The 72,089-nt window shown below is 32.3% G+C and overlaps 1 protein-coding gene across 5 annotated transcripts; it reads right to left on the reverse strand.

Annotated features, from left to right (window-relative positions):
• Positions 1–3,068: 3,068 nt before the first annotated feature.
• Positions 3,069–16,501, reverse strand: LOC140863988 (zinc finger CCCH domain-containing protein 36-like). Of its 5 annotated transcripts, none has more exons than XM_073267839.1 (8): positions 16,338–16,501; positions 16,200–16,238; positions 13,317–13,501; positions 9,690–10,134; positions 8,073–8,096; positions 7,752–7,877; positions 5,016–5,410; positions 3,069–3,238 (listed from the first exon to the last, which is right to left on the reverse strand). In XM_073267839.1, exons 3-6 carry the CDS (start codon positions 13,433–13,435, stop codon positions 7,842–7,844), a joined length of 624 nt encoding a protein of 207 aa, XP_073123940.1. In that variant the 5' UTR covers positions 13,436–13,501; positions 16,200–16,238; positions 16,338–16,501; the 3' UTR covers positions 3,069–3,238; positions 5,016–5,410; positions 7,752–7,841. The 5 variants fall into 5 exon arrangements, with proteins under 5 accessions (XP_073123940.1, XP_073123939.1, XP_073123937.1 ...); XM_073267838.1 differs by having other exon boundaries at positions 7,748–7,877; XM_073267836.1 differs by lacking the exon at positions 7,752–7,877.
• Between the last annotated feature and the right edge of the window lie 55,588 nt (positions 16,502–72,089).

The following is a 72,089-nucleotide window of genomic DNA, read 5'->3' on the forward strand; positions in this document are numbered from 1 at the left end:
AATTATTAGATGTTTTCACTCCAGCACAATAACAAAATAAGACTCAAAAAATGTTACCACGCTAGTTGGCTATTTTGGGATTAGAAAAAGATCAGACCACTATCCGGCCCATTTTGCGGCACAGTCCATTTGAGTTATGAAGCCGTATGGAGATTGTTGGTCTGGGCTTTACAAGATTTTTATTTTGAACTCAAAATCAATTTTAATTACCCCAGTATATTTTTAGTTATATAACTCAAAAAAAAAAAAAAAAACTCCCTTCATCTCAATTATATAGTTCATGTTTTATTTTTTATTTGTCCTAAATATATAGTCATATATCATATTTAGTAATATTTTTTTACACTTCTTTACTAATATACCCATATTAACTACACATTGAAAATTGTGCAATCATTTTTTAATACATTTGGATAAAATAGAAAGTTTGTATAAAATTTACTTTTTCAATAATTTTTTCTTAATCTGTGTGAAAAAAAAGTAGGACTATATATTTGAGACGGAGGAATATATAATTAATTTATTTTTCATCCACTAATATAAAATACAATGAGTTTATTTTTAGTTATTTTATTTTAGTTAAATTTCTAATTTTTTTATTAGACTTTACATAGAATTTATAATATATTCGTAATGTTTTTATATTTAATATTGTATTTAATTTTTTTTATTTTAATTTTTTAAAGATTAATTAATGTGTTTTATTATGATAAAAATATCATATTTCAATCTTTAATTTTATAAAAATTTGTATTTTTTAATTTATTTTGTGAAAAAATCTGTTAATTCGGTGACGGACCGAATTAACCGATTTTAATTTGGTTCGTTAAATCGATTTTAAAATAAATTCGGTTCGATTCAATTAGTCTAAAAATAATTTGGTTCGTTTTTGACCGAATTAACCGAATGCTCACCCTAGCCATGGACATCGGTCTCTCAAGCGGTAAAATTACAATGATGTGAAATCTAAAATAAAGAATAAAAACCCCTATGTTAAATTAAAGGTCTATCGAGAACATGTGTTTTTAAAAATAAGGCATATTTACCCCACTTGTACTCTGTAGGGTTTTAAGTCTATATTTTAAAACACAAGATTTTAGAATGCCAATAATTTTATGTAAAAGTTACGTGCTTTTTAAGATTTTCATAGGGGTTATAAATTTAGTTGTCCGTTTATCAAGAAGTTAGTCACATAACGTCTTCACATCGACTACAAAAAAAGTTATATAAAACTTTACAAGATTGAGTCTCCACTTGGCTACTACTAAGATTTGGATTCCTTTTTGGGCCCATTGCATAATGTATATTGTACAAATAAAACGGAATCATCCTAAAGATCTTGGTGTCTATTATACAAGAAGTGAGAAACAAACTGATCTGAGCCAACATTTTCCGAATATTCACAAGGTGTTTACATAATCCAGAAGAAATCGAAGAAATGATGTACACCCAAGGGTAGCTGTAGTCATTTTGTGGGAAATCGTGGAAAATATGTCATAATTGGGAAGAAATCGAAGAATTTCTTGGAAATCCTACAAAATCCATTCATTCTTTTTTCTTTTATTATATAGATCCACTAGAGATCAAAACTTGTTGAATGAAACAAGTTCCTTCTTTTGTCCCTTCCAGGATCGGAAAAGAAAGAACTCATTAATATATTCAAATAATTACATATTTACAAGATATTGTTTCAATTCATCTTGTTTCATAATATTTGGGGTGTACTATTGATCCTTATATATCGTATTAAGGATCGAAATATGATTTCCTGTGGTCATGTCTGGTTCCAATTCCTAGATTCCAATTCAAGGTCACCCATTCACTGTTGATTTATTTCTCTTTTTATCCAATATTTCCTTAAAATGTTAGTAAATCGAATCCAATCACAAGCGAAGCAAATATTGGGCAGTTTAAGGATGTGAAACAAGTTTGATTGTACATCCAAAAAATAATTACGCATGTAATTCGTTCTGATAACGAGGGAGTTTAAAATCCATAACTAGGGGGAATCCGCACCCCTACGTGGACATCTAAAGACTAGAAATATAGCAGGCTACTTAAGGAAAAATATTGACAAGAAGAAACCATTCAAAAAAAAGATACGCTAGAAAATTAAAAAGGAAAATTTAAGATCAAGTTCAAGAGGCAGGACCAGTTTTTCATCAGCAATAAAGAGCAGTCAGGTTAGCAACTCACCAACTATAACTAAGAATGAAGATTAAAAATATATGTATCTACAGGGCTAATTATTTCCAGATATACAGGCAAACAGAGTTAGGCTCACCAAAGAAAATATGTAACAAATTTAAAAAATGGCTGCAACAAATTAACTACAATATAGTTGTGAAGTAATGTCTGATATATTGGGCTTAAGAACTCAATGGCTAGATCTTTTGGACTTGGTCTATTTCATGTTAGTTTGGGCTTTGGACTGAAACAAGTTACATGGCCAATAATTTTGTCAAGCCCAAGTCCAAACAGCAGTTGATGAGAGTCGGTGACTTCTAGCCGTTGGGGGTTAACAGTCTGTGCAACAAACTTAAAAGGGAATCGTTGTTACAGTTATATGGAACCCAGTATTCAGAGTAATACAATCAATCTCTTCAGAAAAAAGAACACGAGGCATCAGAAACAGAGAGAAGAAAGGATCGACTTAGAGAAAGGAAGAACAAGGTTTTCACAAAGGGATTTCAAAGACTTTGTAAAGTGTTCTTATTTCTTAATTCTCATTCATGTATTCAAGCTTTCTTATTTGTATTCTGGTGGTATTGTGTATTTACTTGTATCTAGATTGTTGGGGTTAAACCGAAAGAAAGGTCTCCCGTGGATGTAGGCTGGTTGATAGCCGAACAACGTAATTTCGATGTCGTTTGAATTCTTGCACTTGAGATTTTGTGTTGCTGGTTAATTCGAGTTATCTGTTGGATTAAATCAAAGAAATCTTCTAGATATTATCTTGTGGTGTTATTGGTGCGAATTGTTCTTGAGAGGAGTCGTGTTCTTGGAGTCGAGAATTACATTGAATCATAACAATAGTCATGAAACAATAATTCTGATTACGACACCAACATAAATGCATAGAAGAAAATCACCTGCGGGTTCTAGCTAAACTAATCCTAATTAATGAACATTGTAAAATACTTCATGATTTTCACATATATAATGACAGAGAAACCAGAGTTTAAGTAGGAGAGGATTTTGAAATGCTAGCCGCCTTCCGGTACTTCTTCACATAAGCCTGCAAAGAATTAAAATCTTTGCATGAATTTATTTATTGATAAACTGAATAGAAAAAGTTCAACAAATATTGATAAAAGTTATATAAATCTATATTATAGAATTTTGTGGTTTAGGAATTAATGTTATTAATGCCGCAGAAGATAGCTTTTGGATTAAAAGGTTTTACCACGTAAAACGATTACCCATAAAATCTCCTTCAAAGCATTTATGCAATGCGTTTAAGGAAAAAAAAATTGGTCGTCTTCAAGCATAAGCACATTCACGCCTGGTCTAAATGGATACGGTCCAACACCAATACTTAAAATATCCAAATGATAAAATCCCAGTATAGAAGCAATTATGCTTTTTGTCACGAAGGCATCCATGTCAAAAGCAGAATGACTGCATCTAATTTCAGCATGCCATCTAGCTTTGAAACAAAATGCGCTGAAGGGAATTCTCTTGATAGATATTTTGTAGCAAAAAGACAGTAGGAATTATTTTAGACATTTATTATAATAAGTTGATTCTCCTAAATATAAACCCCATTTGAGATGAATTTCAAATCGGTTCACCATCTAAAATTTTCCGCGCGGCATCACGAGCCTAGATTCCTGTTTGAAGTCTATCTCAACCCGGATGACCATCTTCCGCCTGGAATATTTTGGTTGTGGGTCATTTTTTCATATCAATAGTCCTAACCTGGGGAAATTCGATCCAAGGGTTGTCGAATGTACTCTTGAGGGATTCTCTTGCAGAGAAAAAGGACTCAAATGCTATCATCCACCACCGTGAAAGATTTTTGTATTTGACTCTTTGTTAAAGTCAAATTCGATGAAAAATGAAGCTGATATTTTGCCAAACTATTATATGAGGGAGAGTACCTTTTTGGAAGATAAAGGTTATAGATTTCTTCATACTTGACCTACCTTTTACTAAGTCTCCTCTAACACGCATTAGGTTCCAACTATGAACCAAAATTTTTAAAATTTTTTTACAAATAAAATAACAAACTTGCCAACGAGCCTATTTTCCTTCTAGTTGGTAACAATTGGTACGCTCAGGTCTACTCTAAATATAAAATCATCCACATGTCACTGATGATGCGGTAACTACACCCAATTTTACTTCTAGTTTACTTTTGACAGATAGCTCTATTCCTGACATTGATTTACTTGTTGCATTCAGCAAGCTGTTCACAGAATACCCAAAACCTAAAGGGGACTCTAGGGAGCAATGTTTTGTTGAGGGAAAATGATACATTCCAACTGGAAGCAAGCTCAGTAGTTGATAAAAGGTCCACAATAGGATAAAACTTGTTCTTTACGCTAGCTTGAGAAGTGTTGAAGAGAATTATCTTGAAAGATATATTTTTGTGCATGGGATTCAGGAAAGATTTGTTTAGCTAGGTTATAGGTTGTCGGACTAATCAAACATTAATTAGTTAATTCTTTTGTATAAAATCGCCATTGAGATAAATAAAATCAGCTAAATCCTCCTGAAATATCTAAGACCTTATTAAATGTCCAAAATTAAATAAGATAAAAATCCTCTGAGTAGAAAAAAGTTCTCTCATTGGGCTTCTATCAAAGCCAAAAAAAAAAAGTAAACTTTAAAACGAATGCAGGAGTTTCAGCAAATGAACACCGAATTGTTCTGACATAAACAAAGCAAAACCTACAAAACTGATCCATTGGTAAAAAAAGAAAGAAAAAAAAGAAGGGGGAAATGGGAAATATCATTGCAAACAAATATCATTAATGAGTATGGTATCATAAAACATAATCAACACAAACCTGTACTAGCTCAAAAATCTTCGATCTTGAGGCTGAAAGGTGAAATGTATCTCTGGTGGTCATTTTTGGACCTGGGAAATTTGGATGCCTGGATACTCGCAATGATCTTGTCGATGGATTTCTTCATGACAATTTTGTAGGCATCTTTACTCAGATTTCCCTGCTCCCAATATGGTTTCAAAATTTGCCTAATATGTTCAATTAGGACAAATTTGAAGGAGTGGACCTCCCGAATGTTATTACTCTTTGAGCGATCAACCTCGGCAAACCCAACGTTTCCTTTCTGATTTTCTTGTAGCAGTGGCTCCACCCTTTCCCCTCCAACAAATGAAGAATTCGTCCCTCCAAACGTTGTCTCCGGTACGATCTGTGGCTCCTGAGCAGCAGCAGCACTCCTATTCAAAGAAAGTTGAAAATGGACTTGTGAGTTTGAAATTGACAAGGGTTGCCTAGGATGTTTAAAAAAATGATTTGAACAAATTTATTTATATTTTATTGAAATATAAATAAAGATATACAAAATAAAACTCGTTGAGGTTATCAATACTGGCCATTGCCGTCGCTAAGGAGAAAGTTTAACACACTGAGCAAACAATATGGAAAACGGTAGCAATCAAGGCTATTGAGTTGGGTGAATTAAGGCGTAGACATGACTAAATTTTGCAAGGCGAACATGTTTTATTTGAATATGTTATATGTATAAGTTTGGAAACAAGAACGTAACAAGTAATTAACGACTTTATATAGAATGACGCTTTTCTCTAATCATTGAGACAAATTATTTGTAGGTTTTGTCTAGTGTTCTAAATGGCGGTAAGGTTTTAAGTCTATATTTTAAAACACAGGGTTTTAGAAGACCATTAATTTTATGTAAAGGGTTACATGCTTTTTAAGATTTTCATAGGGGTTACAAATTTTATTTGCCCGTTCATCAAGAAGTTACTCACATAACAACTTCACATCGGCTCTATAAAAAAAAAAATAGAAAACTTTACAAGATTGAGTGGGTCTCTCACTCCACTTGGCTACTACTAAGATTTGGATTCCTTTTTGGGCCCATTGCATAATGTATATTGTACACATAAAACGGGATCATCCTAAAGATCTTGGTGTCTCTTATACAAGAAGGGAGAGGAACAAACTGATATGAACCAACTTTTTACGAATATTCACAAGGTGGTTATTTGATATTCTCACAAATCTACCGTGACATGTTCTAGGTATTGAAGAAAACTTACCATGAAATCAATCAACCCCTCATTTCTCGCTTTTTTAGGTGATGAAAAACATGATTATATTTTCCAACAGTTTCGTATCTGCAACATTGTAAAGAAGTTTCTACCTCATAATAGTATGGTTATCAAAGAGCGGTAACTTATGGATAAATGTTATGCATTTTATACGTGGAAAATATTATAATATCTCATCAGCGTAGCACCTAGAACTATCACTAGTCGAATTACTCTATACATATGCTTCACTAATATCTTCCGTCCTATACTGAGGACTGAGGAACGAGTACAAAGGAGAAGGTAAAAAATAAAAAAACCACGGCTGCTGATCTCACAAACCTCGAAAAATGAATGGTCTAAGTTGGTGAAAGCAGGCCTTTAAGAAATGGAATGAGCAAAAGAAATCTTCAACAAAATCTGATAAAAGCTAATGCTACCATGTTGATTACCACCCTTCTCAATACACTATCCTCTTGCCTCCCGGCTCAATCAAAACAAAAAAAATAACTATCAATCAAACGCACGGACGAATTTATAAAGGATGGGACCATCAATACATCTTTCAGCACATAGTGTATAATTCAATTCTAAGTTCTGATAGAAATGATGTACACCCAAGGGTAGCTGTGTTCATTTTGCGGAAAATCATGGGTCATGGAAAATATGTCATGATGACATAATCCGGAAGAAATCTAAGAATTTCTTGGAAATCCTACAAAATCCGAAGTTCTTTTTTCTCTTATAGATGATAAGAACTTCACCTGAGTTCGAATCTTGCTGAGAGATCCACTAGAGATCGGAAATTGTTGAAGAAACAACTAGTTCCTTCTTTTGTCCCTTCCAGGATTGGAAAAGAAAGAACTGATTAATATATTCAATTACGTATTTACAAGATATTGTTTCAATTCATCTTGTTTCATCATACTCCGTTGTGTTCTAGTGGTCCTTATATATCGTATAGGATCGAAATATGGTCGAACGAAAGGATCTCTATTTGAAGGGGTAATAAAAGACTCAAAGATCGTAGATCAATGTTCTCTAGAAGTAATTTATGATTTCCTGTGGTCGTGTCCGGTTCCAATTCGCAGATTCCAATTGGAAGTTATCCATACACTGTTGATTTATTTCTCTTTTTATCCAATATTTCCCTAAAATGTTAGCAAATCGAACCCAATCACAAGAAAAGCAGATATTAGGCAGTTTAAGGATGTGAAACAAGTTTGATTGTACATCCAAAAAACAATTACACATGTAATTCGTTTTGATAACGAGGGAAATGGTTTAAAATCCATAACTAGGGGGAATCCGCACCCCTACGTGGACATCAGAAATATAAGCAGGATACATAAGGAAAAATATTGACATCAAGAAACGATTCAAGAAAAATATCTGCTACAAAGGTAAAAAGGAAAATTTGTAAAAAGGAAAATTTAAGATCAAGTTCAAGAGGCAGGATCAGTCTTTCAACAGCAATATAGAGCAGTCATGTTAGCAGCTCACCTACCATAACCAAGAATGAAAATTAAAAGATATTTGTATCTTCAGGGCTAATTATTTCCAACGTCATCCATATATACAGGCAAACCGAGTATGCTCACCAAAGAAAATATGTAACAAATTTTAACTTTGCCTGCAACAAATTAACAACAATCTAGTCATGAAACAATAATTCAGATTATGACACCAAATGCATAGAAGAAGTTCACCTGCGGGTTCTAGTTAAACTAATCCTGGTTAATGAACATTGTAAAATACTTCATGATTTTCACATATATAATGACAGAGAAACCAGAGTTTAAGTAGGAGAAGATTTTGAAATGCTAGCCTTCTGGTACTTCTTCACATAAGCCTGCAAAGAATTAAAATATTTACATGAATTTATTTAACGCTAAACTGAAAAGAAAAAATCAACACAAAAATTTATATAAATCTATAGCATAGAATTTTGTGATTTAGGAATTAATGTTATTAATGCCGCAGAAGATAGCTTTTGGATTATAAGGTTTTGCCACGTAGAACGCTTGCCCATAAAATCTCCTTCAAAGCATTTTATGCAATTCATTTAAGAAAAAAAATCGGTTGTCTTCAAGCATAAGCACATTCACGCCTGGTCTAATTGGATACGATCCAACACCAGCACTTAAAATATCCAAATGATAAAATTCCAGTACAGAAGAAATTATGCCTTTTGTCATTAAGGCATCCATGTGAAAAGCAGAATGACTGCATCTAATTTCATCATGCCATCTAGCTTTCAAACTAAATGCGGTGAAGGGAATTCTCTTGAAAGATATTTTGTAGCAAATAAAGATTTGTTTAGCTAGAAATAATTTGTTTAGCACAGTAACAATAGGAATTATTGTAGACATTTATATTAATTAGTTGATTCTCCTAAATATAAACCCCATTTGAGATGAATAGTATCAAATTGGTTCCCCATGTAAAATTTTCCACACGGAATGACAAGCCTAGATTCCTGTTTAAATTCTATCTCAAATACCAGATGACCATCTTCCGCCTGGAATATTTGGTTGTGGGTCGTTTGTCCATATCAATAGTCCTGACCTAGGGAAAATAGATCCAAGGGTTGTCGAATGTACTCTTGTGGGATTCTCTAGCAGAGAAACAGGACTCAAATGCTATCATCCACCACCGTACAAAATTTTGTCTTTGAATCTTGGTTCAAGTCACATTTGGTGAAAAATGATGCTGATATTTTCCAAACTATCATCTGAGGGAGAGTACCTTTTTGGAAGATAAAGGTTATAGATTTCTTCCTACTTGACCTACCTTTTCCTAAGTCTCCACTAACTCGCATCAGGTTCCAACTATGAACCAATTTTTTTAAAATTTATATTACCAATACAATACCAACCTTTCCAACGAGCCTATTTCCTGCTAGTTGGTAGCAATAAGCAATCGTTACGCTCAGGTCAACTCTAAATAAAAAATCATCCACATGTCTACAGAAAATCTCAACCATTAGAATCCATCACTGGTATGAGGTAACTACATCCAATTTTTCTTCCAGTTTTCTTTTGACAGATAGCTATATTCCTGACATTAATTTACTTGTTGCATTCAGCAAGCTGTTCACAGAATACTCACAACCTAAAGGGAACTCTAGGGAGCAATATTTTGTTGAGGAAAAATGATATATTCCAACTGGAAGCAAGCACAGTAGTTGATAAAACTTATATTCCACTCTCGTTGGGCTTCTATCAAAGCAACAAAAAAAAAGTATACTTTAAAACGAATGCAGGAGTTTCAGCAAATGAACACCGAATCGTTCTAACATAAGCAAAGAAAAACCTACAAAACTGATCCATTTGTAAAAAAAGAAAGGAAAAAAGAAGAAGAAGAAGGGGGAAATGGGAAAGAACATCATTGCAAACAAATATCATTAACGAGTATGGTATCATAAAACATAATCAACACGAACCTGTACTAGCTCAAAAATCTTCGATCTTGAGGCTGAAATGTATCTCTGGTGGTCATTTCTGGACCTGGGAAATTTGGATGCCTGGATACTCGCAATGATTTTGTCGATGGATTTCTTCATGACAATTTTGTAGGCATCTTTACTAAGATTTCCCTGCTCCCAAAATGGTTTCAAAATTTGCCTAATATGTTCGATTAGTACAAATTTGAAGGAGTGGACCTCCTGAACTTTATTACTCTTTGAGCGATCAACCTCGGCAACCCCAACGTTTCCTTTCTGTAGGAGTGGCTGCACCCTTTCCCCTCCAACAAATGAAGAATTTGTCCCTCCAAATGTTGTCTCCGGTACGATCTGTGTTGTCTCCGGTACTATCTGTGGCTCCTGAGTAGGAGCAGCAACACCAGCAGCAGCAGCAGCAGCAGCAGCAACAGCAACAGCAGCACTCCTATTCAAAGAAAGTTGAAAATGGACTTGTGAGTTTGCAATTGACAGTTTTCTAAAAGACACCTCCACCACCGTTTAGTGTTTAGGGCCGTGGGCCGATATCCATAGCCCCGATTTGTTTTTTAATTTGGGATATTAGGGCTCGTTTGAAAAATATGTATATTCGACTAATGATGATAGATATTATAAAATAATTTTTATATTTTTAGGATAAATTGTTTTTTATTTTATAAATTTCTATCTTGCGATTTCGATCATCTATTTTTTCAAATTTAAATTTTAGTTCATTGTTTTTTGTTTTTTTTTGCCAGTTTACTCCCTTTTTCTGTCGTGGCCTTGAGTTGCTGACATGACACTAATGCAGCGTCGATGTGGAGCTAACATGTGTAGTGTTAGATTAACATTTTTCGATAAAAATAATAATGAATAAAATTTCCAAAAATCAAAATTTATAGGACTAAAACTGAAATCTAAAAACATAAAGGACCAAAATCACAAAGTGACAAATTTAATGGACCAAAATTTCAATTTTTCTTTGAGGCGAAAGCATTGTTGGTTTTTCTTCTTGTAAAGAACTTGTTCAATCGATCTATTTTATGGATCTATCGAAACGGCTCAATTTCGCGTGAAAAAAGAAGAAGAAAGAAAACAGAAGAATCGTCAAATCTAGCCCATGTGCTAGCATCGAAAGAATTTTATTTTCTCCTGTATCATACAGCGCTTGATTCCCATGTGTTTCAGTCAAGTCAAGAAATTCTCGATACTCCGATAGACACTATAAAAAGGAATTCAGTCGATTTGCACACAATATTTCGTGATTACATGGGTAGAATTCAACCTACCTTACGTGCATTACACCAATTATAGATCTAATGTTCTATGATTTACCACGTCAATAATGTATCATTAATTGCGTCTATGTGTAGAGATACGAAATATTGGATACATGATTTGGGTATTATCCTTCGTGTAAAATATCATTAACCGATTACATGAAGGGCAAAAAGGAAAGGAAATAATTTGGAGACTATTTCACGCCCCTTGGGTAGAGTTCAACCTACCTTATGGGCATTATCTCAATTTTAGATCTAATGTCCTATGATTTTCCACGTCAACAATGTATCATTAATTATGCCTATGTATAGAGATACGAACCATTGGATGCATGATTTGGGTATTACCCTTAGTGTACCACGCCTTGCCAAAGGAAAATTCGAAATTGGAGAAAGGTTGGGAATAATTGAATTTCAAAAATTGGTGAGAAATAAAAAAAGAGATATATCTATCTTTAATTAGACCAAAACTTCTTCGTTTTTATTTTACTCAAAACTCTTGTGAGAAGATCTCACGGGTCAATTTCGAGAGATGAATCTTTTTTTTTTGGTCGTTCATAAAAAATATTATTTTTAAGAAAAATTGCATATATCACCCATTTGAAATCTCGGGTTTGCTGATAACCCCTATGAAAGTTTTTTGAGCTAATAAATTCCTGTATTTCTATATGTGTAGCATACATACCCCTTCCAGCTAAAAAATAACAAAAATACCCCTATTTAAATAAATAATTAAATTAATTTTGTTGTATAACTTTATATTTCATTGAATAAAATAATCAAGTTTTAGTTAAATAATTATGAAAATTATATATAATTATTTTATCTTAATATTTATTATATTTGAAATACATTTTAATAGTAAATTGTATTTTTACATTAAATTAAGTAAAAAGTTTAATTTTTTAAATAAAATTTAATATTTAAATTAATTAAAGTGTTTGTATAAAACTTAATTGAAAATATAAGTTAATGTATTGATTTAATTTAAATTTTTAGTAAAGAGTGATAGAAGAGTTTATAAAAGTCATTTAAAGACAGTTTAGTCATTTTTCAGCTGGAAGAGGTGTGTATGCTACAGATCTAGAATTACAGGGGTCTACTAGCTCAAAAAACTTTCATAGGGAGTTATCAGCAAACTCAAGATTTTACAGGGTGATAAACGTCATTTCACCTATTTTTTCAAAAAATATTACTTTTTATTGTAAATATGGGTCGGGTTGATCCGTCTCACAGATAAAGACCTACTCTTTATTTTATGGCTTTGGTGTGGCCAAACTTGTAATTCTTGGTCAAGGAATACAAAACTTTGGGATTTTATTGATTTGTTAAAATATAATTGAGGTTTGTGCATAATTTTTTCTTTTTTTATATAAGAGTGTCAATTGTTTTCTTGTATTGTCGAGATTATTGATATTTGTTTGTTTGTTAGACTGACCAACTAGTTTAGATTCGTTTAATCAACTGTTAAATTAAATATCAATTTCACAATTATTTGATCCTTCTACCATGTGAAGCAACTAAATTTTTTTCTTTTGAATTTTTAATTCTTATGGAGAAAAACTAACTAGATAATCTAAACAAGGCTAGATAGATAACGCAACCACTTGGATTTGTCTTGTTTAGCTTCAACAATCTTGCTAGTTGTAATGCTATCAATAAATTAAATCATTATCGCTTGCATGACATTGTTTATTGACAAGGCTTAATTAGAGCACACATTTCTAGTTAACTAATAATAAGGAAAGACATGAATTAAATTTTAGTTATGAATTTTTAATATAAATTGATATTATTGCATTGATGATCAAATTATAAAATACCAATGGTAGAGCCTATCGAAACCAAGGCTAGTTTTCTCTAAGTTTATTTAATCGATTTAGTTTCATTCCATGTTATTTAGTTTATTTGTCAGAATTTAAACTTTTATTTTCTCAGGATTCATTTAAATCCCTTATGTTTCTTTTTATTGTTTTAAAGTTGTTAGCACGATAATTCACAGTTTCTTGTTAGAACGATCTCTACTCATGCTATTACATATTTAATAATTTTATTGCAGTTAGGTTGATTTTGGTGAGGTACGACTAAGCATTGCCAGTATTTATCTAGAAAGCAAATGTTGAATTGATCAAGAATATTCCCTCGATATCCGTAGTAACTCACTAAACTCGTGGCTAAAAAAAAAACTCACTAAACTGGTGACAATAGACAACCAAATCTCAAGAGGAATAAAGAATATTGAACTTGATTTAATATCATTCATTTCTTGAAACCTTTACACATGCTCATACAAAATATTCACTAAAAATAAATGTCAACGCAATTTACCATACCAGAAATTTAAACTGACCTGTGCGGCAGCTGCGTTGATTTACTATGGGTAGAACTACATTGTGATTCTAGTCGCCAATTGTCGAAACCAGGAGACATTTTGGTTAAGAGCAAACTTTTGCCACGATTCACATTCATATTCCTCCAAAACTTATTATATAAGGTTAATGAACCGTAAAAATATTGTCGTGAAACTACAAGTACCTGTTTGAAGAAGAAAGGATATATACTTAGCCTATGTGAAACAAGTCAGTTTCAACGAGCTATAAAATTTTGACTAGAGAAGCAAGCAAGAATTTACCCCACCTGAACATTATTAGTTCAAACAGAAGTAAAATAATGAGAACATTGCAATAAATAAAAGGCTAATTGCATACATTATCCCTGTAAAATTAGAGATTGCTGAAAACTCTCTATAACTGTAACTCCCCTTGTGTTTTCAAATTTTGAGCAGTACAAAAACCCCTGAAAACACGTACGGACAAGGGGATAAATGAATGCTCAAAATTTGAAAACATGAGGATTTATGTGCTCAATATTTGAAAACACAAGGAGTTAATATATCATTCTTTTTTCATATGAGGATTTTTGCAATTTCAGGATTTCACAAGAGTGATATATGCAATAAACTCATAAATAAATCATGTGCATATTTAAATCACAACTGAGAATATTTCTCAAATTAACAAACTTAAAAGCAAAATGTTTTCCAAGTGTAGTTATACAATAACGATCTCAATAATACATGAAGTGGGATGTTTGTTATTTCATGATATGTAATTTTCACATATTATATTAAATCAAAAGTAAAGCCAATGTCTCTTCAAAAAAAAAAAAAATGGTAAAGCCAATGTAAAGCCATGACCGAAAAATAAATGCACATCGTTAGAAATCGGAAAAAGTATTTTACAGTTGGTTGCCTAACGCTGAGCATATCAAAACAATAATGCATTTTTTGGTTCGTGAAATATAACCTATCACAAGCCCGTAGTTATAATTTATTTGATATCTAAGTTGCTTAATTTAATTATGGATAATGATAGGATGATCTGCAATTCCAATAAGACCTTATATTTGTCTCTCTAACAAAACACTCATGTGGTTAGATCTTTCATATTTGATAGGGAAAATTGCATATATCACCCCTGTGATATCCCGGGTTCGCTGATAACCCCTTGTGTAATATTTTTGAGCTAAAAACCCCCTGTGTTTCCGGATATGTAGCACACGCATACCATTCAGAATTTTACCATAAAAATGACGAAATTGCCCATATCTTATATTCCCAAAGGAAGTACGAATCGGGAAAATTGATGTGTGTGTTTTGTTCGTATGGAAAAGAGGGTCACAGATCGGGGTTTCTTTGGAAGATTGGTGGTCGGAGTTGGTCGGAAATTAAGGAAAACTAGTCGGCTTCGTGGTGAGTACCAACGTAAGATTGGAGCTGTAGCTCGACATATTGAGGGGAAAAAATGAAGAGAAAAATTTCGAGGCTTGTAGGGGAGGTGAAGAGGAGTCTAAAGCAAGCAAGGAATGTCGGAAATACGTCCTGCCGGAGTCGTGATCGGAGAAGATGAAGGTGACGAGTTCAATAGCCGAACTGAATGGGTATGATTTAAGGGTATTTTGGACCAAATTTATAAAAAAAACCCTTGCATTTTCGCATCTATCGGCGCGTGAGCCACAAAACACAGCAGGAGGGGTGTGCGTGCTACAGATCCGGAAACACATGGGGTTTTTAGCTCAAAATTTTTTTACAAGGGGTTATCAGCAAATACGGGATTTCACAAGGGTGATATATGCAATTTTTCCTATTTGATATGTACTAATAGATTTTGTAAGGTGTTGAAATTTATATTATATAACATGTAAGCAATGCAAACAAGAGCAAAATAAGTAAGTAAAACGATATGTTTAACCTAAAGGAGTCTGATTTTTTTATTTTTTTTATTATTTTTTTTTGTAGAAGATACCACAAATTACTGCTATATGTACAAGTTACCTTCTACAGAGAGGCAAAGGCCTATCCGGATTGGTCGTGTTTCCAGTTATGAAATTCTTTATCATGATATAAAAGGAATAAGCATTTATAATAAGATTAGTGATAAAGTAATTGACATTTCAAAAGTAACGGGCAGTGATAAATAAAGTGAGAAGTCAGAAGGCAAACCACCCATGAAGTATGACAATTTTCAGAGTAGCAATTCGTCATCCTTGGATCATATAGTTTTCAACAATGTGAAAATGTATGAATGCAACAATATGTTTAGGAAATCAAAAGAAATATTACTTCAGTGATTGAATTTTTCCCGAGTAAATTGATGTTCCTATAGTAGAATAGCCCTTCAAACTTGTTATACTTAGCAAATTTGGAATCAAAAACAAATTTTCAAGAATTAAATCGAATTTTGTGTGATGCATTAACCAATTATTGATAACAAAATCTCAATAAGATTGATCATAAAATCTTTGAGTTTATAGTTCCCTACGGCTAAACACAAAACAGATACCCCAACATATATGTAGTATCGATCTATTTTGAGTAAGCCTCCGATCTATTCCCAGAGTGGGGTTGGATCGAGTAAGATATCTGTTTTTCAAAATAACCATTGACACAATCTCATATGAGTGTTTGTGTTTTTAATTTTATTTTTTGGATCAAAAACTTTACCAAAATTCAGTCTTTAATTTTCTCAATTTGGTCACATACTCATGATATTAATCGTTCCTATATATATCACAAATTCAAATTCCACGTAATTGTGCGAAGACAAAACAGATCATTTCATGCGACTTAAAAATTGATAACAACAAATCACCGGGAAGCACTCATACAAAAACAGTTGATAACATAAATAAAGTTGACGGCATCAGGATTAAAAAAAATGAAAAGTTTTTTTACACTAAATGGTTAATTCCTTGATGAATCTTCACAAAATCTCTGCAAATAAGATACAAAGATGAAACTCGGTTAGAACAACGCAACAACAAAACAAATAATAGAAAGATAAAAAATAAATCGCAATCACAAAAATAAAACCTGAAAATCTTGATAAAACAAATCTCATTTGCTGGTTCGAAAACTCTCGCTATGTATACGCAGATTAACTCAAAGAATTGAGAAGTAAAATGGGTCCGAGGAGGATTATTAAGCCGCCATGCAAATAACTCAAAGGGAATAAAACTGATTTCAGTCTCACTGTAAATTTTCAATATGTGTATGAGAGAGATGACAGGTGAGAATTCTCTGTCTAAATTTATTGTCAGGAAAACAACAAACAAAAGATGGCAAAAAAGTTGAAATGGATTTGTTGGAATAATCTCATTTATTGCTCATTTATAATTTTATTATTTGGATTGCAAAAGATTTTGTTAATGAGTGATGCTACATGTATATCAATTTTATATCACAAAAATTGAATATTAAAAATCAAATTTATCTAAATTAATCTCATAATACATTGAATACAAAATCTTATGCTATAACAACAAAATCTCACGATATAATCTATCTACACGATATTTGAGGTATCTTTAACATCATTTTTTTTGTTAATGAAAATTTGTTATTTTTTTGTAGTAAAATAATTATTTCACGCCTCTAAGTAATCTTTATAACATATAATTATTTCGCTCACAGAACCTTAATCATTTTTTTCAAAAAAAAAACTTTTTTCTTATCGAATTTAAACATGGACAACGATTTATAATCAATGCATTTTACTTTATTAATATAAATTGGTTGTTCTAGAATGTGTTGAAAATTTAAAATCATTAATTTCTTATTTTGAACAAAATCTATATATGATTAACAGTTTTATTAATTGAGTATTGATAATCACTCATAATCTATAATCCACCTACAATATGTAATCCATCCGATATTTATTCCTATCGATTGCTTAAATCAATTATTTTCTATTTTAAAAACATATCAAAATTTTTTGCCAATTTTTATATTAATAATTTCCCATTTATTTACAATTTGTAATGTTCAACAATGGAGTTAGGTTTGGATAAATATACTAATTTTGGTTTAATTTTTGTATTGGAACTAATTAGTTTTAACAAATTTAATTTATACATCGAATTTGTTTGTATTTCCCTTTACAAAATTGTTTTACCTCAATGTTATCAAATAATAAAGGAAAATGTTACATGCACAACGATGATTACATGATAAAGGATAAAAAAATAATTGTTGTTGTCGATCTTGTCAGACTTTTGAGAATCACGAGTGGCGTGGGTTCACGTGATAACCACGAGTGACGTGGATTTACAAGGTGCCAAGCTGGTCGGGCTTTTTATACAACCACGAGTGGTAGGTAGGTTTATGTAGTGCCGAACTGGTCGGATTTTGAGACAACCACGAGTGGTGGATTTACGTAGTGCCGAACTGATCAGGATTTTGAGACAACCACGAGTGATGGATTTACTTAGTGCCGAACTGGTCGGGCTTTTGAGGGAGGCCACGAGTTGCGTGGGTTTACACGTTGCCGAACTGGTCGGGCTTTTGTAATTCGCGAAGCGTCGTTGTTAATTGGGCTTATAAAGTGTCAAGTCGTAGAGTGGGCCTTAGTGATAGATTGCATGCTCGATATCATAAAATAGGGCCTTACTGCGAGATTGCACGTCCAATATAGTAAAATATGGCCTTAGTGCAAGATTGCATGCCCAATATGGAAAAATAGAGCCTTACTGCGAGATTGCATGCCCGATATAGTAGAATTGAGCCTTAATACAAGATTGCATGCCCGATATATGTAAAAAAAAAACCCGAACAAAAAATACAAAGCAATAGAAGTCCAACAAATCTTATCACAAGAAAACAAACATATCATTTTGATAGTAGGAGATGCCTCAGAATATTATTTAAAAAATGATAATAAATTTAAAAAATAAAACTTTGATGATTTAATTCCAACATAAATATAATTGAAATACTTATTTCTCGTTCATGTGTTGTCGATGATATGATTTTGGATGTATAATAAGATAACATCTTCTATTCTTTGATCAAAGAACTAACTTGATGTAGCAAGCACAAAATGATCTTCACCGTCTAGAATGAGTGTAAAGATGTTATGAGCACGTGGTATAAATTTCTAAAAAATCCAGCGTTTAGATTTTGTGTAATCGCTTTTTCAAAAATCCTACACAATAATCATACGAGAAGAACAACAAATTCTATTCGGCCGTGTATATCCATGACTAAAAGTTTCCAAAATAGATCTTCACCGTTCATAATTTGCATCATGATAATACAAATTCGTTGTATAAATTTCAAAGCAATCCAATGGCTATATTTTTTGCAACTGCTTTTTAAAAAAATGCCGCATGCGATAATAACAACAGATTGTGTTTGGCCGTAAATATCTGCATCTAAAGCAACCAATAAAGATCTCCATCGTTTAGAATCTGCACATGATGTTCTAAACACACGGTGTAAATTTTGCATAAATCCAACGGTTAGATTTTCCGCAATTGCATGTGCAATCAGGACGGGCAGAAATCATGCGAGCTGTGCAACTTGTGTTCGACAGATAGAATCTGCTCCTAAATGACCAATCACGATCTTCACCGTTCAGTTACGAGATAACATAATTATAAATATGCATACCAAATTTGAACCCGAACCGACGGTTCAATTCATCCCAACTTCTTTTGCAAGTGGCTGATGTGCAAAATCTGAAACTCATACAAAAAATTCTTCCTTCTATTTTCCGTTCTTGAGTCAAACGGGAAGAGTAATCGTGAGTTTAGTTTTCGTTCCTATAGACACGGTGTCAATTGATGCGTTCAAAAATTTCACATCAAATATATATTACCTCGAACCGGTAATCAACGAACTAATTTCTTCAATAAACCGAGCCGAATGATCCCAAATATTTCCGTGTATCAAAGAAAACATGTGAGATGGCTCGCCCGAATGCGAAGCCACTACGACGCTCAAGTCAGTATAGGATTCAATAAAAAATATATTGAAATTACAAAGGATAGAAAACATGTAAAAGGAAAAAGACATAAATAAAATGTGTAAGAAAAGTATGAGAGACATTATGGAAAATGTCCCGTTATAAGGGTTAGAGACCCCTTATTTATAGGAAGAGAGTCTTACTCCATATAGAATTTCTAATGTATCAGGCAACTAGATCCATGCATATCCATGCAATATTCTGATATATCTCTAAAATATAAAAAAATATATTATATGATTTTTATCATATCATCACAATGTAAAACGTTGCTCTGGCCCATTATACAAGTAACATAACCCAACAATAAATTTCTTTGAAATATACAAATGATTTTGCTTACATGAGTTGTAGCCTTTTCACAAGTATGCTGCATCCAAATGTTTTCTACCTTAACTTTCTTTAGATGTTCTTTTATGTGCCCAGTATTCTGTAAACGTGGAAAAATTTTAAATGTTAAAATGCAGGGAAAATAATTTTTTGTTCACTTATTAATTTGTCATGCTTTTGGATTTTGATTCATTAAGTATTTTTCTTTTATCCACTTAGTGCTCGGAAGTTGTATTTTGTTCAATAACTTTGATATTTTTCTTTTATTTTTATTTTTTTAGAGTCCTGACATGACACCTTGTAATGATGGCATGCTACCAGGAATTGTTTGACATGTCTAATGTCATGACTTCAACAATTAAACCAAAGTATTCGTACATTAAAAGTTTGTGCACCAAAACTAATATGTTAGGGAAAATTGCATATATCACCCATGTAAAATACCGGGTTTGCGTATAACTTTCTGTGAAATATTTTTGAGCTAATAACTCCCTATGATTCTACATATGTAGCACGCGCACCCTTCCCGCTGTGTTTTGTGGCTCACACGCTGTTAGATGCAAAAATGCAAGTGTATTTTATAAATTCGGTCTAAAATACCCTTAAATGATACCAAGTCAAATCGGCAATTGAACCCGTCACCTTCATCTTCTCCGATCGCGACTCCAGCCAGCCATATTTCCGGCATCTCCTTGCTTGCTTCAGACACCTCTTCATCTCCCCTACAAGCCTCGACCTTTTCCCCTTTATTTTCTTCCCTCAATCTGTCGGGCTCCAGCTCCAATCTCACGCAGATACTCACCGCCAAGCCGACTGGCTCTCCTTCATTTTCGACCACCAATCTTTCATAAAAACCCCGATCTGTGACCCTCTTGTCCAGACGAACAAAGGGGATACATGATCCGTACTTCTTTTGGGAAGATAATATAGGTGCAATTTTGTCATTTTGATTTTTTATTATAATAAAATTTTGAATGGGATACATGTTCTATAAATGTGAAATCATATATAGGGAGTTAGTAGCTCAAAAATATTTCACAAGGAGTTATACGCAAATTCGACATTTCACAGGGGTGATATATGCAATTTCCCAATATTTTAATACTCAATTAACCAAAACTCATTAATGAGGATGAGATAATTTAGCGAACCAAAAAAATCATTCTCTCTTTTGTTTCTATTAAACTACATGGAGAAACAACCTTTTATAATACCATGCATCGGAATCGTGCACATCCCAATTGTTTTTGGTAATGTGTATTCATTTTTTTTATTTTCTATTTTTGAAAATTAACATGATAAATGTTTAATAATATAGAGTATAGAATTTACATATATTATGAGGAAAAACACATATATCACTCCTGTGAAATCTCGTCATCGCTGATAACCCCTTGTGAATATTTTTGAGCTAAAAACCCCCTGTATTTCCGGATCGGTAGCACGCGCACCCCTCCCATTGTGTTTTGTGACTCACGCGTTGTTAGATGCGAAAATGCAAGTGTTTTTTTTATAACTTTGGTCTAAAATACCCTTAAATGATACCCAGTCAATTCGGCAATTGAACCCGTCACCTTCATCTTCTCCGATCACGACTCCGGCCAGCCATATTTCCAAAGTCACCTTGCTTGCTTTAGACTGCTCTTCACCTCCCTTAAAAGTCTCGACATTTTTCCCTTCATTTTCTTCCCTCAATCTGTCGGGCTTCAACTCCAATCTTACACAGGTACTCACCACAAAGCCGACTGGTTCTCCTTCATTTTCGACCAACTCCGACCACCAATCTTCCAAAGAAACCCCGATCCGTAACCCTCTTGTCCAGACGAACAAAACACACACATAAATTTCACCGATCCGTACTTCATTTGGGAAGATAAGATAGGGGCAATTTTGTCATTTTGATTTTTTATTATACTAAAATTTTGAATGGTATGCGAGCTGTAAATGTGAAATTATAGGGAGTTATTAACTCTAAAATATTTTCCATGGAGTTATACGCAAATCCGACATTTCACAGGGGTGATATATATAATTTTTTCCTATATTATGAAGACATAGAGAACATAAGGTGTTTACGTGTAATTATTATTTATTTTGGAGACAATCATTTTTTTTTCTATATTTCTCCGCCATTTTGGCGCGATATATTGTCAAAATTAGTCGCAATATTATATATATTTTTTTTGTTTTGGTAATTTGTTTGTTTTTTTTAATTGTTTTTTTTGGGTCATTTTCTCATATGAATGTGTACATATGACTGATATGTTGGCTTATCATAGCCATATGGATAAAAGTACCACAGTTCCATGTTTTCAAAATCGGACCGACCGGTTCGGGAACAGGTCATTGATCCGGTCCGCATTACTCCTAAAAACCATTTTTATGGTCAGAACTAGTCGAATCGGTTCAACCGGTTTTCAATTTTTTTTTATTTTTTTTAAAATTTTAAAACCTTAATTTAATATTTTATTATATATATATATATTTTTTGAAATGTGTACTTCATTAAAATATTATTTTAGTGATATTAGAATGTTTTTATTTAATTAATTAATTTATAAAAATATATAACTATAATTAATATTTTGAATACATTTATATGGTTATTTAGTTTTCAAACTATGATATATATATTTTTCTATTTATATACATTGTTTTAGGTTTTTAAAATTTTAAATATATTATTAATTATATTATATTATATGAAAGATTTTTCGGTCCGATCGTCCGGTTAAAACGGTCCGACTGGTTGGACCGTTTTTTTAAATAAATCGGTTCGATCATGGGTTCGGTTATTAAAACAATTTCACAATTAACAACAAAAAATTAAAAACAAAATACAACGATTTAATGTTAAAATTATTCGACAAAATATATATATATATATATATATATATATATATATATATATATATATATATATTTTCAGCTGCTCAACCAATGCTGCCCAACTCTTCCCCGACAACAAAAACCCGGTACCGTGTTTTAGTGATACGAAATTTTTTTTTAAAAAAAACTAAAACCCGGATCGAGGACGAGGTGGACAGGAATGATTGGGCAGCTGAAAATTACTCTATATAACTAGTTCTCCACTCTTCTCCCACCAACATATGAACCCGTTATCCTTCTAATTAAGTTAGGGAGTGTTTGAAAGATTATGTTTTTTTAGAAGTTATTAAGAGAGTGTTTGCAATCACTAAAAAAAAAGTGATTGTTAGATTTTGGCTTAAAAAAATCATTTTTGTGTGTTTTTTAAACCTAAATTATGTGTTAGTTTATGCTTAACTTAATTCTTCTATATTAAAGTATTATAATTATTAATAAAGACAAAAATATCTCAATAAATAAATTATATAATCAAATATAATATCTTTTAATCATTTTTATATATATAATAAAAAATATAATTTTTATTAATTGAAATTATAGTATTATAATTATATATTAATAAAATTTCAACTGAACAAATAAATTATATATATAGATAAAATATATTTTAATATACTGACAAATATAATAAAATGAATATTTGTTGTTTTATTTTTTTCTCAAGAACGATAGTTTAATATCATAAATAAAAAAGGAGAGCAATGTACGAGGTCGATTGATCAAGAGATCCAATCTTGCATTACAACAAAAACCAAAGGAGAAAAAAATGATATCAAAATAATATTCTCGAAAACATAAAAGACTCGGAATATTTTCATTAAAGCTTGATCGAAGGTAATGTTGTCGAACGATTAAATCAATCATAGTCACCGTTTTATTTTATTTTTTGAAATATGATACTGATTATTTAAGAATTCATATAGAAGAATTCAACATGAAAATTTCATGATAAAATAATCTCCTATAAAAAAAGGCCATGCGTGGCGACCCGAGCACTGACTTCATGGCACGTGAATATCACTCACTATCCTGATTTACGTGATTCTGACGGCCAAAAGTTTATTCAATTGGCTAATACGTTTTGGGTAAGCTTTGTGGTTCTTCGAATCATACTTAATCAAAATATAAGAAAAAATATTTATTTTAATATATGTTTATCAATATATTGAAATATATTTTAGTTGTGTATATATATATATATATAATTCATTTACACAACGGTTTCACGAGTCAATTTTGTGAGACAAATCTCCTATTTGAGTCACATATTAAAAAATAATACATTTTTTTAAATATGGGTTAAGAATAAAGATTCGTGAAACAGTCTCATTGTGAGACCCACTTTTATTTATTGTATGAGCTCAAAGATCTTCAAGTTTGAAGTAGAGAGATGCTTCTGGTGGTCATTTTTGGTCCTGGAAAATTTTGATGCCTCGATGCTTCCAATAATCTTGTCGATGGATTTCTTCATGACAATTTTGTAGGCATCTTTACTCAAATTTCCTTGCTACCAACGTGGTTTCAAAAGGTCCCGGCCATGATATGTTTTTCAAGACGGAAAAATTTGAAATAATGGACCTCCTTAATGTTATTACTCGTTAAGCTCTTATCAACCTCAGCGACCCCCATATTTCCCTCCGCACTTTCCTTTTGCAGTGCCTCCAGTCTTTTCCCTCCAACAATAAAGCTTTTGATGAAGGTAAGATCAGCCGCCCGGAAGTGTTGCTATTCAAATTAGGTTGAAAATGGACTCGTGAGTTTGCAGTTGATATATATAGGAGCCAAGAAGCTCTATATATCTCAAATTATTGGAAGAATCTAGAAAGGTTCGGAATAAATAAAGATGGATTCATACTCAAAAAGATCTATGGTGAATAAAGATCCACTCTCATTGAACTTCTATCAAAGTAAAAACAAGATGTATTTTTTTGAAAATTAGGACTGCAGGGGTTGGAACATGAATGTTTAACCAGAATCATTCGTCGTAAAAGAAGCAAAACCACCTGTGAAATTGATCCACTGCTAGAAAAAGGAAATAGAAAAGAATACCGTAGAGCTTCATAGATCTTGCTTTATAGCATAATCGCAAACAAATTTCATCATTCTCTCCAATTAAAAATAGCATTATTGGAACAAATGGTTATCATAAGGCAAAAGATAATCAACACGAACCTGTACGAGCTCAACTATCTTCCTTTCTGATGCTGAGAGGTACTTGGTGATGATTTTGTACGCATCTCTGCTCAGGTCCCCTTGTTTCCAATATGGTTGCAAAAGGGCTCTGATATGTTGTTCAATATGAACAAATCGGATCGCCTTTATATTCACATAAACCGCGATCAGCACTTTATATAAATATCCTTCAGCATTGCAGCTTTCACCACAATATGCATATTGGTGTGTGTCTCCAGCATGATAACTAGAAGTGTTTCGTCTCCCATCCATCTCAAATTTTTGGTACAGACATCGGTTTCTACTCGGAATAAATGGAGTCGTTAGCCATTGAAGAATAGGAAACGAAACCACAAACATAAACAAAATCAAGGTTATATAGTAGTATTTTTAAGATATTATTCAATTTCTTAATTAAATATGTTTAGAACTCCATTTGATAATCATATATCAGACAGTTAACTGAATTTTCTCAGAATAATTTGATGTTCATATATCAAAATAATCTTCAAACTTCTTGTATTCAGCAAATACGAACAACAGAAAAAAAATTTTAAGAATCAAAACTTTATAGAATGCATTCCTTGATAACAAATTCTCAATAAGCATGTTCATAAATTAACAGATCAAAACATTTCTATCATTCCTTACAACAAGAAGATCACATGCACAAGCCTTTATTAGTGGAGGGTCGGCTAGATCAAATCATTTCATGGAATTTAAACGTTTGACTTTTAATTTCTGGTTGTTTGATTCAATCGCTGACGTGATAGCCGACAAATCAATGAACTTTTACGTCAATGTTGTCGCGTCAGCATAAAAAATTGATGACAAGTATCATATTAGTTACCCACAAAAATAAAAAAAAATTAAAAGTTGATTCAATAAAAACCAATCTTTCAAAAATTAATAGACGAAAACTCAAAATCGAACAAGCTAGTCGACTAAAAAACCATTTTTCCTTTAGAAAATAATAGCCAAGAAATGACTAGATCACATCACCCCTTACAAAACCAAAAAACAAAATTAGTTGATGCCAAAAAAATAAAGTTCACAGCATCCGGATAAGAAAAATGAAAGCTTTTTGTGGTACGTAATAACCCGTAGAATCTTCAAAAAAATCTCTGTAAAAGAGATAGAATGATTAAAATTTGATGAAAAACAACCCATAACAACACAGTAAATAAAAAAAATAAATTAATGGATGACACAATATACGATTTCTAAAACACTCGCGAAGAAATGCACAGATTTAACTTACAGAAATGAAAAGTTTAATTTTCCAGGGGAGGAGAATTACTGAGCCGTCATTTACAAAACTCAGAGAAAGCTGAATATGTGAGAGAGATGAAAGATAGGAATTGATTCGCACTCACGTACGATTTATTTATATTTATAGACTTCAGAAAAAAGATAAGAAAATCGCATTCAGATTTTGTATACATCTTTGACCATTTATAATTATGATATGATTTTATTCAAAGAAAGTAATACTTATGATATGATTTTGTAAATCAGAAAGTTATAATAAAATTTATTTTTATGATATGTGAAAAGACAAATATTTATTATTTATCATAAAACAGTTTGATTGGTAATCAATGCATTTTACATTTTCATTTAAAAGCAAATTGGCTGTTTTAAAATTTGGATTGAAAATTTTTAAATGGTGGATTCCACATTTAGGACAAAATCCTTAGGTGTGATGCTTTTTGGATTGAGAGTATTTATGGCCAGTCATACTCTATAATATATAATATCTCTATAATCGTTTACCAACTGTAAACAATCTTTAGATGTGTTGACCATTTATAATTTTAGAGATCAGAAAGTGGTAATTAAATTTGGATTACAAAATTAAAGTTTATGTTGTCAATTAATTAATTCTTAGCAGGATTCAGAAAACAAATTCAAATTCTTTGTTGTTTTTTTCAAAAAAATTATTTCAATTTGCGCATTTAACTCATCCCAAAATGTATAATTTATCTATCTCGGATAAAGATTTGTAATCAACGCATTTTACTTATAAATAAATTGGGTTGATTGAATAAATTTAAAAAAAAAGTTTGATCTCTCTATCTTAGCTTGCTGTTCATTTATTCGGAACGAGAGTTCCATAAAAATCGAACATGCTAGCTGTTAGGAAACAAACAATTATAGCTGCTTATACCTTGGTTGAGACGATTCATCGTATTCGTCTTGGTATCTCTCATGTGATTCCTAATTATGTTGGAAACTTCAAATTTCGTGTTTGTAAACTAAACTAAGCGCATATATTCAAAGCTCAAAATCGCAATAGCAAAACTGATCAATTAAAAAAGAATCGCTAAACTGATCGCGTAGAGAAGAAGAGAAGAATCGCTAAACTGATAGCGTATTGGATAATCGCTAAATTGATCGCGCAAACAAGATATACGATACAAGTTCAGCTCATCGAACCAGTTATACTGTTTGATTACTTGGGAAGTAAACTGATCGCCCAAACAGTCTAATATGTCAGTTTTCCCACAACCATGAGCAGTTACGCAGAAACAAAAGAATCAGAGAATATTCAAACTGGCTTTCAGTTTATCTAAACGGATAAAGTTTTGCATACACTGAAATTCCTACAACATAACGTCGCGATTTCATATTGTACTTTTTACAAAAAAAATGTTGGCAAAACAAAAGCAAACAAAGCAACGAGAATAATTTAGACATTTTTTATGACATTAAAAAATTATTACCGTTAGAATCCTAGCGTATAAGTAGGCATATTTATCAGTTGAGGAAGCTCTCTCCGCATTCAAGAACACTATCGTATTATCAAGAAAATTCTCAAAGTCTTACGAAACTCGAAACATACTTCTACAGTTGTTATTCTGATCATTTAAGGATCACATTGTGCAATTGAAATCGAGTTGTAACACATTTTATCTTATTCAGTCGAGGACTATCATTGTGTTGTAAGTAGAAGTTCTAAGATAGACGATTGTGTATAAGTCATAGTTTTCGAGTGGGGTTTTGCAAGTTGCTTGTAAAATTCAAAGTCTTCTAGTGCTATCTTTCCGAGGAGGAAGAAGGGATGACGTAGGAGTTGTAGAAATCTCTGAACATCCATAAACATCTCGTTGCGTCATTCATTCAGTTTACCTCAGTTTCTCTTTATTTTGCAGAGATCTTGAATCAGTGTTCACAATATGCATTTTGACATATTTCCGCACATCATTCATTGCTTGTCAAATTGCATAGACGCCTAAATAAACCAGGAATTCAATCATTAATCTGATTGAATTCGAATCAACTTAGATCAAAATTTGTTTAAATGTTTCACTCCCCCTGTACACTCAAACCGATACTATCAAATTATATTATTAACATTATTATATGGATGATCATAACTTCGGTTAACGAGTAATATGAAATTATATTTTACTAATTTTTTATTAAAAAAAAGCGGAGCTAGACATTTTTGTTATGGGATTTTTTTTTCTCAAAATAACGGATTATCAAAAAAGATTTAAAATATAAGTAGAGTGTCTAAAAATACTCATAAAATAATACTAACAAAAATATTTAATATATTTTTGGTATATATTACTCAAAAAATTGATTCCAAAACATTATTCACTTCAACAGGGAAAGAAAATGAAAAAGTGAAAAACCAAAAAATGGCTGTTGATTATTACCTAAAACAATCAAATTTTTAAAAATATAAATTGGGTTATGGCTTAGCCCAAATTATTATTATTATTATTATTATTATTATTATTATTATTATTATTATTATTATTATTATTATTATTATTATTATTATTATTATTATTATTATTATTATTATTATTATTATTATTATTATTATTATTATTATTATTATTATTATTATTATTATTATTATTATTATTATTATTATGATGATTATGGAGACCTAAAATAATTAATAATATTGTAAAATTCTTACTCTTGTATATGTGTTTTTTTTTTTCCTGAAATTTATTACTTTGGCCTCTGAAGTACTCTCAAGTGCAACACACACGAAATCCTTTTTGTTCGATCAGATGAATTTTTATATATTGTAATTGTTGTGTGATGTAAATATATTTAAAAAATGAAACTTTTTCATGATTAAGATATATATTAAAAACCACAGTTCTTGAATAATTAAAATTTAATTTGTTAATTTTGACAATTATTTTTTGTCGGATCAAAATAAATCATAAACGTTGGAAAATTGAAATTTTCAAGTTGTATTTATTGTTGTGTTACTCAAAATTTATGAAATTCTTGAATAAGTTTCGAAATATAGTATTTTCTTCGTCCCGATTGTATAGTCCTACTTTTTTCTCAACATATTAAGAAGAATCATTGAGAAAATAAATTTTGTGTAAACTTTCTATTTTATCCAATCCGTATGTAATTTATGCAAAAAAATGATTGCACAATTTTCAAGGTGTAGATAATAAGGGTATATTAATAAAAGAATGTAAAAAAATATTACTAAATATGATATATATGCTATATATTTGAGACAAAATGACCTATATAATTGGGACAAAGGGAGTATAGTATTATAAATATACTGTATTTTTTTTGGTAATAATATATAATTTAATACATTAAGTCCAAGCCCCTTCAACTCTAATTTATGTTTGAGTAATATATGCTATTTTTTTATAAAAAGAATATAATAATGAAGAAATAAATAAATTGTATTCTCAAATTTTCATTTCATCCTATTTATTTGACCTAATACATGTAACGAATTCTAAATCCAAAATTTAATTTCGTCACATGTGATTTCAATTTTCTTTTATTTCTTTGCATTATTTGTGTTGATTACCGGCTATTTCGGTCATGTCTTTTTACGATTTCAGTCCTCTATGTTTTCATATTTCAGTTTTAGTCCTGCATGACCTGTTTTTTTTTTTGGCAATTTCGGTCTTTTTTCTTCGAAAGTGCTTACGTGACACTATACACGTCAGCTCCACATTAACATTATATTAGTTCCACATCAGCATCACATTGAAAAAAAGAATAAAATTTTCACTAAAATAAAAATAATGGACTAAAAATGAAATCTGAAAATATATATGACCTTTATACTGATTATTTAATAATATGTCAATAATTTATAAAAAACGTTTTTTTTTTATTTCAACGTTAATATTTATAACAAAAATAATAATAATGAACATTTGAATCAATTTTTTTTTTTTGAAACAACATTTGAATCATTATATACACTTTTTATAGTTTTTTTTTAAAAAAACTACTTTGTTATCTTTTATTTTTCATTGAATAATCTTTTACTAAATTATGTGCCTCGTGTGTAGGTTTCAAGACTTGGAATACTTGAGGTAGTTGAGAACATGTAATGTCATATCATATTCCTAAAAAGTCACGCGCGAAAAAAAAAGTCGCAGGTGAACTGAGGACATGTTTTATATGAAAATCATAAGGCTGCATTGAATGGAAGAATCAACTTTAAAGGATTTAAAATCATTCAAACAAATCCACTAAGATGATGTTTGCAACTTCTAAAAATAAGTGATAATAGAAATTTTCGTAACCAATATTTTTAGTAATTTCTTTTTATTACAATGATGAATATCAAATTCACAGAGAATTGAATCAAATCCAACTTTATTTGTAGAAATGCATGTACTTTTTTGTTTGCAACCTCTCACACGAAATCAATAATCACTTTTTTTTAAGATTGCAAACACTTGGTTCTCTCTAGATATATGTATGCCACATTAGTAGAATTGCCTCAAATCACCGAGGGGACACAGCGGGATCCTAAATTTACGTTTTCATCCATTGCACAGCTACCTCCATTTCTTTAATCTTGACAGCGTAATAATCTTCCAACACTACATTTTAATCCCCAAGCCACTGCAGAAACCAAAATCAGATGAGAGCAACAACACAAGTTACCATCATGAAGTAGCATTTCACAATGGTTGGATTAATAGTATTTCTATCTTCTTGTCAATTGCAACTAGGTCAATCGGTTATCCATCCAAGCAAACGCTGAGTTCCCATATCTGAGGCTTCAGGCCTGTGTTGCAAACTTACCACAAATGAGAAAGTAGAGCAAAATGAAATAATAGAGCTATTTCATCGTACTATCACCAGAACAAGAATACCTGTAACAAGTAATATATCAGCACGTTTGTATAACTCAAAATGTCGGAGAGCAAGCGATTTCCAAGAGGACAAGAAATTGAATTTTCAGCCATCTCAAAAATAAAATTCCTGGAGTCCTATTCCTGCTTGCCCCATGGCATGATATGCCGCGCGTCATTATAAATATTATCCATGACAAGAATTCAACTTTGTTTTCCCGCTGCAACAAAGATAGAATCTTTGGAACATTGTTCTAATTCACAAACAAAATCTCCAAAAGAAACCCACGAGATCAAAAATAATCTGGGAATCGAAGCATGTAGTTCCAAATCCAATCAGTATTGACCACCAACATCATGCCTATCACACAGTTCACGCCAAAAATTTAGTTTCCACATACAGCCTCATAGCTCCGGACAACAAACAAACCAATCATTTTTATGCTGGTTTCCAAAACATTCATTTCACATTTAGAAGATCTCTGCTCTAATTCCAATCCCCCGTCATCAAATTTTCTTTTCTTCATGCCAAATCAAAAGAACTAGTCAATTAGATAAAGAAGCCAAGTCACCAAGGGGGTCACAAGAGTTTTACCTCAACAATGCCCTTATGCCAAACTCATGAGTTGTCTAACCTCCCATCTTTTTCATATTTGAGAATCAAAATAGAAATCCATGTATCTTATATAAAAAATGTAACAAGCTTGCCTTTAACCAAAATCAAAGCTTAAATCTTTTTATTTTCCAATTCAATTATTGCTATTAAACACCTTCTATTGGAAGGCATCATAAAAATTAAGTAGCAAGTATAGGCTACAAGTATGCCATGGAGAGTGAGCTACAGTTATTAAATTTGACAACGACATTGTACAGATGCAAATTTTCAATTCACTAAGAGCACGTATGATAATAAAAAAAATGAAAAACGAAGTCTGTGCATTTGGAAGTTAGCACCATTCTAGCACACAATTCAAAATGAGCCAAATTTTAATGTATGGCTAGGTTCGAGTGTAACTTCTCGTCCCCTTTGACCGACTGTCATTTTCTACTGTCATTTGCAGTGATTATATTAATATGGGATAATTGCATATACTAACTCTGTGAAAGCATGAGATTGCTGAAAATCCCCTATGACTATTATAACCGCTTGTGTTTTCAAATTTTGAGCACAAATACTCCTAAAAACACGTACGGACAAGAGGTTGTGTGCTCAAAATTTAAAAACATGGGGATATATGTGTTTAAAATTAAAAAACATAAGAAGCTAATAGATCATTCTAAAAGTGGTTTTTAGCGATCTTGGTACTTCACAGAGGTAATGTATCCAATTACTCCTGTTAATATTTGGATCGTTCTCAAACATAAATAGGAAATCCTCAAAGATGTACAACCCAAAACTGAGCTAAATGAGATGAAAGCTATCCCATACACATAGTAATTATTACGTACGCTTGGATTCACTAGCAACATTAACTCCTAATTTTAACTTTCAACTTGAGAAGTATTCTTAAATCATCAACTCAATCTATAAGATCTTCACAAACATAGAAGCAAGAATCACCATTTATTATTGAGAAACAAAGGATACATGACCAAATGTTTTGCGGGAATGAGATTTAAGATGAGAAGGAAGACCCATTTGTATCTCGTGTCAGAATTCTCAAAGTGACAATTTTGGAAATCATTGAAGCAATTCTTTGCTGCATTTTGGAACAATTAAAACAATAATATCAATAACAATATAAAAACGTAAACTAAGCAAATTCCATTTAATTACAACGTGAAAATGATGTGATGATATCCAAATCATGCTGCATTATATGACTTAAATGATGTCTCTCCTGAAATGCAGTTTCCATTCAAAGCACAATTTACCTTCAACATATAAACCAAACATTTTATGATACAACTGCGACCCAAGGGAAAGGTTTACAGATTAAATCTTGCAGCACCAGAAGTCCTGGTTCCTGCATGAGAACAACAGAATCAACAGATATCTGAAAAGTAAAACAGGACTAGAAAAAAGGGTCTGATGCACAAATAAAGATGAGCAAAGAACTCAAAACATCTGATCTAGCGATGTCAGAATCTAGATTTGACATTATAATTAGTCTGGCATGAATAAGCATTTAAGAATGATTAAAGTTACTTATGGTAAAATTATATCACGGAAGTAATTTCATATTTCTAGTCATTACAGTACCCCCTGAGAAATATTCATGAGATGAACTATGTAACTGAAGTAATTTCAACAACATCGAACAGATAACATTTGTCAAAAATACATGAAACATGCTTTTGGAATTTGGAATAACGCCATGACTATTATAATAAATTTTGGCATGGCGTCAACACAAACCAGCGGGCAGGTGGGCTAAAATTTGGACTATACGTAAGACAAAGTTATCAAGCGTGCAAGGCATACCAAGTCACTAAGGGGTCTTGATGCCTGAGAAGCAAGGCAAGGTACGCACTTTTCAAAATTGAGGCTTCCTAAAAGAAATAAATGACACTCATCAAATATTCTGAATCAAATTCAAATATCAGATGTAAATAAACATGACTAGTAAACTAATTAATAGTTCTGAACTATAAAGCATAAATCCCAAATTAAAAATTTATGTCACCGATTAAGATTTCTTAGAGTTGACTGTCTGCCCTAACATAAAAAAATTAAGCCAAAAACCCAAATAGTCAATAGAATGGTTAGAGATATAGTTCTAAAAGATTGACCAAAGAAAAAAGGAAATATATAAAAACGACAAAGCAAAAATCAACTTCAAAGCCATAAAGGTACAAAATAAAACTCGTTGAGGTTATCGATACTGGCCATCGCCGTCGCTAAGAAGCAAGTTTAACACACTGAGCAAACAATATGGAACACGGTAGCAATCAAGACTATTGAGTTGGATGAATTGAGGCATAGACATGACTAAATTCTGCAAGGAGAACATGTTTTTATTTGAATATGTTATCTGTATAAGTCTGGTAACAAGAACGTAACGAGCAACAACTTTATATAGAATGGCGCTTTGCTCTAATCATTGATACAAATTATCTGTAGGTTTTGTGTAGGCAGGAGGCAGCCATCGACCACACCGCCTTTGCCCGAGGCGGTTGAAGATGAGATGAGACGGGCCAGGTGGGTTTAGGTGGTAAAAAATTCAACAAAATTTAAAAATCCTACTTTATTAATATCTAAAACATAATGGTCAGCACAATCACCCACATGTGCTAAAAGCCCTACCTTCTTCGGCATAAAATCTCCGCCGTGGGCCAACCCACAAGGTTAGAACAATTATTACATTACTATGTTACGTTTCAGTATTAATATGGTGATAAATCTTTATTTGTACCTTGTATAAATTTTATGAAGATTATTTATGCATAGACATCGTTTAATCAATGCATATATTTCATGACTATATATAATTAGAAATACAATATAAAAAAGTTCAGCAGCCTAGGTGGTAGGCGATCACTGACTGCCGACTGCCCCAACACCGGCTACCGCCATCTACAACACTGGTTTTGTGAGATCCTTTATCAACTCCATAAGAAATTATGGTCGTTTATAAAATTGGGAGGCTCTCCATTTCAACGGAGTTTTGGATTTAGGTTACCATCCAGTTTGTGCCAATAATCTGGCACATAATTTTAAGGTACACGTGCCAGAATGCTGATCAGTTAGAGAAAATCGTTTAGAGTGGTTGCCATGGACATCGGTCTCTCAAGCGGTAAAATTACAATGATCACCCCTGTGAAATCTAAAAAAAGAATAAAAACCCCTATGTTAAATTAAAGGTCTATCTCGAACGTGTGTTTTTAAAACACAGTGTTTTAGAAGACCATTAATTTTATGTAAAGGTTACGTGCTTTTTAAGATTTTCATAGGGGTTATAAATTTTATTTGCCCGTTTATCAAGAAGTTAGTCACATAACGACTTCACATCGGCTCTATTGAGTGGGTCTCTCACTCCACTTAGCTACTACTAAGATTTGGATTCCTTTTTGGGCCCATTGCATAATGTATATTGTACAAATAAAACAGGATCATCCTAAAGATCTTGGTGTCTCTTATGCAAGAAGTGAGAGGAACAAACTGATCTGAGCCAACTTTTTCCGAATATTCACAAGGTGGTTATTTGATAATCTCACAAAGCTACCGTGACATGTTCAAGGTATTGAAGAAAACTTACCATAAAATCAATGAACACCTTATTTCTCGCTTTTTAAGGTGAAAAACGTGATTATATTTTCCAGCCGTTTTGTAACAACCTTTCTGCAACATTGTAAAGAAGTTTCCACCTCATAATAGTATGGTTATCAAAGAATGGTAACTTATGGATAGATGCTAAGCATTTTGTAAATTGGAGAATAGTATAATATCTCATCAGCGTAGCACCTAAAATTATCGCTAGTCGAATTACCCTATACATAGGCTTCACTAATATTTCTGTCCTATAGTGAGGACTGAGGAGCGAGTACAAAGGAGAAGATAAAAAACAAAAAAACCATGGCTACTGATCTCACAAACCTCGAAAAGCTAATACTACCATGTTGATTACCACCCTTCTCAACACCCTTTCCTCTTGCCTCGCGGCTCAATCAAAACAAACAAAATAACTATCCATGGGACGAATTTATAAAGGATGGGACCATCAATACATCTTTCAGCAGGTAGTGTATAATTCAATTCTAACTTCTGACAGAAATGATGTACACCTAGGGGTAGCTGTGGTCATTTTGTGGGAAATCACGGGTTGTGGAAAATATGTCATGATGACATAATCCGGAAGAAATTGAAGAATTTCTTGGGAATCCTACAAAATCCATCCGTTCTTTTTTCACTTGTAGATGATAAGAACTTCACCTGAGTTCGAATCCTACTGAGAGACCCATCTTTTGTCCCTTCCAGGATTGGAAAAGAAAGAACTAATTAATTTATTCAAGATAATTACATATTTACAAGATACATCTTGTTTCATCATATTTGGGGTGTACTATTGGTCCTTATATATCATATTAAGGATCGAAATATGGTCGAACAAAAGGATCTCTATTTGAGGGGGCAATAAAAGACTCAAAGATCGTAGATCAATGTTCTCTAGAAGTAATTTATGATTTCCTATGATCGTGCCCCGTTCCAATTCCTGATTCCAAGTGGAAGTTATCCATTCAATGCTGATTTATTTATCTTTTTTATCCAATATTTCCCTAAAATGTTAGCAAATCGAATCCAATCACAAGCAAATCAGATATTGAGCAGTTGATGTGAAACAAGTTTGATTGTACATCCACAAAACAATTACGCATATAATTCGTTCTGATAACAAGGGAAACGGTTTGAAATCCATAACTAGGGGGAATCTGCACCCCTACATGGACATCTAGAATTATAAGCAGGCTACTTGAGGAAAAATATTGACATCAAGAAACCATTCAAGAAAAAGATATGCTAGAAATTTAAAAAGGAAATTTTAAGATCAAGTTCAAGAGGCAGGACCAGTCTTTCATCGGGCAATATAGAGTAGTCAGGTTAGCAACTCACCAACTATAACTAAGAATGGAGATTAAAATATATATGTATCTTTAGGGCTAATTATTTCCAGATATACAGGCAAACAGAGTTATGCTCACCAAAGAAAATATGTGACAAATTTTAACTTTGCCTGCAACAAATTTAGTACAATCTAGTCATGAAACAATAATTCCGATTATGACACCAACATAAATGCATAGAAGAAAATCACCTGCGGGTTCTGGCTAAACTAATCCTAATTAATTAACATTGTAAAATACGTCATGATTTTCACATATCTAATGACAGAAACCAGAGTTTAAGTAGGAGAGGATTTTGAAATGCTAGCCTTCTGGTACTTCTTCACATAAGCCTGCAAAGAATTAAAATATTTGCATTAATTTATTTATTGCTAAACTGAATAGCGAAAAATCAACAAATATTGATAAAAGTTATATAAATCTATAGTATAGAATTTTGTGATTTAGGAATTAATTTTATTAATGCCGCAGAAGATAGCTTTTGGATTAAAAGGTTTTGCCACGTAGAACGATTACACGTAAAATCTCCTTCAAAGCATTTTATGCAATTCCTTTAAGAAAAAAAACTGGTCGTCTTCAAGAATAAGCACATTAACTTCTGGTCTAATTTGATACGATCCAACACCATGACTAAAATATCCGAATGATAAAATTCCAGTACAGAAGCAATTATGCTTTTTGTCCTGAAGGCATCCATGTCAAAAGCAGAATGACTGCATCTAATTTCAACATGTCATCTAGCTTTGAAACAAAATGCACTGAAGGAAATTCTCTTGAAAGATATTTTGTAGCAAATAAAGATTTGTTTAGCTAGGAATAATTTGTTTAGCACGGTAACAGTAGGAATTATTGTAGACATTTATTATCAATTAGTTGATTCTCCTAAATATAAACCACATTTGAGATTAATAGTATCAAATTGGTTCAGCATCTAAAATTTTCCACACGGCATGACGAGCCTAGATTCCTGTTTAAATTCTATCTCAACTACTAGATGACCATCTTTCGCCTGGAATATTTGGTTGTGGGTCATTTGTTCATACCAATAGTCCTGACCTAGGGAATATAGATCTAAGGGTTGTCGAATGTACTCTTGAGGGATTATCCTGCAGAGAAAAAGGGCTCAAATGCTATCATTCACCACCGTCAAAAAATTTGTCTTTGACTCTTGGTTGAAGTCACATTTGGTGAAAAATGATGCTGATATTTTCCAAACTATCATCTGAGGGAGAGTACCTTTTTGGAAGATAAAGGTTATAGATTTCTTCCTACTTGACCTACCTTTTACCAAGTCTGCACTAACTCGCATCAGGTTCCAACTATGAACCAATTTTTTTAAAATTTAATTTACCAATAAAATACCAACCTTGCCAACGATCCTATTTCCTGCTAGTTGGTAGCAATCGGTATGCTCAGGTCAACTCTAAATAAAAAATCATCCGCATGTCTACAGAAAATCTCAACCATTAGAATCCATCACTGGTATGAGGTAACTACATCCAATTTTCCTTCCAGTTTTCTTTTGACAGATAGTTATATTCCTGACATTGATTTACTTGTTGCATTCAGCAAGCTGTTCACAGAATACTCACAACCTAAAGGGAACTCTAGGGAGCAATAATTTGTTGATGGAAAATGATATATTCCAACTGGAAGCAAGCTCAGTAGTTGCCCTTGATAACAGGTCCACAATAGGATATTGTACCTCGGTGGAGGAGATCTTCTGACACGGAGAAAAAAGAAACAAAATGTGGCAGCTAGATCAGGTGTGAATCAGAATCAAGAACACTGACACAAGATGATGATGAGGCAAACAGACACTTCACCAAAGCAAGACTTACAATGGCGTGACTGGCACTCCACATGCTCCAACAAGATTGCAGTCAGCAAATTTGCTTATAGGACTCAATAATCCATTGTTCCACACAATTGTTTCCAAGTTGGCAGTGGATAAAACTTATTCTCTACGCTAGCTTGAGAAAGATATTTTTTGTGTATAGGATTCAGGAAAGATTTGTTTAGCTAGGTTATAGGTTGTCGTAATAATCAAACATTAATTAGTTAATTCTCTTGTGTAAAATAGCCATTGAGATAAATAAAATCAGTTAAATCCTCCTGAAATATCTAAGACCTTATTAAATGTCCAAGATTAAATTAGCTAAAAAACCTCTGAGTAGAAAAAAGTCCACTCTCGTTGGGCTTCTATCGAAGAAAAAAAAATATACTTTTTGAAAACGAACGCAGGAGTTTCAGCAAATGAACAGGGAATTGTTCTAACATAAACAAAGCAAAACCTACAAAACTGATCCACTGGTAAAAAAAGAAATGAAAAAAGAAGGGGGAAATGGGAAAGAACATCATTGCAAACAAATATCATTAACGAGTATAGTATCATAAAACATAATCAACACGAACCTGTACTAGCTCAAAAATCTTCGATTTTGAGGCTGAAATGTATCTCTGGTGGTCATTTTTGGACCTGGGAAATTTGGATGCCTGGATACTCGCAATAATCTTGTCGATGGATTTTTTCATGACAATTTTGTAAGCATCTTTACTCAGATTTCCCTGCTCCCAAAATGGTTTCAAAATTTGCCTAATATGTTCTATTAGTACAAATTTGAAGGAGTGGACCTCCCAAATTTTATTACTCTTTGAGCGATCAACCTCGGCAACCCCAACGTTTCCTTTCTGATTTTGTTGTAGCAGTGGCTCCACCCTTTCCCCTCCAGCAAATGAAGAATTTGTCCCTCCAAATGTTGTCTCCGGTACGATTTGTGTTGTCTTTGGTACTGTCTCCTGAGCAGGAGCAGGAGCAGGAGCAGCAGCACTCCTATTCAAAGAAAGTTGAAAATGAACTTGTCAGTTTGCAATTGATTACCCAAAGGGGTTTTGTTCATGCTCCATGGGGGTACAAAGGGGGGTGCCTAGGTTGTTTGATTCTTTTTACCGAAAAAAAAATAAGTAAATTTAAATAACAATAATAATAATTTTTTTTTAAAAAAATGATTGAACGAATTTATGTATGTTTTGTCGAATGAATATATATCAAAATTTTGTTACGCATTAATAAGAATGGTTAAAAAATATTAGTGAAAATGTTAAACAAATTTATGTATATTTTGACTAATGATAGATATTATAAAATAATTTATATATTTTTATGAGAAATTTTTTTTATCCTATAAGTTTCTTTTTTTACGATTTCGATCTTCTATGTTTTCAAAGTTAAATTTTAGTTTGTTATCTTTGTTTTTTTTGGAATTTAGTCATTTTATTAGAGCGTCGATCTGTCATGTGTAGTGCCAGATCAGCATTTGCGACTAAAAATGACTAAAATTATTAAAAAATCGAAATATACATGATTAAATCATAAAAATAAAAACGTAAAAGGATCAAAAGCACAAAGTTACAAACGTACTGAAACAAAATTATAATTTTCCCTGTACAGGTAATGGATATAAAGTGGTTTGTTTGGAAGATATTATTCGTGCTTATTTTGTTGTTAGGCTAGCTTGCGCTAGGGGCGAAAGGATTGTTGGTCTTTCTTCTTGTAAAGGACTTGTTCAATCCATCTATTTATGGATATGTCGAAACGGCTCAATTTTGGGTAGAAAAAAAAATGACAATCTAGTCCATGTGCTAGCATCAACATAACCTTATTTTCTCATGTATCAAGAAACCATGATTCCCGCGTGTTTCAGTCAAGTCTCGAGCAATTCTCGATACTCCAATAGAGACTATAAAAAGGAATTTAGTCGACTTGCACACAAGATTCATGATAACATGAAGGGTAAAAAGGAAAGGAAATAATTTGGAGATTGTATATTTCACGTCTTAATTACCAAAGGAAATTTCGAAATTGGAGAAAGGTTGGGGATAACCGAATTTCAAGAATTGTTGAGAAAGAAACAAAAAGAGATATATCTATCTTTAATTAGACCAAAAGTGTTCAATTTTTATTTCGCACAAAAACTTTTGTGAGACGATTTCACGGGCCAATTTCGTGAGATGAAATTTTTTTTGGGTCATCCATGAAAAGTATTACTTTTTATGTCAAAATATTTTTTTATGTAAATATGAGTCTGGTTGACCAAGCTATTCCAGCACATTGTATGCAAACTTTTCTTTTACATATTTCCTTACTCTAGAACAACTGAGAATGTTAAAATCATTTTGGTAGGGTTAAAAATGGTACTAAATAAAGGTTGTAGGTGGAAAGTTGGGACATGTCATAATATTGATATATGGAAGGACCCTTGGTTGAGAGATGAAACAAATTTCTTTGTGTGTCTACTCTTGTTAATTCGAATGAAGGTGAATGAGCTTCTTATTCCGAGATGTCAAAGTTGGGACCATGAATTATTGCTTGAATATTTCACTGGCAGAGATGTACAAGAAATTTTTGAATATTCCACTTCCTTTAACCTTGAGGCAAGATCTTATAATCTGGTACCAAATAAAGGATGGAGTGTACTCGGTTAAAAGTGCTTACATGATACTATGAAAGAATTGGAGCAACATAGGGCACAAACAACACAAAAAAATGGAAAGAGTTATGGAAGCTACAAGCCCCACCTAAATTTAAATCCCTCCTTTGGCGCGCCGTCGAAATTGTCTTCCTACAAGAACAAACCTTCGTAGGAGAGGAATAAACTGCTCTCTGGTGTGTGTGATCTGTAATAAGGATATGGAGAATACATGACACACTTTTGTCATGTATTCTTAAACTATGGAGATATACGATGGTTGATTGTAACCAAGCTATGTTTAATGCATTGAGATCTTTTATGATTGGTTGGCCATAAAACAAAAAAGGAACAAGGGGCAGGAAAACAATGGAATTGAAAGAACACCTACAGAATGAAAAAAAACCGCAAGCTCACTTCTTGAAGTGTAATGTTGACGCAGCATTCTGCACTGAAACCAGAAGTATGGGATTCGGAATGGTGGTCCACGATACTGAAGGAAAGTGTGTTGGATGTTGGTCGATGGTACTGGAAGGCATGTGAGGTGAAGGAGGGAGAAGCAATGAGATTATGAGAAATAGTTTCATGGATCCATGAAATGAAATTCAATTGAGTAATATTTGAGATAGATGCTCATATGGCTGTGAAGGCCCTTGGCTCTACAAAAACTAACGAATCTGAATTTGGAGCTATAATAGAGGATTGTCAGCTCATTTTGCAACAGGAACCGAGTTTTTCTATTGCTTTTATTAGTCGGTTAGCCAACGGGGTTGCTCATGCTTTGGCAATGAAATCCCGATTTTATGCTAATCCTTGTTATTGGTCGAGTCCACCAAATCATATTAGTGATATTGTAGCTCGAGAATCTCTTATTTATCAATAAAATTTATACTTATTTTTTAAAAAAATGATTCGGGTTGACCCGTCTTATAGATAAGGATCTACTTTTTATTTTATGGCCTTGGTGTGGCAAAACATGTAATTCTTGGTCAAGGAATACAAAACTTTGGGATTTTATTGTCTTGTGAAAATTATAATTGAGGTTTGTGCATTATTTTGGCTTATTTATATCTGAGTGTCAATTGTTTTCTTGTATTGTCAAAATTATTGATTATTTATTTGTTTGTTAGAATGATCAACTAGTTTTGATTCGTTTAATCTACTGCTAAATTAGATATCAAATTCATAAAATGTTTGATCCCTCTACCATATGAAACAACTGAATTTTCTGTTTTGAATTATTAATTCTTTGGGAGAAAAACTAACTAGATAATGCAACCACTTAATTGTATTTGTGTTGTTTAACTTCAACATTCTTGCTAGTTTTTAATGATATCAATAAATTAAATCATTATCGCTTGCATGATATTGTTTATTGATAAGGGTTAATTAATAGAACACGTATTTCTAGTTACTCCAATGGTTTATCCAATACCGACCGAAAAGTAACGACTACTGGTTCTCATGTCATAAATAATAATAATAAAAATAAGGAAATACATAAATTAAATTTGAGTTACGAATTTTTTAATATAAATTGATATTATTGTCTAGACGATCAAATTATAAAATACCAATATAGAGTCTATCGAAACCAAGGTTAGTTTTCTCTAAGTTTTAATCGATTTAATTTAATTTCATTAGTTTAATTGTCAGAATTTGAACTTTTACTTTCTTAGGATTCTCCCTTACGTTTCTTTTTATTGTTTTAAAGTTGTTAGCACGATAAAGGGAAACTGCAATTTTGGTCTTTTAAGTTTGTCACTTTACAATTTCGGTCCTCTATTTTTTGATATTTCAGTTTTAGTCATGCATGTTTCGATTTTTGGCAATTTCAGTCATTTTTATTCAAAAACGCTTACATGACATTATACACGTCAGCTCCACATCAGCACTGCATTGGTGCCACATCAGAAAAAGGACTAAAATTGCCAAAAAAATAAAGATAGCAGACTAAAACTGAAATCTGAAAATATAGAGGACCAAAATCGCAAAGTGATAAACATACAGGACTAAAAAAGCAATTTTTCCCACGATAAATTCACACTTTCTAGTTTGAACTATCTCTACTCATGCTACTCATATTTATTAATTTTATTAGAGCTGGGTTAATTTTGGTGAGATACGTACGACTAAGCACTGCCAATAGTTATCTAGAAAACAAATGTTGAATTGGTTAACATTCCCTCGATATCAGTAGTAACTAGTATCATTAAAATCATGACATCCAAATCTCGAGAGAAATAAAGAATCTTGAACTTGATTTAATAGCATTTATTTCTTGAAACCTTTGCACATGCTCATACAAAATATTCACGAAAAATAAATGTCAACACAATTTACCATACCAGAAAATGAAACTGACCTGTACGGCGGCTGCGTTGATTTACTATGGGTAAAACTACATTGTGATTCTAATCGCCAATTGTCGAAACCAGGAGACATTTTGGTTAAGAGCAAACTTTTGCCACGATTCACATCCATATTCCTCCAAAACTTATTAGATAAGGTTAATGAACCGTAAAAATATTGTCGTGAAACTGCAAGTACCTGTTTGAAGAAGAAATGATATATACTTAGCCTCTGTGACACAGGTCAGTTTCAATGAGCTATAAAATTTTGACTAGAGAAGCAAGCAAGAATTTAACCCACCCGAACATTATTAGTTCAAACATAAGTAAAATAATGAGAACATTGTAATAAACAAAGGCTAATTGCATACATTACCCCTGTGAAATCATGATATTGCTAAAAACTCCCAATAACTATTAACTCCTCGTGTTTTCAAATTTTGAGTACAAACACCCTTGAAAACACGTACGAACAAGAGGGATGAATGCTCAAAATTTGAAAACATGGGGATGTATGTGCTCAATATTTGAAAAGACAGGGATTTAATAGATTACTCTTTTTTCATAGGGGATTTTTAACAATATCGAGATTTCACAAAAGTGGTGTATGTAATAAACCCATAAATAAATCCTGTGCATATCTTAAGTAGCTTAATTTAATTATGGAAGATCGATGATAGGATGATTTGCAATTCCAATAAGACCTTATAGTTGTCGCTCTAACAAAACACTTTGCGGTTAGTTCTTTCATATTTGATATGTACTAATGGGTTTTGTAAGGTGTTGAAAATGATTTTATATAACATATGTAAGCATATCAAACAAGAGCAAAATAATAAAGTAAAAACGATATGTTTAGCCTAAAGGATTCTGAATTTTTTTTTTGTAGAAGATACCACAAATATAATTATTGCCAGAACGTACGATTTACCTCCTAAACTGAGAAGTCAGAAGGCAAAACCACCCATGCACGAAAGATGACAATTTTCAGTGTTGCAATTCATCGTCCTCGGATCATATAGTTTTCAACAACTTGAAAATGTATGAATGCAACAATATGTTTAGGAAATCATAAGAAAATTACTCCAGTGACTGAATTTTTCCTGAGTAAATTGATGTTCATATAGTAGAATAACCCTTCAAACTTGTTATATTCAACAAATATATATGGATAGCAAAAACAAATTTTCGAGAATTAAATCTAACTTTCTGTAATGCATTCGCCAATTATTGATAGCGAAATCTCAATAATCATGATCATAAAATCCTTGAGTTTATAGTTCCCTGCGGCTAAACACTTACAAAACAGACACCCCAACATATATGTAGTATCTATTTTGAGAAAATCTTCGATCTATTCCTAGAGTGGGGTCAGATCGAGTAAGACATTTGTAACACAAAAATAACCATTGACACAATCTCATATGAGTTTTTGTGTTTTTAATTTTATTTTTTGGAACGAAAACTTTACCAAATTTCAGTCTTTTCTCAATTTGGTCACACACTCATGATATATTAATCGTTCCTATATCACAAAATCAAATTTCATGTAATTGTGCGAAGGCAAAACATATCATTTCACGCGAATTAAAAATTGATAACAACAAATCACCAGGAAACACTCATATAGAAACAGTTGATAACAAAAATAAAGTTGACGGTATTAGGATAAGAAAAATGAAAAGTTTTTTACACTAAATCGTTAATTCCTCGATGAATCTTCACAAAATCTCTGCAAATAAGATAAAAGGATGAAAATCGATGAGAACAACGCCACAACAAAACAAAAATAGAAAAAAATTTTTAATCACAATCACAAAGATAAAACGTGAAAATAATGATAAAAAATTCTCATTTTCCGATTCCAAACCTCTGGTTATGTATGCGCAGATTAACTCAAAGAATTGAGAAGTAAAATGGGTTTGAGGAGGATTATTAAGCCGCCATGCAAATAACTCAGAGGGAATGAAGCTAAGTTCAGTCTCACTGTAAATTTTCAGTGCGTGTATGAGAGAGATGACAGGTGAGAATTCTCTGTCAAAATTTATTGTCAGGAAAACAACAAACAAAAAATGGCAAAAAAGTTGAAATGAATTTGTTGGAATAATCTCATTTATTGCTCATTTATAATTTTATTATTTGGATTGCAAAATATTTTGTTAATGAGTGATGTTACATGTACATCAATTTTTACATCACAAAAGTAAATATAAAAAATCAAAAATTTCAAAATCTCATAATATGAAAACAAAAAAATCTCACGATATAATCGATCTACATGATATTGGAGGTACCTTTAGCATTATTTTTTTGTTAATGGAAATTTGTTATTTTTTTGTAGTAATTTCATGCATTTAAGTAATCTTTACAAAATATAATTTATTTTTGTGATATATATAAATATATGAATGAAAAATATATGTTTTAATATCGCTCACAGAACCTTATTTTTTTTAAAAAAAAAAAAACTTTTTTATCGAATTTAAACATCGTATCTCGAACAACGATTTATAATCAATGCATTTTGCTTTATGAATAATTTTTTTAGAATGTGTTGAAAATTTAAAATCCTTGATTTCATGGTTTGAACAAAATCTATAGATTAAAAGTTTTATTAATTGAGTATTGATAATCACTCATAATCTATAATCTACCTACAATATGTAATCCATCGATATTTATTCATATCGATTGCTTAAATCGATTATATTGTTTTAAAAACAAATTGAAACTTTTTGCCAGTTTTTATATTAATAATTTCCCATTTATTTACAATTTCTAATGTTCAACAATGGAGATAGGCTTGGCTAAACATACTAATTTTGATTTAATTTTTCAATTTGAACTAAAAAATTTTAACAAAATTTTATACATCGAATATGTTTTTATTTCCCTTTACAAAATTGTTTTACCTCAATGTTATCAAATAATAAAGGAAAATGTTATATGCGTATATAATGAGGATTACACATTTGCCAAATTTCAAAATTATTCTTGCACTTTATTTGAACATTTTTTTTCAAACAAACATATATATAGTATAGTTTTTGTAATTTTAAATACAATGTGTAACGTAACTCTCATTATATATATAGCATAACCCAACAATAAATTGCTTTGAAATATACAGATGATTTTTCTTACTTGAGTAGTATGCCATCCAAATGTTTTCTACCAACTTTTCTTAGATGTTCTTTTATGTGTCAAGTATTCTGTAAACGTGGAAAAATTAAAAAAATTAAAATAGATGGAAAATAATTTTTTGTCCACTTATTTGTCATGTTTTGGATTTTGATCCATTAAGTATTTTTCTTTTACCCACCGAGTGCTGAGAAGTATGGCTTTTGTTCATGAATAACTTTGATTTTTTATTTTTATTTTTGCTTTTAGTCTTATTTTGTCAGAGTCTTGACATGACGCTTGTACGCTTGTAATGATGGCATGCTAGCCACCAGGGGATTGTTTGATATATGGTGTCACATCAACAATTAAACCAAAGTCATAAATTAAAGTTTTTGCACCAAAACCAATATTGTAATACTCAGTTTAACCAAAACTCATGAATCAGGATGAGATAATTTAGTGAACCAAAAAAATTATTTCTATTTTTGCTTCTATTAAATTACATGGAGAAACAACCTTATATAATACCATGCATCAGAATCGTGCACATCCCCATTATTTTTGGTAATGTGTATTCATTTTTTATTTTCTGTTTCTGAAAATTCACATGATAAATGTTTAATATATAGAGTATAGAATTTATATATATTATGATGATATAGAGAGCATAAGGTGTTTACGTGTAATTATTATTTATTTGGAGACAATAGTTTTTTATTTTCTATATTTAGTTCTCCGCCATTTTGGCTCCATATATTGTCAAAAATTAGTTGCAATCTTTTTTTTTTGTTTTTTTTGTTTTGGTAATGTGGTTTTGGATTGCCTAAGAATAAACTTGAGCTGGATGCCACATCACATGCAACACTTTGAGCTGGATGCCACGGCAGATTAGAGATGAGTTCAGAAGCAGTTGTAACTACCATAACTTCTTCAGTTGCTGCTGGTTTATTGAGCCTTGCATGGAGATGAGCTGTAGGTGATCAAGGCATTAAAAGGGCGATATATATATATAACAAGTTCTACACTCTTCTCCCACCAACATATGAACCCGTTATCATTCTAAATTATTTCTCAACCTCATATGATATTAAGATCTACGGCTACAAGGTTGAAAAGGGATTAGTAAGTTAGCAGCATGATGCCCTTGACTCCTTTGCATGGCATTATACTCAAAATCGCAGGATCTGAGATCTTGATTAATAGTCCATTAATGTGATTGCTACTTTCACATATTTCATTTTCCACTACAACATGGAAACTGGAAGTATTTGTATAAATTGAACCATTAAGCATCGAAGAACATGAAACAATAAACCACAAACATAAAATATCAAGATTAATGTAGTTGAGCTCCTTAAATTCATCCCAAAGTGCAGAAGTATTTGATCACGGTGCAAAAAATCTACCTAAATTAAAGAAACACACCATTAGAAATCTACAAATTTTTAAAGATAATTTTTGTAAATTCGAAACATTCAGACAAACACACAGACATGTGCATCAAATTCGTGCTTCGTTTGTGCATCAGCGGATGCTCCAAATATTAGCCAGTAAGTTGCGTACAGACCGCACGGGGCGTGGTATGTCAAGTTCGTGCTTTGACAATGTAGTATCTGCACATCAATTAGTGAGTTACATGAATCCTGCATGGACTAGCAAATGGCCGGTTAGCTTGCATTTATGGAGTAGAAAAATAATAACTTATTTCTTATATATGTGATTTATTTAAATATCCTTCAGCATTATTGCAGCTACATATGAAAACTAGATACATATTGGTGAGACATTCACACATGTACTTAGGTAGTGTTTGCAACATTTATTGTTAAGAGAATATCCATAATCACTTATTTTTAGAGGTTGCAAACACTACCTTAATTGTACGTATTAGTTTCAAACATGAAACTTGCAGTATTTGGTCTTCCACCCATTTCAAATTTATGGTATATATTTATGGAATTTTCTCTGCAACTTTGTACAAATTTGAGTCATTAACCATCAAAAGAAGGGGATCGAAAATACCTACAAACAAAAATAGAGTCAAGGTTACATATAGTAGTATCATTAATAAAGATATTAATTGTACAGTTCCTTCAGTTTAATCTCAAAGTTGAGTAATTGTCCAAGCCACAAATAATTACAAGTACGCGCACAAGATTAATTTTAGTTGAATCATTGAAGACACTGATCATTTCCATAAATTACATCTCATAGTTAAGTGATTGGTCATGCAATAATTAATATGACAAGTCTGTGCTTTGACTGTGCATAATGGATTCTGTACACGAACCCGGCCACATGAACTTGATTTGTAGATCATTTAATATAAAATCATAGTTTCTCTATTAAATTGATATTGTCTTTTAATAATGACATATTTGATATAATAAATTCATTGATCACATATTGTGCCGACATGTCAATTACGATGAGTAAAAAGTATTTTGAAGAATTAGTGCATGAAATATTGCAAATGAATTAATTGATACATGATTCAATTATTTAAAAATTAAATTAGGTACATATTTTTTTTCAAGCATATTTATTGATTCATTTTTTTAAAAAAAAACTTGTATAATTATTTAAAAATTAAGCATGATGAATATGTATCATACTCTTTGTGTTAAAATATTATAATTATTAATAAATACAAATATATCTCAATAAATAAATTATATACTCAAAATATAATATATTTTAGTCATTTTTATAAATATATATAATAAAATATATTATTTTATATATAGATAAATATATTTAATATACTAACAAATATAATAAAATGAATATTTGTTGTTTTATTTTTTCTTTCTCAAGAATGATAGTTCAATATCATAAATAAAAAAGGAGGCAATGCACAAGAACGAGTGAACGACTGACCCAGAAACCCAATCTGAAATTACAACAAAAACCAAAGGGAAAAAAGGGATATAAATTAAACTATCATTGTATCTTGAAGGTAGTGTTGTTGAACGATCAAATCAATCACAATAACCATTTATTTAATTTTTGGAAATATGATACTGATTAGTTAAGAATTCATAGAAGAATTCAACATGAAAATTTCATGATAAAAAATATTTCATAAAAAAGGGCCATGCGTGGCGACCACAGCACTGACTTGATGGCACGTAAATCTCACTCATTATCCTGATTGACGTCATTTCAATGGCTAAAAGTTTATGAAATTGGTTTTTGCATTTTGGGTAAGCTTTGTGGTTCTTCGAATCATACGTAATCTAATCTAAATATAAGAATAAATATTTATTTTAATATATGTTTATCACTATATTAAAATATATTTTAGTTGTGCATATAATTTATTTACACAAAACTCATGTGAGACAGTTTCACAGATCAATTTTGTGATACAGATCCTCTATTTCTCACGGGTCAATTTTGTGATACAGATTTCCTATTTGAGCCACTCATTCAAAAGTATTACCTTTTATGTTAAAAGTATTACTTTTTATTGTAAATATGGGTAAGTATGACTCGTCTCATGAATAAAGATCCGTGAGAAAGTCACACAAGATACCTAATGTTTATTTAGACAAAAACTCATGTGAGACGGTTTCACGGATCAATTTTGTGATACATATTTTCTATTTTTCACGGGTCAATTTTGTGATACAGATGATCTATTTGGGTCGCCCATTAAAAAGTATTATCTTTTATATTAAAAGTATTACTTTTTATTGTAAATATGGGTAGGGATGACCCGTCTCATGAATAAAGATCCGTGAGACAGTCTCACAAGAGACCCAATCATTTATTTATTGTATGAGCTCAAAGATCTTCAAGTTTGAAGTAGAGAGATGCTTCTGGTGGTCATTTTTTGTCCAGGGAACTTTTAATGCCTCGATGCTTCCAATAATCTTGTCAATGGATTTCTTCATGACGATTTTGTAGGCATCTGTGCTCAAATTTCCTTGCTTCCAATACGGTTTCAAAAGGTCCTGACCGATGGATTTCTTCATGACGATTTTGTAGGCATCTCTGCTCAAATTTCCTTGCTTCCAATATGGTTTCAAAAGATCCTGGTCGATGGATTTCTTCAGGACGATTTTGTAGGCATATTTGCTCAAATTTCCATGCAAACCGTATTGGAAGCAAGGAAATTTGAGCAAAGATGCCTACAAAATCGTCATGAAGAAATCCATCGGCCAGGACCTTTTGAAACCGTATTGGAAGCAAGGAAATGTGAGCAAAGATGCCTACAAAATCGTCATGAAAAAATCCATCGACAAGATTATTTGAAACAGTGAACCTCCTTAATGTAATATATTACTCGTTGAGCTCTTATCGACCTCAGCGACCCCAACATTTCCCTCCTCACTTTCCTTTTGCATTGCCTCCAGACTTCTCCCTCCAACAATAAAGCTTTTGATGAAGGTAAGATCAGCTGCCCGAAAACGTTCCTATTCAAAGTAGGTTGAAAATGGAGTACTTGTGAGTTAATTTGCAGTTTATATATAGGAGCCAAGAAGCTCTCTCTATATATATACATATATATATATATATATATATATCAAATTATATTTATTGTATGAGAGAATATACATTTTCTAAAACACTCACGAATAAATGCACAGATTAACTTACAGAAATGAAAAGCTTTAATTTTGCAGGGGAGGAGAATTACTGAGCCGTCATTTTCAAATCTGAGAGAAAGCTGAGAATATGTGAGAGAGATGACAGATAGGAATTGATTTGCAATCACGATTTATTTATATTTATAGACTTCAAAAAGATAAGAAAATCGCATCCAGATTTTGTTCACATCTTTGACCATTTATAATTATGATATGATTTTATTCAAAGATAGAAATACTTATGATATGATTTTGTAAATCAGAAAGTTATAATAAAATTTATTTTTATGATATGTGGAAAGAAAAATATTTATTATTTATCATAAAACACTTTGATTGGTAATCAATGCATTTTACATTTTCATTTAAAAGCAAATTGGCTAGTTTAAAATTTGGATTGAAAATTTTAAAAATGGTGGATTCGCATTTAGGACAAAATCCTTAGGTTAGATGCTTTTTGGATTGAGAGCATTTATGGCCAGTCATACTATATAATATATAATATCTCTATAATCGTTTACCAATTGTAAACAATCTTTAGATTTGTTGACCATCTATAATTTTAGAGATCAGAAAGTGGTAACTAAATTTGGATTACAAAATTAAAGTTTATGTTGTCAATCAAATTCTTAGCAGGATTCAGAAAACAAATTCAATTTCTTTGTTGTTTTTTTCAAGAAATTATTTTAATTTATGCATTTAACTCATCCCAAAATGTATATTTTATTGTATCTCGTATAAAGATTTGTAATCAACACATTTTTTTGTGACGTGGGAACCTGCAGCCGCTACCTTTCAGTGCGCTCTGGGTAAACCCCCGGACTAACGCAATAACCTGCAAACTACACTAGTCAGGTAAACTACAATAGACAAACCCTGTGAGACAGGCTAGCCCCAGAAAGTGTTGGCAGGGGGAATCGAACTTCTGACCTCTGGCCAAGAGGTCACCTACTCCCTTAACTTGGACATCTCCTTGGGGACAATCAACGCATTTTACTTATACATAAATTGGTTGATTGAATAAATCTTTGGGTTGCATAGTCTTGTAAAAGAAAGTTTGGTATCCGAAATGAGATTTCCGTAAAAGACGAAGGAAGAAAAAATTTCGGCATGGAAATTATGTACTTCTCGAAAAAAAATTGAATTTGGGACAGAGAAGAAATGAGGTTGGAGCGGCGTAATATAAAGGATTTTGCAACGGTTTTTATAAAACCATAGCAAATAAGTGCGACGAATCATAAATATCCGTAGCAACGTAAAAGTTAACTCAATTATTGAAACGCGTGCAATTAATGAGACGCGTTGAAAATAGAGAGTTATTACACGTAAATTAATGAGGTAAGTTACTCTCATAAATAAATTCTAATGCGTGTACACTTTAAAAAATAAATATTTATAATTATATTTGTCAATATTTTTATATATGCATTACAAAAAAATTTTAAAAATAGTATTGATTAAACATCCGCCGTAAATTGCGATATGTATCCATTATACACACACACACACACACAAATATATATATATATATATATATATATATATATATATATTATATACCCTTGCAATATTCAACGGTTTTTTAAACCGTAGCAATTAGCGTGATTTTATTACAGTCGCTATTTGCGACGGTTTATACAATTTTTGTGCGACGGTTGTCTAAAAAACCGTCGCAAATTGCTACAATTTCTTAAACCGTTGAATATTGCGACGTTCTAAAAAAACCGTAGCATAATATTGCTACATTTTTTTTATAACCGTCGCAATAAATTAATATTTAAATATTCAACTAATTTTCTTACGGTTTTAGAAAACCGTAGCGACTTCTGTTAGGAGACAGACATTTATAGTTGCTTATACCTTGGTTAAGATGACTCACCGTGTTTGTTTTAGGAGTGTTGGGTAGAGCTTTTAGGAAGAAGTACTTCTCAACTTTTCCTCAAGAAAATTTTAAATTCTCATGAAATTTTGTTAAGGAAAAGTTGAGAAGTACTTCCTAGAAACTCTCTAAAACACTATCTAATTAATATCTTTGATGTGATTCCTAATTCTTTTATTAACATCATTATGGAGGATCATAACTTCAGTTGACGATTAATATATAATTATATATTTAACTAAGTTTGATTTTAAACAAAAAAGCGGAGCTAGACATATTTGTTATGGGAATTTTTTTTCTTCAAAATAACGGATTATCAAAAAGATTTAAAATATAATTAGAGTGTCTAATATTACTCATAAAATAATACTATAAAAAACATTTAATATTTTCTTTGTATGTATTATAAGAAAAATTTATTCGAAAACATAATTCACTTCAAAAGAGAAAAAAATTAAAAATTAAAAAACCAAAAAATGTCTGTTAATTGATTATTACCTAAAACAATCAAATTGTTGAAAATAAAAATTGGGTTATGGCTGAGCTAGCCATTATTATTATTATTATTATTATTATTATTATTATTATTATTATTATTATTATTATTATTATTATTATTATTATTATTATTATTATTATTATTATTATTATTATTATTATTATTATTATTATTATTATTATTATTATTATTATTATTATTATTATTATTATTATTATTATTATTATTATTATTATTATTATTATTATTATTATTATTATTATTATCCTCGTCGTCATCATTGTCATCAAATTTTATTCTCAAATTTTCATTTAATCTATTAATTTATTTGACCTAATGCATGTAACAAATCCTAAATCCATGATTTCGAAACGTGGTTTCACTTTTCTTTTATAATTTCTATGTATTATTTGTGTTGATTGTAGGGGTTCAATTTCAAGAATCTAAGATCTATAGAAGACTGCAATTTTAATTCTGTATATTTGTTACCTTACGATTTCGATCCTTCATTATTATTATTATTTTTTTTCATATTTCCAGTTTTGATCCTATATGTTCTGATTTTTTATAATTTCGATTTTTTTTCTTCGAAAATGCTTACGTGCCACCATACACGCCAACTCCATATCAACACTGCATTGGTGAGCGTCACATCGAAAAAATGACTAAAATTGTCAAAAAAAACAAATATATATAGCGAACTAAAAATAAAATCTGAAAATATAGAGGAACGAAATCGCAAAACGACAAACATACAAGACAAAAATACTTTTCCATATTTAAAGAAAAGTTTCTTTAAGTTTAAAGGCTAGATATATAATGTTTTACTTAGGTTTATTGCCCCCCAATTTGTGGAGTTTAATTAAAGTGGGATTTAAGGTTCTTTCTACTTATCTGTTGTGTTTTGGTGTAATATTTTTTAAATTATTGTTGTCTTGTGAATAAGTAAAGGAAGTACACATTATTTTAACCTCTCTTTGTAACCTCAATTGTATTATTTTGGTCGCCCTAATGAAGGCATGTCCTTTATTATTTTATTATTAAAAATAATATTTTGTATGAATACAATTTTATTATAAAAATTTTAACTAATTGATTAAATTAATAAGTATTAGTATAAAATGGTGAATATATAAAGTCTTTGTGTTAATTTGAATTTGTCTACAAACTACAACCTTATAAAAAAATGTAACTAAATGATTTTATTATATTAAAATAATATTTTTTATATTTTATTTACTTTTCTCTTCTGTCATTTCAATTTTAAAAATAAAAAACTTCAAAAAAATATTTCATTCTGATTTTTTTGAAACACGTAATTAATATATTATATATACTAGCAACTGTGGCACACGCGATGCGTGTACACAAAATATAAAAGATGAACGATTTTTTAATAAAAAAATATGATTATATAATGTTGAATTATTTATAATTGTGACGGAACAAATTCAAACATTTTTTCACTAAAGAAATAAATAAATTTTAAATAAATTAATTAAAAAAGTAAATTAAATTTAAATTTAAAAAAAAAAAACAAAAGCAACAACAAATTAAGGGTATATTTGGAATATTAAAATAAGTCTCACCAAAGGTAGTTATTATTAGGCTCTCTCTCTTTATTTATAGTATAGATATGTATATATGTGCATGTTGTGTGTGTGTGTGTGTTTATATATATATATATATATATTCTATTTATTAAAGTTTTTTTAAAGAAACTATTTTATTAAAGTTGAGGGCTTGAATTGGTATGTTGGTATAATCAACCCTTCTATTAATTAGCCCTTTAATATATATTTAATTACAATAATGCTATTTTATTTTGTTCATTGATAACTACTTATTTACAAGAATGTCATTCTCATAATATTTTTTTTGTCTTTCATGGATATTTATTTATAAAAATGTGATTTTTTTATTTCCATATTTATTAATATTATTTTTTTATTTTCAGTTAAAAAAATGGACAATGGAAAGAACGCAACGCGTGCGTCGGGATACTAGTGTATACTATATATCTTTTATTATATTAATTTTGAGGCCGGGATAGTAACTATTTTCATTATATTATGTCATACCATTTTTCATCTCCAAAATACTCTTACACATATATAACACCATAATTATTTTTAAATAAATAAATAATAAAAAATTAATAACAAAAAAAAAATAACATTAAATAAAATAGTGCTCAATTTTTATTATATTTAATAGGAATATTTCATATAAAAATTTGTTATACATAAAAAAATTTAATTTATGTACACATCATGTGCACATATTTTACTAGTATATATATGGTGTACTCCTAGATGCACATGGTCTGGGTGCGGATCCTCTGCTGTGCAGAGGAAACCGCACCCCGTGCTGTGGCCATCAAACGCCACCCTTCCCTTTTTCTTTTTCTTTTTCTTTTTTTCTTTTTTTCTAAAAAAAGAAATTTGTTTTTATTTTAATTTGTCTTTTAAAAACATGTATTTCAAACTTTTCTCGAATTAATTAATTCCAATAAAATGAATATAAATAATAATTAGTCTTGATATATCAAAATTTTAGCACGCATAATTAGCATAATGATTATACAGAAATTTCGATACGATATCGGTGTATATCATTTAAACTGAAAAAAGTTAAATATTTTTTAATTTATAAAATTTATTATTTAAAAATATTATATATATATTTTGTTTATATATAGTGTTTTGGTATTTCGATATATGCTAAAATTTTCAAATTCCATATCATTATCATATCGAAAAATTTGGTATATAACGGAATTAATTATTAGTTTAACTTAAAAATTAAATTTAAAAATTATTTAATTAAAAGATAAATTTTAAAATAATAAATATATTAGTTATTATTAAATTTATGTTATATGAAATCATATACTCCCTCCGTCTCAAATACACAGTCTTACTTTTTTTCTACACAGATTAAGAAAAAATTATTGGAAAAGTAAATTTTATACAAACTTTCTATTTTATTCCTATTTAATGTATTAAAAAATGATTGCACAATTTTCAAGATGTAGTTAATAGGGGTATTAGTAAGGAGGGTAAAAAAATATTACTAAATATGGTATATGACTATATATTTGGGGCAAACAAAAAAGGAAACGTGGTCTATAAATTGAGACGGAGGGAGTATACAATTATAAAGTTCAATAAATATTTTTAAAAGTAAATTTTATTATATTAATAAAAATATTTTTATCAGTTAACAATTTCGATATGATAACTGTATCAAATTTAAAAATTTTGGTACATAAGGAAATATCAAAACATATATATAAATAAATAATATATAATATTTTTAAACAGTATATTTATAATTTACAAAAAATATACAATTTTTTTTCAATATATAATTTTATATACTTTCAAAATTTTAGTATAACAAGTATGTAAATTAGACATATAAAATTTTTTGATATACTAAGATTTATCATTTTCATCTAAATTTTGGTACAATCGATGCTAATTATACATACAAAAAATTTTAATATACTGAAACTAATTATTATTTTTAGTGATTTATTGTAAATAATGAATTCAACAAACCAAAATTTAGAACCAATGTTTTTACCAAAAAAACCAAATTTTTTTAACGAAAAAACCCAAATTAAAACCTAATTTAAAATAAAAGAGAGAATTAAAAAAAAACATAAAGAAGGGTGGCCATCAAACGCTGTCGTTTGATGGCCACAACACGGGGTGCGGTTTCCTCTGCACAACAGAGGATCCGCACCCGTTCTTTATCGATTTCTCTTTCTCCATCACGTATGTTTTCCTTCAATCCAAACCCTGACCAAGCTCTTCTAAAAAAATTTAAAATAAAAAAATTCCTTACCAAGCTTGAAGTAAAGTTAAATATGCATGATTAAATATATTTTCTACGTCTCAATAATGTTTGTTGGAAAATTTAGTTTTGGTATTTATAAAAGAAAGCCAAACTATAAACTGATATTCAAGAAATGATGACGTCAGCACTAAACTGAAATGCAAAGAAAGATTCAGTCTACCTCGACTAAAACTCAGTTTACCTTGCTAAACTGAATTCATCAGTACATCTTTACTCAACTGATCATCTCAGAGAATAAAGCAGTTTACCCTACTAAACTGAATCTATCAGCAGTCATGTTCAGTGTACCATTGCTCAACTGATTGCGCATGTTCAGTGTACCATTGCTCAACTGATTGCGCAAATGTATTTACAGATAAAGATAGTCCGTACTTTGACACATCTGCAGAATGTAGTGCCGCAATACTAAGAGAATGTCAGCATCAGAGATCGTTGATGATAGTGACAAATCCAACGGGAATAATTTGAATCCTATCTGAAGAACATTTTGAAATTATGACCGTTGCAAACCAAAGCTTATAAATAGGGATCTTGATCAAAGTTCAAGGGTTGATACACTGCCACTGCAAGAATTTCAAAAACATCTTACGCTCAAGACTTGATCAAGAAACTCGAAAGCTCACACATTGATAAGCATCATTCTGACCATTGAAGGGTCGATCTTTGTGCTAAAAGATTTCGAGTTGTATTTACTCTACTGTAAAATCAGTCTAGTACTGAAACCAAGGTGATATACTAGGAGTTCTTATTTAGGAAGTGTTAAGTCCTAAATCGGATTGGGTTTGTGCAAATTGCTTGTTAAATCAAAGTTTTCTAGTGAATCCTTCCGAAGTGAAAGTAGGGGTGACGTAGGAGTATTTGAAATCTCCGAACATCCATAAACAATTTCTTGTGTCATTTCAGTTTACCATTTATCCTTATACTTCATACTCCTAAACTGATTTACACCAAGTTTTAAATCTGTAGCTTGACATCTTTTCGCACACATTCTGTTTGCCAAACTACATTTGACACTAAGATAAACCTTGAACTCATTCTTAAATCGATCGAGTTCCATTGTACTTAGCTAAAAACTGTTTGAAAGTATATTCACCCCCCCCCCCCCTCTAGACTTTCAACCGAACCTATCAAGTGGATCAGAGAAGGGTTATTATCTTATTCTTAAAAAACTTGAACAAAATGACTTCATTCAGCAAAATTCCTATGTTCTCAAAGGAAGATTTTGATGACTGGAAAATTCGCATGCAAGCACATCTATCAGCACTAGACGATGACATGTGGTTTGTTATCACTGATGGACCTCTTGAGATCACAAAGGTCAATACTGCTGTAGCCCTCTATGGAGGTGCTCCACAATACATTGAGAAACCTAGAATCGAATGGACTGCGGAGGACAAAAAGAAGGCAAATCTGGATAATGTGGCTAAGGATATCTTGTATAAGACTCTTGACAATAATACCTTTAGCAAAATCAAGACATGCAAGACTGGAAAAGAGATTTGGGAAAAATTGATCCAACTTTGTGAAGGAAATGAACAAACAAAGGAAAACAAGCTATCTGTAGCTACTCAAAAATTTGACAACATCAAAATGAGACCAGGAGAATCAATGGCAGAGTTTGATGAAAGAGTAAGTAGCATTGTTATTGAGCTCAACGGATTGGGCAAAACATATCCCAACAGGGAAGTCATTCTCAAAGTAATTCGAGGCCTTCCTAAAGAATGGGATGTGAAGACAATGGCCATGAGAGAATCAAAGGACCTGAACAAATTAGAACTGCATGACCTGTTTGCAGATCTAAAAGCATATGAATTCGAGTTACAAACTCGAGAGGAAGATCAGTCTACCTCACAATTGACCAAGGCCTTGACTGCAGTAAAAATTGAGTCACCGGCCAAAACAAAAAAGTCAGCAGAACAACTGAGCAGTGATGCCATGTCCTTGTTTGTAAAGAAATTTGGCAAATTTATCAGAAGAAACCAAGAAGGATCAGACAGAAGAAGTTTCCAAAAGAAGGATTCAGTTGAAGAACCAAGAAGTTGTTTCAACTGTGGAAAAACAGGACATTTCATCGCCGATTGCCCCAAACCAAAGAACTTTGACAAAAGGAAAAGTTCAAGGAATGACAGACATACCTCAAGACAGAAGCATGAAGCATTGGTTGCAAAGGACAACAAGACCAAGTGGGCAGAAACAGACAGCGACTCAGATGAATCAAATGGTTCCTCTAGCTCAAGTGATGATGAAGAAGAAGTCAAATGTCTTATGACAAATGATCATGAATCTTCATCCACCAGTGAACAGGTATTTGATTTTAGTCCTGAGGAATTTACCAGAGAAAAACTAATCAAATCTCTTCATGATATGGTAAATGAATATCATCAACTGTCCTTAGCATTCAATGAAGTTAGATCCAAGCAAAAGAATCTGCAAGACAACTCAACTGAACTCTCCTTTGAACAATCAGTTGAGATAAGCTGTCTTGAACAGAGATTGCTGAGCTCCGAACTGAGAATGAACAGCTCAAGATCAATATCAAGAATCTTACAATCGAAAAACATAATATTAATGAAATAATAAAATCATGAAATAAATCTTCGAGACTGTTGAAAGAAATGAATGATTCACAAAGACCAACCCATGACAAAACTGGTCTTGGATTTGGTAAGACAGTGGAAACTGGTGAATCAAGCACTCTACCTAATCTGAATATGTGCAAAGGTAAATACATAAACTTTGTACGAGCAGTTAGGGAACATGGAGATGAAAAACCTATTCTGATGCCTTGGCAACAAATAGAGCAGATGGACAGAAGAAGATTTGGTATTGGCTTCAATCCTCATGAATCTAAGGCAGAGATTGCTAAAAGTCCTGAACAGACTAATGCATCTCAACCTAATCTCATGAGAGGAAATAGGGGTCAATACCATAATCAACATCCAGTTCAAAAGCGATATAGAAATATCAAGGATATTGGAAAAGGCAAACAACATACAGTTTCACAAGCACATTACACTCCACTATCTAGAGCATCTAACTTAGTGCATACCTATAGGAACACACAAACTGGAAAACTGTTTAAAGTATTCCAGGTTTGGGTTCCTAAAGGATTAATCCCTCGTGGACCCAAATAGATATGGGTACCAAAAGTCATTCAACTTTGTGAATGCAAGAAGCAGGTATCAATAAAAGGGAAGAAGAATCATGGTACCTAGACAGTGGATGCTCGAGACACATGACTGGAAATGATGAGCTATTATCTGAGCTTGTTGAATTCAATGGTCCCATTATTACCTTTGGTGACAACTCAAAGGGTAAAATCGTGGGTAAGGGTAAGATTATCCATGGCAACATTATCATTCAAGATGTCCTATTGGTTGAAACTCTCAAATATAACTTACTCAGCATTAGTCAAATGTATGACTATGGGCACTCTGTTGAATTTCAAAAGTTAAAATGCATTATTAAGGATGCCTCTGGTAACATTATTTTGACAGGAAATCGATATGGAAATACTTATAAAGTATGCTGGAATATTCAGTCTAGCAAACCAGTTTGTCGAGTAGCCTCCAATTCTAAGCGCAACTAGATTTGACACAAGCGACTGAATCATCTTAACTTCAAATCAATTGCCAGTCTGAGTAAGCTCGAGCTAGTAACAAGACTGCCCAAAATTGATTTTTCAAAACACAAAGTCTGCTCAGCTTGTCAATTTGGGAAGCAAGTTAGATCATCTTTTAAAAACAAGGGTTATAACTCATCTTCCCGATGCTTAGAACTGTTACATATGGACTTATTTGGTCCAATCCCAGTAACAAGCTTAGGGGGAATGAAGTATACAATTGTCATCATTGATGATTACTCACGTTTTACCTGGGTTATTTTCTTGAAATCTAAAGATCAAACTGCTTCTCAACTCATAAAAATCTTTAAAAGACTTTTTAACGAAAGATCAAGTAATATTGACAGAATCAGAAGTGATAGAGGAACTGAATTTGTCAATCATACTTTATCTTCATTTCTAAAGCATTATGGAATCAAACATGAATTCTCAGCAGCTAGAACACCACAACAAAATGGTGTTGCAGAAAGGAGAAATCGTACTCTTAAAGAAGCTGTGAGAACCATGTTAGTTGACTCCAAGATTTCTCAAAAATTTTGGGCAGAAGCTGTGAACACTGCTTGCTACACTCAGAACAGATAAATGATATGCAAGAAACTTTTTAAAACCCCATATGAGATCTGGAATGGCAGACAACCAAATGTATCATACTTTAGGATCTTCGGGAGTAAATGCTTCATTCACAATAATGGTAAAAATCATCTGACTGCATTTGATGCAAAGTCAGATGAGGGTATTTTTCTAGGGTATTCCTCAATCAGTAAAGCTTACAGAGTCTTCAACAAAAGAACTCTAAATGTTGAGGAATCAATCCATGTTATTTTTGATGAAGATCTTACTATTTATGTTACAACTAATACTCATCAACTCTCAGATCTATTTCAAGAAATACATTTGGACAATGATAATCAGGACGAAAGTGAAGACGAAGCTTCACCACCCACAAGAACTCTTCAATCTTCTGAACCGGAACTAGTTGATCCAGTAGTTGAGGATCTTAACATTGATCAAACAGTTGATACTTACCAAACTCACACAATTGAGGATATTAGAGAACATCACCATGAGACCACAGAGCTTGACCAAACTAACATAACTAGTCAAGATCCAGAAGCTCAAGTAATCAGTGGAAATCAGTCTAATACTAGACTGAAATGGTCCAAAAAGCATCCACTCAATTTTGTAATTGGTAATCCTTTAGCACCTCTAAGGACTCGAGGACAAATTATTAAAGAACTTCTTCACGCAGCCTTCATATCTCAAGAAGAGCCAAAGAAAATTGAAGAAGCATTGGCTGACAGCTGTTGGATAGATGCAATGCAAGAAGAGCTAAATCAGTTTACTAGAAATGCAGTCTGGGATCTCGTTCCAAGACCAACACATCAATCAATCATTGGCACTCGATGGGTCTTTAGAAACAAGCTAAATGAAGAAGGAACTTTTGTTAGAAATAAGGCAAGATTAGTAGCTCAAGGATACAAACAAGAAGAAGGAATTGACTATGACGAAACTTATGCACCAGTAGCTAGACTGGAAGCAATAAGAATATTTCTTGCTTATGCTTCATTCAAGAACTTCAAGGTTTATCAAATGGACGTTAAAAGTGCTTTCTTGAATGGAAAACTCCAAGAAGAAGTGTTTGTTAAACAACCACCAGGATTCACAAATCATCAATTCCCAGATCATGTGTATCATTTAAATAAAGCTCTTTATGGACTAAAACAGTCTCCTAGAGCTTGGTATGACACTCTAACCAAATTTCTTCTTGAACACGAATTTACTATAGGCACAGTTGACAAAACATTGTTCAAATTTACGAAAGGTGATCACACTCTATTAGTTCAAATATATGTTTATGATATCATCTTTGGGTCAACTAACCCCAAATTATGCACTAGATTCTCAAAGCTAATGCAGGAAAAATTCGAGATGAGCATGATGGGTGAACTGAATTTCTTTCTTGGATTACAAGTTCGACAAATGGACAGTGGAACATTTATAAGCCAAACTAAGTATACCAAGAAATTAATCACAAAGTTTGGTATGGAAAATTACACGGTTACAACAACTCCCATGGGTGCATCAATCAAACTTGACAAAGACGAAGGGGGAATATCAGTTGATTCTACAATGTATCGAGGTCTAATTGGGTCATTGCTTTATTTAACAACCAGTAGACCTGACATTGTTTTTGCAGTATGTTTATGTGCAAGATTTCAATAAAATCCTAAGCAATCCCACTTCATAGCTGGAAAGAGGATATTGAGGTATCTAAAGGGAACTCAAAATGTTGGCCTATGTTATGCTAAGCACAACTCCTTTAATCTAGTTGGATACTCAGATGCTGATTATGCTGGATGTAAACTGGATAGAAAAAGTACCAGTGGATCATGTCAATTCCTTGGGGATAGACTGATTTCATGGTTTAGCAAGAAACAGACATCCATTGCAACCTCCACGACGGAAGCTGAATACTTAGCTGCAGGAAGTTGCTGTGCTCAACTGCTCTGGATTCAACAACAGTTGAGGGACTATAGAATTGAAGAACATGATTCACCAATCTTCTGTGACAACACCAGCACAATTGCAATTACTTACAACCCTATTCTTCACTCAAAAACGAAGCATATCGAAGTTAGGCATCATTTTATCTGAGATCATGCACTCAAGAAGAACATTCTACTGGAGTACATTTCAACAGAACAACAGACAGCAGACATCTTCACAAAACCTCTCCCAGAGTCTAAGTTTTCTTACTTTCGAAATATTTTAGGACTTATCAATTTAGAGTAAAATTAGTTTATCTATTTTGTCCAAACAGTTTAGTATGACCTAAAATGAATTATTTGCAGGGCTTTAAACTAACTTTCTAGTTGTTATTTTAAGTATTGATAAATTCTTCTCTATCTTAAAAGGTTTACGCATATTTTAAGGGGGAATTTCTTTTGCAGGACATCATATAGACTTGCATCAAACAAACCAAAACAAAAAAAACAAAAAAAACAACACATTCAAAATAAAAACTCATTTTATTAATAAACTCTTTTTACAATATCTATTTCTATTTCCACAGCCATTTTCAACAGGTGAAGATGCTCCTCTAATGGGCCATCTTCCACCTCTTCCAGGCCATGGAAAAGGGTTACCACCCTTAACTCCTTCTTCAAGAGCAGGAGTCGTATGCTTTCCCGGCCAAGGACGTACGCAGAATCATTTATTCCAAGCACTTGCTTGTATTTCTCCAGACGTAGCACCTCATCAGGATCGAGTGCATCTGGACCTCTGAAATGCATTTGGATCAGCTTTGCTCACAGTCGAGCAACTTTTTCTTCGATAAAATCATCATGAGCAATTTTCCAGCTCTCCATTTCTTCTACTCTAGTGTTTATCTGAACTTCTTTATTTTGTTTATACATATATATACTAGAAGTCCAGTTAATGAAGAGTTTTTTTCACATTTATTATATGTTAAATTTAATTATTTGGAATTTCGAGAGTCTCTCACGTATAAATTTTCACAAAATAAGGCACTGTTTATGACAAGAAAATCTCTGAAATACTGACTGCATGTAATCATCACGTGATAGCATAGTTTCTCGTGCCCTTTAGTGGTTCAGCTTACCTTCACTCAATTAACTACGATGCACCATATCAGTTTAGGAAAAATCAGTTGATGAACAAAATCAGTCTAGATAAATTAATTATTTTTATTAAAACTTCAGAATAAAAAAGGTTACAATCACACACTTTTTATCTCCCTCATCATGAGAAAAACTTCATAACTCCAGCTTGTCACCCATGCTCGAAAAGAAACAACAGCAGGATCAGTTAGCTCATCAGTTGCAATGCGAACCAACGTGATGTACTCTTTACTAAGCATCATATAGAGAATAGTTTTATCCTTGAAAATATCTCTGGGTGCAAAAGTATCCAGTGCTATCATGTAATACATTGCCCTTTGACCTATCTCCTCAGCATCCTCAAATTTTCTCGGAGGAAAGTGAGCATGATGATACATATGAAGTTCTTCAATTTTTAGCCAGACCTTCATTACTTTTTCAAAAACACGTTCTTCAATCTTCCTCTTCTCAGCTTCAAAATATTTGTCACGACATGCTTCACATACCACATACGGATTTTGATCAAAACCAAACAAAGGAATATTATCACTCATTTGTTCTATATAGCTATCGTATAACAAGCTTCACCTTTTTATAGGATTATCTGTAGCGTGTTTAGAGGGAAATACGTATACTTTCTCCCGCCTTACTGTACTATTAAATTTGAATTTTAAATTCCTCTGAAAGCCACGTCACTCCTGTGTCGTATTGACCAAGTCTTTCATCTCATTTTACAAACAACTAAGTTCTTCAAGGAACCCTAACTTCAGTCTAACTTCTCTTCTGATTACCCTATTGATTCACAGGAAAAAATATCAATGGCTACCTCATCTGCAGTTTACATTCTCAATGCTCTCGCCGTTGATTTTGAATCCCTATACGGAATGGAAAAACCAGAGATATCCAAGGTTTGCACTGCTTTGGAACAATCTGGACTTCGCAAATTTTTAGATATCAAAAAGTTGAGCATCTACTAAAACGATCTATTGTCACTATATCATCAATGTAAGCTCGGCGATGATGGAATTCTATTGGTTTCTCTCGAAGGACATTCTGTTCAGATCAGTGAAGCATTCTTCGCCATCACTTTCAGTTTACCTACCTCAGGTAACACTGATTTCAACATTATCTCAACTACTGATATCACCGAGATGCAGCATTTATTTTCGGGCTCTAGTCAACTGATTTCTTTATCTGGACTCAAAATAGATCTTAAACCTGAATATCAAATGTTAGCTGATATTGTTGCCAAAAGTATTTTGGCCAAAGGAGGATCCTTTGCTAGGCTAACTGTTAGAAAGTTTAAAGTAATGACGGCTATCATGAAAGGTGTAAAGATCAATTGGAGTAACATTCTGTTCAATATCTTTGTTCAAACCTACAAAGCAATCCTTTGGTTATATTCTTCAAGCCAGTCAACTTTTCGAAGCCCTGGGAATTTCTCTCCAAGCTTCATCCCAACTGCACAAGTTCAAAATTCTGAATCATGAATATCTCACAAACTTTTCATCCAGAGAATCGGCTGACTCAACAAACGCAAAAGTGCAGAAAACACCAACGAAGAAGTCCACCAAAAAGAAAAGAAATTTTGTCATTGATGATAGTGATGAGACTGACAGTGAAGAAGTGGTTAAATTGCCTCAAATCAAGCGAACAAGAACATTACAAGCAAAGGCTGTGACTTTTCCCTATAAACTGATCATTCTTATTATTCCTAAACCAGCTAGTTTGGTCTCAACTGAAGATACTCATCTCATTGATAAAATAGCTGAGGAATTAACAACCAAAACTGATCCAAAGGGAAAGCAACCTTTGATGATTGAACCACTTCGGAGTCGTCAATCATCGCTAGAAATCCCAACATCCGAAGATTTGAGCACTATTGTTAAAACTCAGAAATCCACCCTGCAGTCTATCTCACCAATTATTGCTCTGCCTCCAGCAAGACCAATCGGTGGTCTATCCTCAAAACAAATCGTTGAATACACTCACTCTGGCTTGGAATTGGTAGCAGGACGTTCACAAATTGCTTCATCCTCAGATCCTGACAGACCATCCAATGCCATTCAACTACAGATTGACTTGACCATGGATGAAGTAATTTAATATGCTGAGAAACGCACTGCTGAAATATTTGATACTTGGCATCAATACAGGACTTCTACCTTAGCCAGGCACTTCACCAAGAAAGCTGAGCTCTCTAAGTTTGTCAAAACTGAAGAGATTGTGCTAAGAGTAGTCAAGACTGCCAATATTCAAGAAGCTTTGATGAGAAGAAAGTATTTCTATGATCTTCTGCGGATTAAGAAGCTAGGAGAAATTGTTGATGAATTCCAACAAAATTATGATCTTCGGGCTAGAACTTCTTATGAAGACAGAGCTGTATTCACTCAACTACAGACTGATCTCATCAACATCCAAACAGAAGTCAAATTCTGGGAAACTGATCAAAAATTGGAGATTCCAGAAGCATTTGAATGGAAGAAACACAAAAATCATTCCTCATCAAAATCCAAACAAAAGAAGAACAAGAAAAGTCATGCCTCAACTGAATCCTCCAATCAGTCTATTGATCAGGCATTTGATGAACTTCAAAAAGAAACTTCAATTGCTCCGGATACAACCATCGAGCAGCAACTACACCCTTCAGATTTTTATAAAGCTCTACCTGAGCTTCAACTTATGAACGTTGATGAAGTTATCTCTCACAATGAGGAAGAAAATAACTCAACTCTGATGATATCAGCGCTAGCTACAGAAGAATTTGTGTCTCCCGCTCTCCTTCAAAAAGAACTTGAAGAACCTCAACAACTCTTCTTGGAAGCACAATCTTCTCCAATTCATGATCAAACAGACGAGTCACTCACTTTAACTCAGAGTGAAATCTCAGAACCACATCTGTCGCAAGTAGATGAGTTATCAATCCCCATCAAATCAGTTATGACAGAATCTAAGGAAGTCACTCAGCCCTTGGACAATCCATCTCCATTCAAGGACACACCTACTCCAACCGAGTTTGCTGCAGAGGAAGCACCTTCTAAACTCACTTAAATTGATGATACTTTTATTTACTCAGTGCATCTTCAGGACAAGGAGTTGCAAGAACCAATGAATGAATCTTCCCCACATGATCAAATTATCAAAGATTCATCTCCTCCTGCCAAAGCTATTGAGACAGAGACTTCATCTCAAACTCTAGCAATGGTTGTTCAAACAGCTCCTGAATCATCAACTCATCTGGATAAGGGCAAAGAAAAGATTGAAATGTTCGCAATTACTCCGTCCTCTCCTCCTAAAGGACAGAAACAAGATTTTTTCCAAAGAATTCCTTTTAGTCACTGACAAAGGACTTCACTCTCCAACTTCCACAGCTGAAGATGATTGGTATCAAACACTTTCTCAAATTGAAAACTCAGTTTATGCCATGTCTAAGACTATCACAAGTCTTAAATAAAATCAACAAACTACAGACAGCAACATCTCCTTTTTTAGACAAACAATGAATGCTGAGTTTGGAAAACTTCAGGAAAAACTTGCACTACTGGATAAGCTCCTAGTAGATACAACTCAATCAACTAGCTCATTGTCTCATCTGCAAAACTCTCATCAGTCTTTGGAGACAAAAGTTGACAACTTGAATAACTTTGTTCAATCATTTCACAACTCAGTTCAGTCCAATTTCCAAGGGATCTCTCGGCAGCTGAACTCGTTAGCAGACTTATCTCATAATATATTGCGAGCTCAGCATGAATCTCAGGCTCTACAACGCTCTCATTCAGCGGCTCATCCACCAGCTCGTAGTTCAGCATTTCACAGACCATCCTTTGATCGGCGATAATTTTCTTTTCTTACATCAAGAAATTTATATTATCTACTCTTATATCTTTCAGTTTATCAAAAAGGGGGAAAGAGTTCTTACGAAGTGTTCTTACGAGTTCTAGTTCCTATGATTAAATCTGCATAACAAATGAATATCAGCTTATGATATGACAAACTGAAATGTTTTGATAAACACCAAAAAGGGGGAAATTGTTGGGAAATTTAGTTTTGGTATTTATAAAAGAAAGCCAAACTATAAATTGATATTCAAGAAATGATGACGTCAGCACTAAACTGAAATGCAAAGAAAGATTCAGTCTACCTCGACTAAAACTCAGTTTACCTTGCTAAACTGAATTCATCAGTACATCTTTACTCAACTGATCATCTCAGAGAATAAAGCAGTTTACCCTACTAAACTGAATCTATCAGCAGTCATGTTCAGTGTACCATTGCTCAACTGATTGCGCATGTTCAGTGTACCATTGCTCAACTGATTGCGCAAATGTATTTACAGATAAAGATAGTCCGTACTTTGACACATCTGCAGAATGTAGTGCCGCAATACTAAGAGAATGTCAGCATCAGAGATCGTTGATGATAGTGACAAATCCAACGGGAATAATTTGAATCCTATCTGAAGAACATTTTGAAATTATGACCGTTGCAAATCAAAGCTTATAAATAGGGATCTTGATCAAAGTTCAAGGGTTGATACACTGCTACTGCAAGAATTTCATAAACATCTTACGCTCAAGACTTGATCAAGAAACTCGAAAGCTCACACATTGATAAGCATCATTCTGACCATTGAAGGGTCGATCTTTGTGCTAAAAGATTTCGAGTTGTATTTACTCTACTGTAAAATCAGTCTAGTACTGAAACCAAGGTGATATACTAGGAGTTCTTATTTAGGCAGTGTTAAGTACTAAATCGTATTGGGTTTGTGCAAATTGCTTGTATAAATCAAAGTCTTCTAGTAATCCTTCCGAAGTGGAAGTAGGGGTGACGTAGGAGTATTTGAAATCTCCGAACATCCATAAACAATTTCTTGTGTCATTTCAGTTTACCATTCATCCTCATACTTCATACTCCTAAACTGATTTACACCAAGTGTTTTAAATCTGTAGCTTGACATCTTTCCGCACACATTCTGTTTGCCAAACTATATTTGACACTAAGATAAACCTTGAACTCATTCTTAAATCGATCGAGTTCCATTGTACTTAGCTAAAAATTGCTTGAAAGTATATTCACCCCCCCCCCCCTAGACTTTCAACCGAACCTATCAATGTTATAATTTCCTTTTTCCGGTTATATCAAATATAAAGTTCAGATTTTATATTTAATAGCATTTTTCTTATATTATTAATTAATACTAGTCATCGATGCATGTACACGCATTGCGTGTGTAATGTAATGTTTTAATATTATGTTTATGATATATATGTAACATGTTAAACTTCAAAAATTATCATAAAATGTATGGTGCTTTAATATTATGTTTATGGTGTATATGTAACATGTTAAACTTCAAAAATTATCATAAAATGTATGGCTTACCTGCAGGGGTGGTCCTGAACTCGATGCGAAGTTAAAAATATGATCTTCTTTCATTAATAATGTATGTATACACACATAATATATTAAAGAATATTCACATTAGAAATGAAAATTTGTGCAAGAATGGAACTATTTAACTTAATTCATCAAAATGTAAAATAATACTAAATAATGAAGTCAAATATGGTTAATTAGATCCTACCTGTACATGTAATTCAGCAATAGACCATCTGGTTCACGATGCTCTGCTTTAATCTGCTGACAAACTAAGCACCTGGAGACATACTGATAAATATATATTGTGTTTCATTCTTTTCCATAAAAATCGAGTTCGTGGGTCTTTATACATGTTGCTTCCCGGATGAACACTAAGTGTGCTACGATGCGCTTGAGATAAAATCTCCTCACATAACATATCATTCGCGGGTACCACAACTCTCCCTGATAAGCAAAGAAGACCATCAGCCTTGTAGTGGAACCCTGAAGTATTATCTCCTTTGGCTAGGTCTGCCAATCTCTGTGTCTTAGGATCAGACAATTGAGCATCCCTTATCTGAGTAAACAAAGCTGGTTCAGATAAGATAGTAGAAACCAGAATACCTTATACTCCTTTCCTGTGTTGAAAGTTAAATCACATTGCACAACAGTTCTATACCACACGTGATACATCACTGGTTTGAAATGCCGATAATCTAACTTTTCGACTAAGAGCATCCGATGTGAGATTAGCCAAACCCGGATTATACTTGTTTTCACAATCATAATCTTTCAACAGACCATCCAAAGACGTTGTCTCATATCCAATTCTGCTTGCATGAAAATTAGTACTTCAAGCTCTTATGATCAGTAAAGATCTCAAAATGCTCGCTATACAGATAATGACGCCAGATATTTAGAACAAAGATAATAGCTGCCATTTCAAGATCATGAACCGGATAATTCTTTTCATGCCCTTTCAACTGTCTTGAAGCGTACGCAATAACATGACCATTCTGTGTCTACACACTACCCTAACCCCTGACCAGAGGCATCAGTGTAAACAATATAACCACCAAAACCAGACGGCAATTCCAACACAGGTGTCGTAGTCAAACGTATACGAAGCCATCTAAAATTGTCTTCGCATTCTGATGACCACACAAACAAGACCTGCATCCGAGTAAGCTGAGTTAACGGCTTAGCTTGCTGAGAAATTCACGTTGAAACGACAATAGTACCCTGTCAGACCCAAAAAACTACGAATCTCTACCACTGTCGTTGGTCGTGACCAATTCAACATTGATTCAATCTTGCTAGGATCCACTACTATACCTTCCTTGGAAATGACATAACCAGGGAATATCACTCGTTCAATACAGAACTTGCACTTACTCAACTTGGCAAACAATTCTTCTCCCAAAGAATCTTCAAAACCAATCTCAAGTGTTGGGCATGCTCCTCCACACTACGAGAATATATCAGAATATCTTCAATAAATACCACCACAGATCTATTCAGACAATCTCAAATATCATGTTCATGAGATTCATGAACACTGCTGGTGCATTCGTCAACCCAAAAGGCATAACCAGAAACTCTCAATGCCCATACATGGTACGAAATGCATTCTTAGATACATCCTCCTCCCTGACTTTCATTTGATGATACCCGAATCATAAGTCAATCTTGGAGTATACCGATGTACCCTGCACCTGATCGAACAAATCATCAATTCATGGCAATGGGTATTTATTTTCTATAGTCACACGATTCAACTGACGATAATCAATGCAAAGCTACATGGAACCATCCTTCTTCTTGACAAATATAACTGGAGCTCCCCAAGGTAAAACAATTGGGCGAATATAACCCTTATCAAGAATATCCTACAACCGTTGCTTTAATTATTTCATCTCTGTTGGAGAAAGATGATAGGGTATACGAGAAATAGGAGTCGTCCCTGGCAACAACTCAATCCCAAATTCCACCTTTCGAACCGGAGGAAAACCAGAAATCTCATCGGGAAACACATCTGGAAATTCACAAACCATTGGAAGATCATCAATACCAACACTATTTGTGGACATATCAATAGAATATATGAGGTAACCTTCCCCGCCCATCTCTAAAGCACGACATGATTTTAGAGCAGAAACCATGGGAATCCGGTTCGCTTCCTCACCATAGAAATACTAGCTATCTCCCTCAACCGGAAGAAACTGAACCAGCCTCTGATAACAATCAATAGTATCTCGATATGTAGTCAACAAATCTATACTCGGCCAATATATAAACAATCAAAATCCTCCATCTCTAAGATCATGAGATTCTCAAATAACCGATTACCATTAATATCTAAAGAACAATCCCA

The sequence above is a fragment of the Henckelia pumila genome, chromosome 4 (assembly GCF_033568475.1).
Source record: "Henckelia pumila isolate YLH828 chromosome 4, ASM3356847v2, whole genome shotgun sequence".
Taxonomy (NCBI): Eukaryota; Viridiplantae; Streptophyta; class Magnoliopsida; order Lamiales; family Gesneriaceae; genus Henckelia; species Henckelia pumila.

Coding starts and splice junctions, on each gene's coding strand:
- LOC140863988 (XM_073267836.1), bottom strand. CDS start 13,435: ATGAATGTGAATCGTGGCAAAAGTTTGCTCTTAACCAAAATGTCTCCT. Junction 10,135..13,316: donor TCAACGCAGCTGCCGCACAG/GTCAGTTTAAAT, acceptor TTCTTTGAATAG/GAGTGCTGCTGTTGCTGTTG. Junction 8,097..9,689: donor AGATTTTTGAGCTAGTACAG/GTTCGTGTTGAT, acceptor AATTCTTTGCAG/GCTTATGTGAAGAAGTACCA.